The sequence below is a fragment of the Hypanus sabinus genome, unplaced genomic scaffold (genome assembly GCF_030144855.1).
Source record: "Hypanus sabinus isolate sHypSab1 unplaced genomic scaffold, sHypSab1.hap1 scaffold_393, whole genome shotgun sequence".
Classification (NCBI taxonomy): Eukaryota; Metazoa; Chordata; class Chondrichthyes; order Myliobatiformes; family Dasyatidae; genus Hypanus; species Hypanus sabinus.
Window position 1 is genome coordinate 226,625 of NW_026781280.1, and position 72,089 is coordinate 298,713.

Genomic DNA, 72,089 nt, shown 5'->3' on the forward strand with positions numbered 1-72,089 from the left:
GTGTGAATCTGTCAGTGCCCAATATGTTCACTGTTACTCTTCACAGAAAATCTCTGATCACGCTGATAAGGGAGAGCGGGCGGACAGTTCTAAACTCCTCCTGAGCCTGGTGATGGAGAAAGGCTCCCGCGCCCGGAGGGTGATGTGGGAAACCTTTGTGAAAATGCGGATTGGTGTCCCAAAGTTTGACAAAATACTGAAGGAAATACAGGAACATGGTGAGATATCAGATATTAATTTACTTTTGGATTCAAATGTTACATACTTAAAATTTGCTGAATTGAAACGTGTAAAATTGTTTAAAATCTGAACAGGCTGTGTTCCGGACCATCGACCCGTACCGGAGATTCCCAGGGAGCTGAAAGGTAAGTGAAGAAACCGATGTCTCCAACGAAGGTTGATGTTGTGTAGGGACCTGTCGTTGCTGAACCAGGAGGATTTGATCAGGTAAATGTTCCACCGTGTCACAGCACAGTGAGACACATGGAAAAAATGTTTGCTGCAGGGAGAGTTTTCACAGGAGATTATGAGGAAGCACGCAGAGAGTTGGGGGCGTTGCTGAAAGGGATCACTCCTCTATGGGTTCTGCAAAGACAGGTCCCCCTACCGGGGTCAGAATGGAGAAGACTGCAATCTGAGGAGCGAAACTATAGGAAATTTCTCACTCCGAAAAATGAAATAATATCCCTACAACCACCCAACCCAATACCCTCATCCTAAGCCACATTTGTAAACTCCCTCAGATCCTACAGGTTATCAATTTTTAGAATTGGGAGTCCATTGAAGTTCTCGTCACAGAATAGGCATGACAACGTCCATTTAATGAGAAAAGCTGTAACACCCCAACTAGTCTGTTTAATCCCAGAAGAGCATATAAACCCCACTCTCTCCACGTTTGCAAACCCCTTAGTGCTAAAGTTATCCAGCTCATTTTCCCACTCAATAATCCTGGAATTCCATCAGGAAACAATGTTACTGAGGGGGAGATCAGAGACTAAATGCTCAGCTGAAATTCATGTGTGCCTGTGTTGTGTGGACACTGTGGAAGGGTAAGAGATGGGAAATAGGACAGAGAAACCGAGGGTTGTGAGCTTGCAGCAAAAAGGTGGAAAGGACTGAAATATCTATAAATAATATTGCAATTAATTAAATTGTGACCGTCTGGATAGGAAATTCACTACATCCGTTAGCACATTGTGTCACCGAAAATGCAACTGGAATCTCTTGGGCTGAAGAGATTGTGAGGCTTCATCATCACAGACTGAGTTGGACCACTCAACTGCACATTCAACAGAGGAGAGGGCGAAGGAAAGACAGATATCGTAAAGATTATAACTCTTACAGTAGCCCATGCTTTAACTGATTACTCGAAGCCCTTGAATAGAAATATAAGGCCACCACCTTCATTCAGCGTGTCTCATTTCCAAGAACAAATTCCAAGGTCATTATTTTTCAAATGGTAACAAGCTGTTTTCATACTGTTCACGCCTCTGGCGTCTGTTATTGCTTTCACCACTGACAGATTCCTGACACACAGTGCGACCCCACACACACTCGACAGGAACCTGATACACTGTGAGACCCCACACACCCCTGACAGGGTCCTGACACACTGTGAGATCCCACACACCCCTGGTAGTGTCCTGGCCCAAGTGAGACCTCACACACATCTGAAAAGGCCCTGAAAACTGAGAGACACCACACACACCAGGCAGAGTCCCGACACACTCTGAGATGTCACACACACATGATAGAGACCCGACACTCTGTGAGACCCAACACACCGCTAACAGTGTCCTGGCACATGGTGAGACCCCTCACACCCCTAACAGGGTCCTGACATAGTGTGAGACCCCACACACCCCTGACAGGGTCCTGACACACTGTGAGTTCCCACACAACTCTGACAGGGTCCTGACACACTGTGAGACCCCATACTCCACAAACAGGTCTCCGACACGTTGTGAGACACCTCACACACCCGTAACAAGGTTCCGATACACAGTGAGACCCCAGCCACCTCTGACAGTATCCTGAAACACTGTCAGACCCCACACACACCAGGCAGGGCCCTGACTCAGTGAGAGACCCCACGCACACCAGGCAGGGCCCTGACTCAGTGAGAGACCCCACACGCACCAGGCAGGGCCCTAACTCAGTGAGAGACCCCACACACACTTCTGACAGGGTCTGACACGCTGTGAGAACACACACACCCCGGACAGGGACCTAACATACTGTGAGGCCCCACACACACTCCTGACAGGGTCCTGACACACTGTGAGACGAGACACACCCCTGACAGGGTCCTGACACACTGTGAGACCCCACACACCCCTGACAGGGCCCTGACACACGGTGAGACCCCACACACTCTCCTGACAGGGTCCTGACACACTGTGAGACCCCACACACACTTCTGACAGGGTCTGACACGCTGTGAGACCCCACTCACCCCGGACAGGGACCTGACACACTGTGAGGCCCCACACACCCCTGACAGGGTCCTGACACACTGTGAGACCCCACACACCACTGACAGGGTCCTGACACACTGTGAGACCCCACACACACTCCTGACAGGGACCTGACACACTGTGAGACCCCACACAATCCTGACAGGATCCTGACACACTGTGAGACCCCACACACCCCTGACAGGGACCTGACACACTGTGAGACCCCACACATCCCTGACAGGGTCCTGACACACTGTGAGACCCCACACACACTCCTGACAGGGACCTGACACACTGTGAGGCCCCACACACACTCCTGACAGGGTCCTGACACACTGTGAGACCCCACACACACCTGACAGGGTCCTGACACACTGTGAGACACCACACACCCCTGACAGGGTCCTGACACACTGTGAGACGAGACACACCCCTGATCGTATCCTGACACAATGTGGACCCCACAAACCCATGGCAGGGTCCCGACACGCTATCAGACCACACACACTCATGGCACCCCCGACACACTGTTGGGCCCCACGCATCCTGACAGTGTTCTGTCAGGGTCCTGGCATATTGTGAGACCATGCACACCCCTGATAGAGTCCTGACACACTGTGAGACACCACACCCATGAAAGGGACCTGACTCACTATTAGACCGACACACTCTTGATAGGTGCTGACACACTGACAGTACCCAGACACACATAAGAGGGTCCCGACACACTGCGAGACCGCACTTACCCCTGGCAGTACCCTGACACATTGTGAGACACGACACAGTCCTGACAGGTTCCCGACACGCTGGGAGACCCCACTCGTCCCTGACAGGGTCCTGACACACACCGAGACCCCACACACCCCTGACAGTGTTCTGACATGCGCTGAGTCTTCACATCGCATGCGGTGAGGCTGACAGGGTCCTTAAACGCTGTGAGACCCTACACACACCTGACAGAGTCCATACACACTGTGAGACACCGCAGCCCATGGCAGGGTCCTGACACACTGTGAGACCCGACAAACGGTGGGCAGGGTCCTGACCAAATGTGAGACTCCACACACCACTGGCAGTGTCCTGTTACACTGTGAGCACCCGCATAACCCTAGCACTGTCGCGACATGCTGTGAGACGCCACACACCTGTTCGAGCCCTGACACGCTGTTAGTCTCTATTCTTCTCTGACAGGTTCCCGGCACACTGAAAGACCCCATACATCCCATACAGGTTCCCGACACGTTGTGAGACACCACACACGCCGATTGGATTCAGATAGACTGTGAGACCACACACGCCCGTAACAGGGTTCTGATACACAGTGAGACTACACACACCTCTGACAGTATCCTGACACACTGTGAGACCATACACACCCCTGACAGAGTCCTGAAACACTGTGGGACCCCAAACACCCCTGGCAGTGTGCTGGCATACTGTGAGTCCCCGCACACACCTGACACTGTTCTGACACACTCTGAGACCCCACAAAGCACCGGCAAGGTCCTGACACATGGTGAGACTCCAGACACCCCTGACAAGGTCCTGACACACTGTGAGACCCCACACACCCCTGATAGGGTCCTGACACACTGTGAGACCCCACACATCCCTGACAGGATCCTGACACACTGTGAGACAACACACACCTCTGACCGGTTCTTGATACACCACGAGATCCCACACCCACCTGATAGGGTCCTAATACACTTTAATTTAGAAGGATGCAACTGGATCTGATTGAAATATATAAGATTTTTAAGGGATGGGACACGCTAGATCAGGAAACATGTTCCGGAGTCCAAAACAAGAGGCCACAGCTAACAATAAGGGGTAGGTCATGTAGAACGGAATTCAGGAAAAACTTTTCACCCAGAGAGTTATGGATCTATGGAATGCTCTGCTTCAGAAGGCAGTGGAGACCAATTCTCCGGATGGTTTCAAGAAAGAGTTAGATAGAGTTGTTAAAGATTGCGGTGTCAAGGGATATGGGGAGAAGGCAGGAACGGGGTACTGATTGTGGATGATCAGCCATGAATTGCCTACACCTGCACCTATTGTCGATTATCAATTGACAAACCGTGAGACACCACACACTCCTGGCAGGATCCTGACAGGATGTGAGACCCCATACTCCTAACCGGATACTGACACCCACTAAGACCACTCACACTCCTAAACAAGTGAGAAGCCACACCTGTTTTAGGTTCCTGACACACACTGAGACCCCACACACCACTGTCAGGGTCCTGACACACTGTGAGACCCCACACACCCCTGACAGGGTCCTGACACACTGTGAGTCCCCACACACCCCTGACAGGGTCCTGACACACTGTGAGACCCCACAAACCCCTGACAGGGTCCTGACACACTGTGAGACCCCACACACCACTGACAGGATCCTGACACACTGTGAGACCTCACACGCCCGTAACAGGGTTCTGATACACAGTGAGACTACACACACCTCTGACAGTATCCTGACACACTGTGAGACCCCACACACCCCTGACAAGGTCCTGACACACTGTGAAACCACGCACCTCCCTGACAAGGTCCTTACACACTGTGAGACCCCACACACCCCTGACAGGGTCCTGACACACTGTGAGACCCCACACACACCTGGCAGGGTCCTGACACACTGTGTGACCCCACACACAGCTGACAGGGTCTTCACAGACTATGAGAGCACTCACACATCTGGGAGGGTCCTGACCCATTGTGAGATGCCACACACCCCTGACAGCGTCCTGACACACTGTGAGAAACCCACATACCCCTGAGAGGGTCCTTACACATGGTGTGATCCCCATACATCCCTGGCAGAGGCCAAACACGCTGCAAAACCCCACTGATCCATGACAGGATTTGTAGCACTTTGAGATCCCACGCACCCCAACCACACACCCACAGTGCACGTGCTGATCAGCAAAGCTGCTTCTTTGTATTTTGATTCAGTGACGGGGAGATGGGAGGGGCATCTGTGATTCCCCGACCTGTTCCTTTGACAGAATGCCCACCACCCTCTTCTCCATCTCGATACTCCACATCAACACTGGGGATGAAAAGTTTCTTCCTCAGGAAAAAATGACAGCTGTGACAGGAGTGGGAAATTGTCCGGGTCAGGACAGTCGAAGATCAGTAAACTACCAGGGAAATACTGTCCTTCACAGCACAGTTAATGTGAAAATGTGATCACCTTGTGTTTATCTGGACCAGGCCTCTCTGTCCAGTCAGCTGTCTGTTAATTAAATTTTCTTTACTGTATGAACATGCATTGATGGATCCATTAATGCAATAGATTTGAGCTAACTCTTGTGTGCTTAAATACTGAGTTCTGAGGTGAGGCATCTAACAGTTTGTCCACTATCTGTTCCCATGGAAGATGTTCAACAGAAACACAAGGAGACTCTGCGGGCACAAACTGAAACACTGAGAGTGAACACGATCCTGATGACGGAGAAGGAGAAGGTTTTCCAGCTTCTTGATCAATACGCTGAGCTCACGGTCATTTCTACTGTACGAGATCGGAGACTTGTGGAACATGAGCTGCTGGCAAGAGGCAGAGACCACGAGGAGTGGAGAGAGAAACATCTCCGTGGAGAGCTGGAAAAAATCCAGACTCACCAGTTGTTCCAGAGCAGCTTTTCCCAGAGTAAATCCAAATCTGGGAATTCGGCAGCAGTAGCCGGAGCGCCGGGAATCGGGAAAACAACAATGGTACAAAAGATCGTTTATGACTGGGCCACGGGGGAAATATATCAACAATTCCAGTTGGTCTTCAGTTTCAAATTTCGGGATTTAAACTCCATTAACTGTAGAATAAACCTGAGGGAACTGATTCTGGATCAGTATCCTTACTTTGGGAATATCCTGAGAGAGGTCTGGAAGAACCCAGAGGGAATGCTGTTTATATTCGATGGATTGGATGAATTTAATGACAAAATTAATTTTTCTGACAGTCGGAGAGACACAGAGCCTCAGTACACATGCACAGATCCTGAATTCAAGTGTAACGTGTCTGACATTGTGTACAGTTTAATCCAGCACAAGCTGCTCCCAGGGTGTTCAGTGCTGGTGACCACCCGGCCCTCTGCGTTACATTTATTGGAAAAGGCTGATATCAGTGTCTGGGCTGAAATCCTGGGATTTTCTGCTGAGAAACGGAAAAAATGTTTCATGGGGTATTTTGAAGATCAGGTAGTTGCAGCAGCTGTTTTCAAACACGTGAAGGATAACGAGATCCTGTACACCATGAGCTACAACCCCTCCTACTGCTGGATCCTTGCTCTGGCACTGGGCCCCTTCTTCACACAAAGAGTCAGGGACCCGCAGCGAGTTCCCAAGACCATCACCCAACTGTACTCCTACTATATTTACAACATCCTGAAAAACCACGGCCGTGAGTTTGAGAACCCCCGTGATGTATTACTCAGGGTTGGTCAGATGGCCTTCAGAGGAGTGTCCGATAGGAAGATTGTGTTTACAGATGGGGATTTGATCAACTGCAATCTGCAGCCTTCCCAGTTCCTGTCCGGGTTCCTGATGGAGCTTTTGGAGAGAGAGGATTCTGCCCGGAGCGTGGTGTACACATTCCCACACCTCACCATCCAAGAGTTTGTAGCAGCAGTCGCACAATTCCTGAATCCACATCCCGGGAATATCCTGAAATTCGTCAGTAAAACCTACAACTCGACAGATGGGCGGTTTGAGGTATTTCTCCGTTTTGTTGCTGGTCTCTCCAACCCAATGACAGCTCGGGGCCTGGAGGAGTTTCTGGGTCCATTTCCTCATGAAACAACCTGCCGCGTGATTGACTGGGTGAAGGAGGAGGTTAAACGTCAGAGTAGAAACACGAGTGAAGCTGGTAAAAGGAGCCTCCTGAACACATTGCACTACTTGTTTGAGTCACAGAATAGTGGACTGGCTCAGGAAACACTGGGATCTGTGAATACACTTTCATTCCGTGAAATTACCCTGACCCCGATTGACTGCGCGGTCCTGTCTCATGTCATTGGACTCTGTGATACAATAAAACACCTCGAACTTGTTCGCTGCCGCATTCAGTGTGAAGGAATCCAGCGGCTGGGACCCGGGCTGCACAAGTGCCAGGAGTTGAGGTAACTTGATTTGTCTCTCACTCTGAACTGTTAAACTGTCTCGTTGTGTTGTTTCAATGTAAAGTGATTTGGGTAAAACTGTAGTAAGTCAGATTGTGAAGAATTCTGACAAATGCCCAGGGGATCGATCAGTAATTCCCCAAGGACGGGACGGTTCTGTGGTTCCTTGTGAAGGGATGTTGGAGACTTCAGATCAGTGTCACTGCCTGTGACACGTCCATTGACAATGTTCCTTCTCACTGTTACTGACACCCAGACCGACACTGACTGCAGAAGGTGGGTCAGAGATTCACACCCCCTTCCCGGTGAGGGAAAAGAGACCGTCAGCAGACTGTCCCAGTGAGAAGGAAAGAAGTACCATTGTGAGATTGTTCTCCCACTGCCCTTCCCCGTGTGTGACTATCATCATCAGTCCAACTATTTTGCTACTCGGGGATGACCCTTCCCCATCCCCTTATTCATGTGAGCTCTCTCCTCCCCTTGCCCTGGTGGGATCTCTCTTCCACATCCCCTTCTCATTGTGAGAACTCTCCTCTGCTTCCCCATGCTCCTGTACAATTTGGCTTTCTCATTCCCCTCCCTACTGCAGGATGTCTCATCCCCATCCTCTTCCGCCTGTGGAGTCACTCTTCCCCGTCCTCCTTCCTCCTGTGTGATCTCTTTTCCCCGTCCCCTTCATCCTGTGAGAATTCTCTTCCAAATCACCCTATATCCTGTGGGAACTTTCTTCCCCATCCCCTTCCTCTTGCGGGATCTCTCTTCCCCATCCTCCTTCCTCCGGTGGGATATCTCTTCCCCATCCCCCTTTCTCCTGTGGGATCTATCTTCCACATCCCCCTTTCTCCTATGGGATCTCTCTCCCACATCTCCCTTCCTCCTGTCGGATCACTCTCCCCCATCCCCTTCCTCCGGTGGGATTTCTCTACCCCAGCCCCATTCCTAATGTGGGATCACTCTTCCCCATACTCCTTCTTCCTGTGTGATCACTTCCCTATCCCCCATCCTCCTGTGTGATCTCTCTTCCTCATCCCTCTTTCTCCTCTAGGAAGTCTCTTCCTCAACCCTCTTCCAATTGTGGGATCTCGATTCCCATCCCCCTTCCTCCGGTGGGGTCTCTGTTCCCCATCATCCTCCCTCCTGTGAGATCTCACTTCCACATCGCTCTTCCCCCTGTGGGATCTCTCTTTCTCATCCCTCTTCTTCCTGTGGAATCTCTCTTCCACATCCCCCATCCTCCTGTGGGATTTTGCTTCCCCATCGCCCTTCCTTCGGTGGGATCTACCTCCACCACCTCCATTCCTACTGTGGGATCACTCTTCCTTATCCAAACTCCTCCTATGGGACCTCTCCCCAATCTCTTTCCTCCCCTTCCACCTCAACTTCCAATCTGTCTTCCTCATTCCCCTCCCACCTGAGGTATTTCTCTTCCCATTCCCCATCCTGCTGTCATATCTTTCTTCCCCATCCCCCTTCTTCCTGTGGAAACTTCCTTCTACATCTCCCTCCTAATGTGGAATCACACTTCTTCATTGTCGTACCTCCTCTGGGGTCCTTGTTCCGCATCTACATTCCTCCAGTGGGATCTCTCTTCCCCATCCATCTACCTACTGTGGGATCTCTCTTCAACATACCCCTTCCTCCTGTGGTACTTTTGTTCCACATTCCCTTCCTCCTGTGTGATTTCTCTTCACCATCCCACTTTCTCCTGTGGGACCTCTCTTCCCCATCCCCTTCTTCCTGTGCGATCTCTATTCCCCATCCCCATCCTCCTTTGAGATCTCTCCTCCACTTCCCCCTTCCTCATGTGGGATCTCATTTCCCATCCCCTTCCTCCTGTGGGATCTCTCTTTCCCATACCCCTTCCTCCTGTGAGAACTCTCTTCGAAACCCCCATTCCTCCTGTGGGATGTCTGTTCCCCATCACCCATCATCCTGTGGGAATTCTCATCCCGATCCCCCATCATCCTGTGGGAATTCTCATCCCCATCCCCTTTCCATCTGTGGGATCGCTCTTGACCATCCCACTTCCTCTTCTGGGATCTCTCCTCCCCATCCCTTTTATCCTGACGGATCTCTCATCCCCATCCCCCATGCTCATATGGCGTCTTTCTTCCCCACACCCTTTCCTCCTGTGGGGTCTCTCTTCCCCAACCCCTTCCTGCCGTGGGATATCTCTTCCGCATCCACATCCTCCTGTGCGATCCCTCTTCCCAATTGACTTTCCTATCGTGGGATTTCCCTTCCTCCAGTTTTGTATCTCTTCACCATCCCCTTTCATCCTGTGGGATATCTCTTCCACATCCCCTTCCTCCTGTACGATCTCTCTACCCCATCCCCTTTCCTCTTGAGGGATTTCTCCTCCACATCCCATCCGTTTATATGTGTGATCACTCCTCCCTCACCCGCTTTTCCATGTAGGAACTCTCTTCAACATTGCCCTTTCCTCTGTGGGATATATCTTCCCAATCCTCATTCCTACTGTGGGATCTTTGTTCCCCATCCCCTTCCTCCTGTGGTATCTCTCTTTCCCATCCCCGTTCTCCTGTGTGATCTCCCTTCCCCATACCCTTCCTACCGTGGCATCTCTCTTCCCATTCCCCCTTCCTCCTGTGAGATTTCTCTTCTCCATTCCACTTCCTCCTGTGGGATCTCTCTTCCCCATCTACTTTCCATTTGTGGGTCCTCTCTTCCTCATCCGCCTTCCTCCTGTGGGATCTCTCATCGAAATCTCACTTCCTGCTGTGAGATCTGTCTTTCCCACTCCGCTTCCTTTTGTCGAATCCGGGACTTTTCCATTCTGTTGGAGACTTCATCAGATCAGTGAACAACGGCCATTGGTTTAATGGTAGTAAATCACAGGAATGGCCGTGTTTCTCACTGTCTGTGACACGTCCATTGACAATGTTCCTTCTCACTGTTACTGACACCCAGACCGACACTGACTGCAGCAGGTGGGTCAGAGATTCACATCCCCTTCCCGGTGAGGGACAAGATACCGTCAGCAGACTGTCCCAGTGAGAAGGAAAGAAATACCATTGTGAGATTGTCCTCCCTCTGCCCTTCCCCGTGTGTGACGATCACCATCAGTCCAACTGTGTGACTGTGCTCAACACTAGATACCCAGACCCCATGGGCGCATCTCCTCTCCCGATTGTGGGACTCAGTTCATACCCAGCCCTCCTGTACAATCTATTTCTGGATCATCTCATCTTGTGGGGATATCTTTTCCCATCGGTATACTGTTGTGGGACTTCGCATTCCCATTCCGCTTCCTTCTGAGGGATGTCTCTTCCCCATCCCCTTCCTAACGCAGATTGTGTCTCCCTATCCCTTTTCCTCAGGTGGGGTCTATTCCACCGTCTCCCATCGACACTTTCACAAATCTTCCTCACTGTGGGACTTTCTCCCACCCTTCATCCCTGCCCCTCCCGACCCTCTCACGTCAGGAACACTTTTCTCACCATCGGGGAATGAGACAGAATATGTGGAGTTTACAGGGTCACACTGACAGACTGAATTACTGACATTCGGTGAATACCCTGGAGCTGGGCAGTGAGGGACATTGACAGTGATGGGAACTCCGATCAGTGATTTACTGAAGGGTTTAATTTTTCCTGAAATATCCGAGTGAGAGAAATTCCTCCAGACTAAATGTTTGAATAACTTTGTTCATCAATCTTTCTGTTTGTGTTTAGACTGATTGATAATAAACTGGGGGTTTTGGGACTGAAACCGGTGTCTGCGGCTCTGAGGAAACCGAAGTGTAAAATACAGAAACTGAGGTAAGTACCAGACTGTGGGAGATTGTGTTTACAGTCACTGGGTGTCTGACACTGGACATTAATGTGATCAGTAATTGTGTTACTGATAAACACTGGGGATTTGTACCGTCTCCTGTCTCTCTGTGTCCTTCACCCTCACTCTCTCTCACCTCCAGGCTGGAGAATGTCGGTCTCACAGATTGTAATGCCGAGGATCTCATCTCTGCTCTCAGTACAAACACATCACTGAAGTGGCTGTACCTGAGTCACAACTCACTGACAGACCGATCACTCCCCGCTCTCCGCCGCCTCATACGGGATCTCCCGAGTCTGGTGTGGATTGGGTGAGTGTCAGCGGATCCGCGGGTTTTCTGGTGATATTTGTCTGTAAGTGTTGTTGAAACATTAACCCCGGTCCCCTGGTACTGACACTGTTGTGTAATCTGTTTATTTCATCTTTATTCTCCCATCTGTTTCAGGCTGGAGGACAATCGGTTTAGTGAGACCGGGAGGAAGGAACTGAGATCTCTGCAGGAACCCAGACCCGGAGTGACAGTGACCGTGTGAACATCCCCGACCATAGGATAGGGTTATTTTGGCTGATTCCCCCTCCTCTTTAACTCCCGCCTTTACCTTTAATGGCCGCGTGCTGGGGATAATTCGCAACGGTATTAAAGGATCCTGTGACGTATTTCCGCAGATGTGCGTGTTCGAGACTCTGGGGATTTACCCAGACAGGAAGACCCCGGGATCGGGCCTTAGTCTGGTACCCCAATGGGGTTATCCTTTTGCTCCCTTTGCTGAGGACGGTGCATTCGGCAGCCTGGCCGATATAATGATGTCAAATGGACAAATCCGTCGGCAGTGACCCTGGATCTGCAGCGATCCCAGACACGGCTCTGAAGTGTGATTTTATAATCATCGTTTCCCCGATGCAGAGTGACGGTGAGAAATGGGACTGATTATTCAACCGGTCACTCCTTGGCGCCGGTCAGTTAAATGTGTGTAACTGTGAGTGAGTCGGGCCGAGCAGCTCGCACATTGTTTAATTTACATTTGTCATGATGAAATAAATAAACCGCTGTAACTTCCTGTCCTGGTGCCGGACTCGAGTTTTATTTGAGTTTTCTGCTGCCACCAGCATCCTGTGCACTGCTACAGTGGGTTGGAGCTCCTCACACTGACAGAGTAGCGTCTCAGCTCCAGGCTGAGGGAGGTCGGATTGACAGTGTCTGGGTGCCCAGGATCTCGTCTCCACCCAAAACCCCTTCCTGGCAAACTGTCCCCCTCCTGCACCCCCCCCCCCACCTGCATACAGATAAAATCAACTGTAATAGCAGGTGTCCTCCATACCGTCCCATCACCCACCCCCGGGGTCAGACACAGAGTGAATCTCCCTCCACACCGAACGATCACACACTCTGGGGGTCAGACACTGTCTACGTTGTCCAGTCTCCCCCTCTTGTGCCTTCCAATTCTCGAGTTGAAACGGAGAAAGGTCCGCTTGAAGCTGCAGCACAGGGGAACCCTCCTCCCCCCCCCCCCCCCCACACACAGGATGAATCTCTGTAGAGGATGTCGGAGAGACGGGGAGAGAAGTACTAGAACGACGGAGAGGGCGTACAGGGTACACGGACCTGGAGAGGGTAGGAGAGGACACTAACGGGCAGGGAGTACAGATTGATATTAGAAACCTGGCGGTTAACAATCACATTTGATTTCTTGGGTCGGGAAGTAGCCCAGGATGAAATTGAAGATGAGGATGATTTTCCAAAAACAGGAACTCACTCCTTCCCGTCCTCTCCCAGCTTCCGCACACCTAAGAGGACGCCGTCCCTTCCCGTCCACTCGCTTCGCTTAAAATGTCTGACAGGGCAGTTTAGGGTTCGTGATTTTTAAGTGACCTTGTTTAAAGTGAACGCCGGGAAGGAAGGGGGTTAGACTCCAATTGAAAACGGCCGTCACAATCGTAAATATTGTTGAGGAAAAGGGAGAGATGTGGTGACTGAAGGAGACCGCGCTAGGCCGGGTTGAAACGGGACCAAGGAGGGAGAGATGTTGTGACTGAAGGAGACCCCGCTCGGCCGGGTCGAAACGGGACCAAGGAGGGAGCGACACCTTGGTTAAAGTGAGCGGCAGAGAAGTAGTGAAGGGCACGTTGACTTCAAATGGCCGACGCTTCACTTGGAATGGCCGCTGGGGAGGGAGTGACGGATTTGGTAGAAGTAAGCACAAGAGAGGGAGGGTCGCGCTGATTTAAAATGGGCGAATCCTTGATTAATGTGGCCGCAAGGGATGGATTGAGACGTTGACTTACAATGGCCACTGCCGCACACAGAATCTATGGCGAAGGAACGTGCGGTGCCCATGGTTACATTCCCGGGATCGAGTGTGTTATTGATTGTAATAACAGTAATTTAATTTGTGTTTTATATAGTTCTGGGCATTATACATATGTTTGAATTCTAATAATGTTGTCATTGAATAAACTAATGTATATATCTCAGATATTCACACATACACATATACATGTGGCTTTTGCGGAGGAGGGGTGATGGGTTTGGGAGGAAGAGGAGTGATGGGATGAGGAGTGGACTGATGAGACGGTGAGCGTGGCGAAGTCACTGACTCAATAGGGGATGAAAAGCGGAGGGGCGAAAGTTCCTGTCACAAGCTGGTGGCAGACATGGAGAAGACCATAAGACCATAAGAGAAAGGAGAAGAACCCGGCCATTCGGCCCATCGTGTCTGCTCCGCCATTTCATCACGAGCTGATCCAATCTCCCCTTTAGTCCAATTCCCTCGCCTTCTCACCGTAACCTTTGATGCCCTGACTAAATAGATACATATCCATCTCTGACTTAAATAAACCCAATGATTTGGCCTCCACTGCCGCCCGTGGCAACAAATTCCACAGATTCATCACCCTCTGGATAAAAAAAAATCGCACCTCTGTTCTCAATGGGCGTCCTGCAATCCTCAAGTCATGTCCTCTTGTACTAGACTACCACACCATGGGAAACGACTTTGCCACATCCACTCTGTCCATGCCTTTGAAATGTTTCTATGAGGTCCCCCCTCATTCTTCTAAACTCCAAGAGCGGTCAAACGTTCCTCATATGTTAACCCTCTCATTCCCGGAATCATTCCAGTGAATCTTCTCTGACCAACTCCAACGTCAGCACATCCTTTCATAAATAAGGAGCCAAAAACAGCACACGGTATTCCAAGTGAGGTCTTACCGGTGCCTTATAGAGCCTCAACATCACATCCCTGCTCCTATACTCTATTCCTCTAGAAATGAATGCCAACATTGCATTCGCCTCCTTCCTGGACTCAACCTGGAGGTTAACATTAAGGGTATCCTGCACGAGAACTCCCAAGTCCCGTTGCATCTCAGAACTTTGAATTCTCTCTCCATTTAAATAATAGTCTTCCCGTTTATTTCTTCCACTGAAGTGCATGACCGTATACTTGCCAGCACTGTAATTCATTTGCCACTGCTTTGCCCATTCTCCAAATCTATCCAAGTCTCTCTGCAGACTCTCTGTTTCCTCAGCACTACCACCCCCTCCGATTACCTTTGTTTCATTAGCAAACTTAGCCACAAAGCCATCTATTCCATAATCCAAATCGTTGATATACAATGTAAAAAGAAGCGGCCCCAACACGGAAACCTGCAGAACACCACTGGTAACCGGCAGCCAACCAGAATTGAATCCCTTTATTCCCACTTTCTGTTTCCTGCCAATCAATCAACGCTCTATCCACATATGTAACTTTCCCGTATTTCCATGGGCTCTTATCTTGTTTAGCAGCCTCATGTGCGGCACCTTGTCAATGGCCTTCTGAAAATCCAAATACGCAACATCCACTGCATCTCCCTTGTCTACTCTACTTGTAATTTCCTCAAAAAATTGCACTAGGTTTGTCAGGCAGGATTTTCCTTTAAGGAAACCATGCTGAGTTCTGCCTATCTTGTCATATGCCTCCAAATATCCCGTAACCTCATTATTGACAATCGACTCCAACAACTTCCCAACCACCGATGTCAAGCTAACAGGTCTATAATTTCCTTTTTGCGCCCTTGCCCCCTTCTTAAATAGCGGAGTGACATTTGCAATCTTTCAGTCCTCCGGAACCATGCTAGAATCTATTCAGTTTTGAAAGATCATTGCTAATGTCTCTACAATTTCCACTGCTTCGTCCTTCAGAACACGGGGGTGCATTCTGCCGGGTCCAGGAGATTTATCTACCCTTAGACTATTCCGCTTCCTGAGTATTTTCTCTGTCGGCATTGTGACTGGGCATATTTCTCTTCCCTGACACCCTTGAATGTCCGGTATATTTCTGATGTCTTCCTCAGTGAACACTGATGAATAATACTCTTTCAGTTCCTCCGCCATCACCTTATCTCCGATTACAATTTCTCCAGCATCATTTTTTATCAGTCCTATATCTACTCACACCTGTCTTTTTCTCTTTATATACTTGAGAAAGCTTTTAGTATCCTCTTGGATATTATTGGCTAGCTTCCTTTCAGAGTTCATCTTTTCCCTCTTAATGACCTTCTTAGATTCCTCCTGTAAGCTTTTAAAAACTTCCCAATCCTCTGTCTTCGCACTAATTTTTGCTTCCTTGTATGCCCTCTCCTTTACTTTAACTTTGGCTTTGACTTCTCTTGACAGCCACAGTTGCATTCTTTTTCCATTCGAAAATTTATTCTTCTTTGGAATATATCTGTCCTGCACCTTCCTCACTTCTCACATGAACTCCAGCCACTGCTGCTCTGCCGTCCTTCCTGCTAGTGTCCCTTTCCAGTCAACCTTGGCCAGTTCCTCTCTCATGCCACTGTAATTTCTTTTACTCCACTGAAATACCGACACATCGGATTTCGGCTTCTCTTTCCAAATTTCACAGTGTATTGAATCATGTTATGATCATTGCCTCCTAAGGGTTCCTTCACTTCCATCTCTCTACTCACCTCTGGTTCATTACACAATGCCCAATCCAGTACAGCTGAACCCCTTGTGGGCTCAACAACAAGCTGTTCTAAAAAGCCATCTCGTAGACATTCTACAGATTCTCTCTCTTGAGATCCAGTGCCGATCTAAATTTCCCAACCCACTGGCATGTTAAAATCCCTCACAATTATCATAACACTGCCCTTAGGGCAAACCTTTTCTATTTCCTGTTGTAATTTGTAGTCCACATCACTGCAGCTGTTTGGAAGCCTGTAGATAACTGCCATCAGGGTCCTCTTACCCCTGCGATTTCTTAGCTCAACCCATAAAGATTCTGCACCTTCCGATCCTATGTCAACTCCTTCTAATGATTTAATATCAATTCTTACCATTAAAGCCATGCCACCCCCTCGACCTACCTCTCTATCCTTCTGATACACCGTGGATCCTTGGGCGTTCAGCTCCCAGAGACATGTATCTTTAGCCATGTCTCAGTGATGGCCACAATATCATACCTGCCGATCTGTAACTGTACAACAAGATAATCCACCTTGTTCCTTATTTAAGTATAACACCTTAAGTCCAGTATTTGGTACATTTTACATTGATTGCACTGCAACTCATCGCAATTGCTGCAAATTTGCCCCATCAGCTGCCTGTCCTCCTGACATCCTTACTGTTCCCTACCTTAAATCTATTTATGTTTTCCCTCTCCTCCACTCTATCATTCCAGTTCCCATCCCCCTGCCAGATTAGTTTAAACCCTTCCTAACAGCTCAATTAAACCTTCCTGCCAGGATATTGGTCTCTTTGGATTCAGGTATAACCCGTCCTTCTTGAACAGGTCATAATTCCCCCAGAAGAGATCTCAATGATCCAACAATCTGAAGCCCTGCCCTCTACACCACTCTCTACCCACGCATTCTTCTGCTTAATCCTTCTATTCTTGCCCTCGCTGGCATGTGGCACAGGTAGCAATCCTGAGATTACTACTTTGGAGGTCCTGCTTCTCAGCTTCCTTCCTAACTCCCGGAAATCTCATGTTCAGGGCCTCCTCCATTTCCTATCTATGTCATTATTACCAACATGTACCAATACGGCTGTCTGTTCGCCCTCCCCCTTCAGAATGTTCTGGACCCAATCGGAGACATCCCGTACTCTGGCATCTGGGAGGCAACACACCATGCGGGTATCTCTATCAGGCTGTTCTCCTGACTATGGAATCCCCTATGACTACCACATTTCTCTTCTCCCTACTTCCCTCCTGCACAACAGCGCCAGGCTCAGTGCCAGAGACCCGGTCAACGTGGCCATCCCCTGTCATGTCATACCCCTCAACAGTATCCAAAACGGTATGCTTGTTGGGCAGCCACAGGGGTGCTCTCCACTATCCGGATATTTCCCTTCCCTCTCCTGACAGTCACCCAGTTTTCTGACTCCTGTAGCTTCGGCATGACTGCCTCCCTGTAACTCCTGTAGCTTCGGCATGACTACCTCCCTGTAACTCCTGTCCGTCACCTCTTCACTTTCCCTAAAAAGCAGTTGGTCATCAAGCTGCAGCTCCAGATCCCTAACACGGTCTCTGAGGAACTGCATCTCGGTGCACCCGGCGCAGAGGTGGCCATCAGGGAGGCTGGAGGTCTCCCAGGGTTCCCATATCTGACACCCCGAACAAAGCACTAGCCCTGCAGACATGCTACCTAGTTGCACGAGAATGAAATGAGGGAAAAATAAGTCTACTCATCCACTTACCTCGGCAAACATACGAACTTTTTAAACCGTTTGCTCGTACCGTTAGCTGTGTGAGCCCTGCTGTTCCGCCGTCTGTCCGGGCCGATTCACCAAGGGGAGAAAAAATAGAGCTGGTGCCTCGCTCTCGCCTTTTCCCGTTACTGCCTAAGCCCGTTGAGCCAAAGCCCTACACTCTGCTACCACTCACTCCGCTGCCTGCTGTATCGGGTGATCTTCTTTTTAAACTCTCCGTGCTGTCCTGTCATACGCGCCTGCACAGCCTCGCCCTTGTACTCGAAGGAGTTTTAAAAACAATCTGCCTTCCTTCAGAATTTAGCTCTCACTCCGACTTTCTTGTCCCGATCAAAAAAAAAAAAAAAACAACCACCGTTGTAAGTCCCCTTCCTTTTCAAACTCTCCGCGCTGTCCAGTCTACGTCAGAGTGTTGAGTACAAAGATTGTGATGTTATGTTGAAGTTGTATAGGGCGTAACTGAGGACAGACTTTGGGTAACGTGTTCAACTCTGGTCACCTACCACAGGAAATATATGAATATGGTTGAAAGATTGCAGAGAAAATATCTAATTCCAGAAAGCATGTATTCAGGTGAAAGGGGGAACACTACTTCATTGGTCACTTTTACCACTATTTACTTATTGTGTAATTTCGTCTAATGTTGTATCTTTGCCTTGCACTGCTACTGTAAGAATCAATTTATATAAGAGAGCAATGTTGAACCTGACCCAGAATATTTAACAGAGATGTGTATCGCAAGATATTCTTTCACACGCAGTGTGGTGGGTGTCCAGACTGAATGCCAGAGGTGTTGGTGGAGCCAGATGCAATAGAAGCTATTAGATACCACATGAATGTGTGGAGAATGGATAGTGTGGACCTGGTTTAGGCAGAGGGGATTGGTTTAGGTAGGCATGTAATTGCCAGTTCAATTCGTTTACAAGAATGCACTGAGGTGAAGGGTCTGTTCCCCTGATGTACTGTTCAATGTTGCTAAGACCATAGCTGGAGTGTTGTCTGCATATCCGGTCGTCCGGCTCAATAAGAACGTCATTAGCCTAGAAAGGCATTGAAATGATTCACGAATTTTGTTGTAGGGACCAGAGGACTCGAATCAAAAGGTGACTGTGCACTGATCCCATCACTGATGGAGATGTAATGCTGATTCTCCCCTCCCCCACCACAGGCCCCACGATCACGATGCAATTGTAGGGTGATGTTAAGGGTGGCAAATAGCATAAATGGCCCATAAGAGAAATAGTGTGCCATAATTCTCAAACATCGTCTTTGAGTTAATATTTTCGCATTAAGAGGTCGTGCCTGACATAATGGTAAGAGTGCAAGGGGATTGCTTTTGATTTCTTAGTGACTAAATTAAAGGCCCGCAGCTTTTAATGTGCACATTAACCGAATCGAACATGGTCTACTCAAAAAATCCTATGAACTCACAGTAAACGCGCACTGCTCTGGACGGGGCAACCGCCACTGCAGTCTCACAGTGCAGTATATACGAGGGAAAACTACGAAAATTAATGTGAATTGCCACCTTTCTCTTAAATCCAGCGGCACAGTGATATGTGGGTAGAAACAGAATGTTTCACTCCAGTGGAGCTGTATAATAGACTACAGTAGTCAGTGGGAAATTGAGCTGTCACCGTCCAGACTACCTGAACCTATGCCAATTTTAATACTTTTCCTTCGTTTCCCTCCCACTCTCCTAAGTTCCAAGAACTTATTTCCCCCCACTCGCTCTCTCTCTCTCTCTCTCTCTCTCTCTCTCTCTCTCTCTCTCTCTCTCTCTCTCTCTCTCTCTCTCCCTCTATCCCTCTCTCACACGCACACACACTCACACACACAATATCTATCTCGTTCTCTCTATCTCACCATCCCCACATGGTACCCCACTCTCGTTTCGACACCTCATTCAGTCACAATTTCACGTCTTCCCTTGCAACCGCGTTCATGTCTCCCCGCTGTTCATACTGTCCCGGTGCTGCCGATCTCTGGGAAGATGCGCCCGGGATAAACACGTGTGAGCAGGCGGTAAATCTGGGTTGCGCTCAGGATTTGGCTTTATTAATGAAGTGAAGCACCGAGGTGACCGGATATTTCACCGCGCTGATCATCTGCTACCTGAATTTCGACTGAGTGACCGCGTAAATAAATGTGTTCGTGCAGCAGCTGAAATTCTTCAGCAAGGCTCCGACGCGGTGAAAGATCCATTCAGAATCAGAGAAGTACCTGAATCCTATTCCTTTGATCTCATAATACATGAAATTGACAATGAGTGTTATCCACAGGAGGATGAAACTGCTAGAGATGGTGAAAAGTAAAACTACAGACCTCCTCCGGCTCTCCATCTCCGGGTCCCTGCTGTTCTCGCTCCTGCTCTGACCCCTCAGCCCCTTTCGGACACGACTCGCCACTAAAATGTGTCTGACCGTCAGAGCGTTGAACAACAGGATCGCAACGAAAGGGATGAACGGATTTAAAACGATATCGAGCCAGGCAATACCTACCCACCCGGGGTCGGTGAAGTTATTGTCCTTGGCTTTACAGAACCACGGTACATTTTTGATTATCTGTCTGGGTTCCCAGAGGAAGTAGCGGGGAACGTTTTTCAGAAAGGACAGCACGCCGGTTGTGGTGAGAACCACAACCGCAGTTTTCCCGGTGCAATATTTTGTTTTCAGCTTCTGACAGCAGATGGCGACAAACCGATCAAAAGTGAAAGTGACGGTGAACCAGACAGAAGAGTATGTGGCTGTAAACCTTAGCACCTGGATAACGCTGCACACAGGGGTGATGCTCAGAAAAGACCACGGTAAGTACTTATATATGATTCGAAATAAAATGACCTCGATGATAACAGTCAGTAGATCCGCTGCCGCCACGGCCAACAGGCAGCGAGTGGTGCAGGTAGAGAGGCCGCACTTTCCCCGGGACAGGATCACAATCGCCGCTAAATTCACTGCAGGGAGAGAGAGAAACGAGTAAACACTGGGCAATATTGAGCACGTTCTCTGGGAATGGACACGGGTTCGCGTTTCAGCCAATGGACTGGAGTGCGAGAGGAGTTGAACCAGCCGTTATAAAACACCAAACACAGGTCACACTGTCCCTGACCTGCCTTCCTCATTGTGGAGATAAGACGATGTGTGGGAAATTATAAGGAACAAGAACGATTTCAGTCCCTGATGGGAGCCGTTGCACTGATTTAACTGTGATTGACCAGGCCTCTGGAAACATCATCGGACCGGGCCGAACAGCGAGACAAAACACAAGAAACGCTGGAGGAATTCCATGATTGCTCAAGCAGCAAACAGTCAAACGGGTTCGGACCGGGGTCAGAGGGACTGTAGGAACAACTTAGTAACCAGACGCTGAGTGGCTCCATTAATGGATTAACTCCACAGCGCAGTTCAATTCGATAACACACGGCAGTAGATCCGTGGACACGGATTCAGGTGATCAGACCCGATTTTTAACTAACAGGAAGTGGGATCTGACTGTGACAAACTGTGAACACAGGATCAGGTGTTCACTCTGATCAACAGCACAGAAACAGTGAACTTCACAATGTAAACTGCTACCAGTCACACCGTCACGGAGAGCTGCCCGTCCTCAAGCCGGGTACAAATTTGGAGACGGTGCCACTGAAGTCCTGCTCCTCACTCCTTCCTGTAGAGTTGCGTGTCCTCAACACCGAGCAAAGTCCCACTTCATACCTCCCAGGCACCCCTTTCCGGAGGGCTGCCTTTTCAGAACACCGGAAAAACTCTGGATACGGTCCCAGTAAAACCCTTTCCTGCAGAGCTGCCTTTCGCCAGAACTGCTATGTAGAATATAGCGTTTATGATGAGACTTTATCAACAAAATATAGCCTTAATGGTAAGACGTTTGCCAGTGTGATCAGAGGGATCTTGGGTTCCAAATCAATAGGACAGTCAAATTCTGCTACGCAGTTGAATCTGTGGTTAAGAAGGCACAGTGTACATTGGTCTTCATCAATCGGGGGATTGAGTTTAAGAACCGTGAGGTAATGCTGCAGCGATATAGGACCCTGGTCAAACCCACATGGAGTACTGTGCTCAGTTCTGGTCTCCTCTCTACCGGAAGCACGTGGAAAACCTGGAAAGTGTGCAGAGGAGAATTAAAAGGATGTTGCCTGGGTTTGGGATCATGCCTTATGAGAACAAGTTGAGTGAACTCGGCGTTTGCTCCTTGGAGTGACGGAGGATGAGAGGTGACCTGATGGAGATGTACAAGATAATGAGAGGCATTGATTGTGTGGATAGTCAGAGACTTTTTTACAGGGCTGAAATGGTTAGCACGAGAGGGCATAAATTTAAGGTGCTTGGGAGTAGGTACAGAGGAGATGACGGGGTAATTTGCTTTCTCTTTACGCAAAGAGTGGTGAGTGCGTGGAATGGGCTGCCAACGGCGCTGGTGGCGGTGGAAATGATAGGGTATTTTAAAAGAATCCTGGATGGCTACATGGAGCTTAGAAAAATAGAGTGCTATGGGTAAAGCCTAGGTATTTATAAGGTAGGGACATGGTCGGCACAGCTTTGTGGGCCGAATGGCCTGTATTGTGCTTATGGTTTCTATGTTTCTATGGTACAACTCCATGTAAAGTCCCAATGAATTTCTCGCACGTATCCCTTCCTGGAGAACTGTCTGCCCAATACTTTGCGACATGACTGGACAAACCCTCCAGGTCACTCCTTCCCAGAGAGTTGTCCGTCCCCAGCACTGGAACAACTCTGAACAAGGACCATGTATTCACTCTGATCAACAACTCAGAAACAGACAATACCTCAGTGTACATCTCTCCCAGTCACACATCCCGGACAGCTGCCCGTCCCCAGCACTGGGACCGCTCTAGGCAATGTTCTATTAAAGTTAAGTACCACGTTCGAGTCGATCCCTCGAGCTGGGGAGAGGTTGAGATTTAGTGCCGTTTGTCATTAAATATGAAAAATTCCGAATATTGAATTGACAGGATCGATATCACTGACGGATATTTGAGCAATGATGATCAAGTTCGAGGACTGGAACATGATCATTATCGGGTTCACATCTGTTAACTCACAGAAATACCAAATAGGAATCGCTGCGCTCACTCACCAGGAACTCCAATGACGGCAATGAACACTCGCAGTATTTTATCTGCACTCAGGTACCTATCCAACATTGCAGACATTTTCTCGGTCCACTGATTTCCCACTTGCGCGGCAGTGATCTCTCGGAATGAAATGTTGAGGCAGCACGTGCCTGGGGTTTTAATACCATTTGGTGACTCCACAGGGATAGATTTCAAAAGATATAAAAATAAAGATATTTTATCTATTTACAATCCGATTACGTCAGACAAGTGCAATCCCCGCGGAGACCGTTTGTGATTAATTTAGGAATTCATTGTGAAACTGCAAACAATGGAAATTGTGATGGTACTAAGCGATGTAAACTGCGGGAGGCATTATTCCAGTAAAGGTGTTGGTTTCAAACACCATCAGACCCAACTCTCCAACCCATGATGTGTCAGTGTGACTGTTGTCCATCGGTTGAGGAGATCAACTGAGTGTGAAACGGCAATTTCACTATAATCCCTCAGCAATTGTAATCACAATACTTCCCACTCTAACCTCATCTCTCACTCCCGATCACCAATAACTACCCTCAGCACGTTTGTTTGAAGTGTTCCAAACATTGCCACGAGTCAAAAATATATTTAGTTTTATCACCATTGAGGGAAATGTATGTTCCGAGTGAGGAAAAGTTGGAGCCTGCTGATGGTCTCACTCCTACACTGGACAGAGAAAGGTCAAGAGCAGAAGCAGTCCCATCGGCCCACAGTCTGTACAGGATCCTACCTACCGACACGTGAGCAGTCTGCCTACAGTCCCTGCTTCTCCTGTCCTCACAGCAGTAATCTTGCATTTCTGTGTTCTCTGTTCTCAGAGTTTTTTGAACGTCTGTGTTCATCAGTTGGACCCGACAAAACTGTTTAAATCTTAGACGCTATCTTATCAATCACACTGTGTTTTCACTGTAAATATGAAGAGGAAACGAACCATTTGTCAGACACAAAATATTGAAGTAAATTATATCATTGTAGCTGGTGAGATTGGTTTTGCTCACCTTGTTATGATCGTTACCCCAGAATATAAATGCTTGACATAGTTCGTGTTTAGGGTCTCTACCGAAATTGTGTCCTGCAACTTCTCCATTTCCTTCAGTGAGTTAGTCATCCGGGGGCCCCTACCGATGGCCATCAAACTCTGCAGACTGACAGAGGTGACTGGTTGTCAAGGAAAACAATGGTGAGAGGTGGAGTGGAGACGCGGATAAGAAAGTACAGGGTGTGTGTGTGTGTGTGTGTGTGTGTGTAGTCGTGCGCACGTGTACATGTGTTTGTCTGTATGTGCGAGTTTTCGGGTATGTCCGTGTCTGTGAGGGAGTTCGTGTACTTGTGTCGTTGTCTGTTGATATATGTGCACGTGTATGCGTCTGCTGTGTGCGCGAGTCTGTGTTTCTATGGGCGTTTGAGTGTTTGTGCATATGTGCGTGTATGTATCGTTGCGTTTGCATTTGTGCCTGTGTGTATGTGAGTGTGTCCCTGTGTTTGTCAATTATCTTTCTGTTTCTGTATCCTTATTTGTATCTGTGCTCGCATGTGTGTTAGCATGTTTCTATGTGCGTATATTTGTTGTGAGTCTCCTGTATGCGTTTGTGTGTGCGCAAGCGTGTGTGTGTTGCTGTGTCTCTGTGAGCATGTCGGGGTCTGTGCCCATGTCGGTGTCTGTGCCCGTGTGTGTCTGGGTATTTGTATCTTTCAGCAAATTGAATATACATTTATTATCGAAGTATAGGTGCCCATATACTACCGTGAGACTCATTTCCTTGCAGACTTTCACAGTAGAATATAGGATTTGAATACAACCAGTGACAAACTACGCACCAAAATTGACAAACTAATAACATGGAGAGCGTGTGTTGTACAATGCTGGAAAGTGTATCATTAGATTGTGGAAACACTTTAGAGTTGGCTTTGAGCCGATCCGCGCTGTTTCAGGAGCCTGATGGTTGAAGGGTAATTGGTGTTGCTGAACCTGGTGGGGTTCCTCCAGCTCCTTCCTGATGGCAGCAGCGAGGAGAGAGAATGGCCTGCATGGTGGGTGGTACTGGTGGTTATTGATAACGGATCATGCTTTCTTTTGGCAGCATTCTTGTCGGTATGCTCAATTAGCCTGTGATGGACTGGGCTGAGTCCAACAGTTTCTGTGGGTTTGTTTTTTCTTCCGTTCTTGACTACTGGTGCTTACATTCGAGATTTTGATGCAAAAAGTCGTGATACTTTCCATCTCACATCTCCAAAGCAGGTTGTCAAAATGTTGAATGCTATGCTGAATCTGTGCATGCTTTTAAAACAGTGCTTTTGTACCTTCTTTGTGATGGTGCTAACGTGTTGTTCGCAGGCCTGATCCTCTGAACTAATAATGCCATGACATTTAAAGTTACTGGCCTCTCCACCTCCGATCACACCCCACCCCACCTCGTGTGTGTGTGTGTGTGTGTGTGTGTGTGTGTGTGTGTGTGTGTGTGTGTGTGTGTGTGTGTGTGAACAGTGCATTGCTCATAAGAGTGTGTCTGTGGAAAAACCTGAGAATCAAAGCGCAAGTGGGAGGATAGTATAGGAATGTTTGTCGTTCTACATGAACGGTGCGGCAATAACATGAGCTTAACTGTGAAGAGGGGCGAAAAGAGTTGCCCTCCGACTAAACATTGATTAGCGAATAAATGTGAGAAGGTTCAACAGGGAATGAGAAAAGAGCGAGTTAAGTCCTGCACCCCGAAGGGCCATCGCAATGATGAAGATGCCAATCAAAGATATAGCGGCAGCTATTCCACGTCATAAACACTCCTGACTGTCCGAATTGGCCCATCGTCTCTTCTTGCTCCTCCCCGTCTAAACTCGTGTCTATATACCCGTACATCTTTTTATCCCCCTTCGATCAGTATCTTCCCAGCTACATCCACGAAACCACATTATCACGTTCTCTTTAACGTCATTGGCCTTTGTCGCCTTATTGTGTACCTATGTATATATATCCCCCATCAAGAAGGCTTTAAAACACTGTCCTTCCTTTTCAACAACAGCTCCAACTAGCCTTCTTCCAACTGGCATATTTTAAAATCACAGAGCCCTGCAACAAAGAAACGTACCCCTCTGCCCATATAGTCAATATTATTATAGTTCAATTGTTAAGTCGAGTCCGACTCATGAACTCCTGCACACAGAGCCTTCTTTTTAATAACGGCTTCTCTAAAATCCCCCAAGGACATGCGCATTGTCTGAGTGATATTATCTATCCATCGTAGTGTCTGTCGTCCTCCCCATCTTTTACTTTCTGTTTTCCCGAACACGAGAGTCTGCTCCAAGGAATCCTGTCTTCCGATGATGCGTCCAAATTATTTCAGCTGTGGGTTCATAATGAAGCCTCCCAGGTACTTGTTGGCTGTTCTTTTTGTCCAACGAACTTTTAACACTTTCCTCCACCATCCAAGTTTAAAGCCGTCGATTCTTTTGCTTTCGCATGACTAACAATCCAACTCTCAGGGCCATAAATCATACATATTCTGTAGAAGTACCACAGACTGGACTATACGGATTTTCGTAGACAATGATCTGTCTCTGGTCTTCAGTATTATCTAATACGTCCCTGACCCTGGCATCTGGGAGGCATATCACTCGCGTGTCCCATTACCATTCACACATATCTCCTGTCTGTTGCCCTGACTATTGAGAACTGTATCCCGACCGCTCACCTTTTCTCCCTCATTTCCTTCTGCACCACGGACCCATGTTCAGTACCAGTAACCCGATATCCATGGCATTCCCCTGCGATGCCATCGGCCACAATAGTGTCCAAAAGTGCTTAACGGTCCTGACGAAGTGTCTCGGCCCGAAATGTTGACTGCTTCTTTCAACGCCTGCTGCCCGACCTGCTGAGTTCACCCAGCTTTTCTGTACGTCCAAAACTGCATACTTATTATTGAGGGGAATGATCACACGTGTGCTCTGCGCTAAATATCTATTCACATTTCCATTTCTCCCAACTACTCGCCTCCTGCAACTGAGTGATCTCTATTTCCCTGTACCTCTGTTCGGTTACTTTCCCGAACAAGCCGAAGGTCACCGAGCTGCTGCTCCGCATCCTAACACGGACTTTAAGGAGCTACAGATAGATGTACTTCATGCAGATATAGATCCCCGGGAGACTCCGAGTCTTCCAAGTCTCCAACTTCGGGCATGAATAACACAGAACAGCTGTTTATTACACAAACGTACAGTAAGAGAAAAAAGAACAAACCTTAACAGAAGCTTTCCCAAAGCTAACGCCTCCATCGAGTCGACGTCTCCTTTGAGCCAAAGCCTGATACTCCTACTCTCACCACTGGTCTACTCGCAACAATAGCCAACCCGCTTGTCCCTTCTATACTTTTAAAGAAGCGCCGCTGACCTGCGAGAAAACTCGTCGCTGTGACGTGCTCCTGCCGCTGATTTGGCAGTCGAAACGAGGACTAACGCCTGCGAAGCTTTCCTTTAAATGAAGAGCCGCCGACCTGCTGTGTCCCGTTCCTGCACCTGACTGGGCCGTTAGGGACAACTTGTGGTATGTCCAATTGGATGGTGAATGATTTCGTTTTGTACTGCACGTTATGGTCTTTCCTGGGGGCTTGCTATAGCTTGCCTTCTGAGTGCAGGGTGTGATTCACTGGTAGAAGTGGGTGGGGCCGGAAGCTAGGGTGTGCTGTAGGCAAAGGGGCCGAACTCACGCTTTTGATAGTATTTACTACTAAATTCATGTTTAGTGTCTGTTTTATCCTGCAAAATCAGACGCATATTTCAGAAAAGTATTTGCCCTTGTGTGCATGTTTAGTATCTACTTTACCGTGTTGATTTGACCGTCACATTTAACAATTATTTGCCGCTGTGTGTAACTTAAATGGGTTTTGTTGAATGTTTAGTGTCTTTCTTATCTTTTTAATAAACACGCAACATGCTTACCGTTAGCATGTGTCTTCTGTCGTGGGTTTGAGACCTACATCTGAATAGAGGCTCTAGGTGATTCTCTCCCACCTCTGGCTGCGTAACACTGACGAGTATTCGGTGGAGGAAATGGCCCACATATTGAACTGACCTTACATCTGGAAGGCGCTTTATTAACATACACCTTATATTTCAATGTTCAAAGCAAAATTTATTATCAGAGTACATACATATCACCCTTGTATGAGGTTGTATTTCTGCGGGCATACTTAGCAAATCAATAAAGAAGTAATCGTGAACAGTAAACAAACTGTGAAAATGACAATATAAATAAATAGTAATAAATACCGAGCATGAAATAACAACAGATCATCCATCAATATTAGAATATAACAGAGACCTTAAATGAGTCCGGTATCTCCTTTTGTTCAGGAGCCTGATGATTGAGGGTTGGTAACTGTTCTTGAAACTGCTGGTGAGAGTACCTTCTACGTAATGGTATCAGTGGGGAAAGAGCACGGCCTCGGTGGTAAAGATCTTTGTTGATTGACGCTGCTTTTCTCTGGAACGTAGATGGCATCTGGCGAAGTTTTTTAAGGGGATTCATTAATACATTGACAAAGATATTTCATTGATGTTTATATGCCTTTACCAGGCATTATTAGACGCACATGAATGTCACCCTGTTCCATTTCACACACAATGTTGAAAGATGTTCATTCCTGTAATATTTACCTCTATATTTGAATTTGCTCCAGAATTCTTATTGTGAACCGTGATCATGGGGACATGGATATGAACATAAATGATTACTTCAAATTATTATCTCTAAAGGCACCAAGGAAACCAATGCCATTCTTTGTATTTCATCTTGATCTGTTCCACTTCCTAGCCCAGTATTCTAGAGTGGTCATTACACTACGGAGACTGTGCATCAATCTATCGCTATAGTGCCGCTATAACCTTTGATTCAGCAGACAGGTACATTTTTGAATAAAAGCCCAATCACACGTCCGAATATAATCCCCAAAATTTCCGAGCACTAAACTAACCCTTCATTTAATGTAAGAATAGAGTGAGAGCCACTGTACTCGTACTGTGTAGGCGCATCTAGATAATAATGGCATTGCACCGAATCCCTCGGCTCTTGTGAAGTTGACGCAGAATGCTGTGGCCAAGGGGACGAATTACGAGTTGGCGTACAAAGCTCGGTCTTCAGAGCGAGAGGGTGCACACTCCGAGTGACCTGTTCATAGTCAAGTGGCACCTCTGCCACACACCGGAAGCGCGACTGTCTGAAGGATGTACGGGAGTCTGCAACGATGCTCGTATGGAAAAATCAGAGTGATCACACTTCTATTTTCAGCAGAAGTCTGGTTCCCTGAAGCACCTTCAGTTGGTCCCTTCCATGTTTTGTGAACCCATTCCACTCCACACTGAAACAAGTCCAGGGAACAAACAGGTTACGCAACGATGCCAGAAATAGCGAACTGCGGATAATCTTTCAATTATGATCAAGGAGAAATATCACCCATCACGAGAAAAGCATGATTATAATGCATTTCTGTTGAACATTGACACAAACACTTACTTGATCCGCTCCAGACCAGAGTGAGTCAGTATGAGGCGTCGGAGAGCGGGGACAGAACTGTCGGTGAATTTGTTTGTTTTCAGATCCAAACGCTTCAGTGAGCGGAGTGCAATGAGCGCAGAGGCGAGATCTTCGGCACAAGAATCTCCCAGTCGAGCATTCCCCAGGCTGTGTAACAGATAAAATACACATAAATTACAGCAGACCCGAGAGTTTATTGATCATCCAGCAACAAGAATGTTGGAATGTATCACTTGCTGACCCTGAATTCACGACCCAGCCACGGTAAGTTCACAGTATTCTTTGTTGCGATGAATTGGCACAGGAATGTTTTTAATGCTGTTCGGCAGGGGGTACCTGAACCTCAGTGTCCGACGGAAGTATTTTGGCAGCTTGTGAGGCCCCTCCTCATGATTACCTTTCTCATAGACGGTACGAAATCTGAACAGTTATGTACTTCTAAAACTTAAAAAATACATCATTTCGAAGGAACAGTGAAAAATAATAGAACCGACTGAAATTCATTAGTCATTCAGTCACAGAAAGACTTCTGCACCAGCATCCCATAAAATTCCAAGGAACACATTGTCAGGCCCTGGAGATGTATCTGTTATAATTTTCCTCACAGCAACTAACACATCCTCCTTTACAATCTGTAGAATGTGCAGGACTTCACCGCTATTTCTATGGTTTAAAATGTAATTATTGGAAATTGCCCTGCCTCTTGAAATCTATTAAACATATTACGCTAATTAAAATCTAATGAAAAATGTCTCCGCATGAGAGCAACAGAATCCGGGCAAAACTGTGTTCTACAGTCAGATTCTGTGATTGTTCCACAGTGTATGCACATAGAGAACTACAGATAGCGATGCTGCACACACTAGATATTGTGAGAGTAATCTTATGTCGGTGCCACAAATTCGCTCGCGTCCCTTTGGAAGGACTGCCCTATCAATGTTCAGTGTTAGATACAATGTGAATGTAAGCGTAATCGCCCAGAGTCCAGTACTTACCGCAGTTTCTCTAGTTTACATTTAGGGTTCCTGAAGCCCCTACATAACTCTGCGACTCCTGAGTCTGCGAATGTGTTACCTCCTAGGTCTATCTCCGTCAGTGAAGGACTTGAATAGAGTGTAATGGCGATATCTTCCGCACAACAGTGTGTGAGACCATTGCTATGCAGTCTGGGGATTAGAGATAAACAAATACGTTTGGTAGTGAACGGTATTTGTGTGTGTGTGTGTGTGTGTGTGTGTGTGTGTGTGTGTGTGTGTGTGTGTGTGTGTGTGTGTGTGTGTGTGTGTGTGTGTGCGCGTGTGTGTGTGTGTGTGTGTGTGTGTGTGTGTGTGTGTGTGTGTGTGTGTGCGCGTGTGCCTGTGCCTGTGCGTGTGTGCGTGTGTGTATAACTATTAAGCAACGATCCCGAGAATTAGTAATATAATTGTTCATTGAATAATGACAACATTGAATTTTATCTATATTCATTCGATGTGCCTTTAGAGATGGTTAGAAGTGCAGAAAGGTATGTCTGTTCCTCCAGACCTACGTGTTTGAAGACAATGTTCTATGTGTTATCCCCGCGCCATAGATGGAAGTAGTGCGTTTTCTGGGGTAGACAATGGCCAGACCTAATGGTCGGAGATGCATCCGACATTTTTAAGTGGAATTTTGGAGACGTGAATATCACGTCTCTTGCCCCTCGGCATGGCGCATCCTGCATTGTTAACTCAAGCGTCGCAATTTTCTTCGACAGCAGTAGTAGGGAAACACGCTGAACGTGGTTTTCTCTGAGTTCGACAGGCTGGATACTGACTGAAGTTAATGACTTTCAAGGTGGGTGTCACCATACCACTCCGAAAAGAACATTCGTTCTTCAATGGAGGTAATGTGAAGGGATTCGATGCAACTCGAGGTTAAGATAGATAAACAGGAATGTGCAGCAGAAACAAGAGATAATCTGGAGATGATGAAAATTCGAGCAACACATACAAAATACAGGACGAATTCAGCTCTCCAGGCAGCAGATCTATGAAAAAAATAATTACAGTCGACATTTCGGGCCAAGAAACTTCAGCAGGACTGGCAGCAGAATCAGCAATTCGAGTATCATGCTTCCATTTCTCATAGACTGCTACTTACCGCAGTACTTGAATGTTACAATCACGGTTCTTCAAAGCAGCAAGCAGTTGTTTCACTCCGGAATCTTCCAGTTTATTACCACTCATGGCTAAACTCGTCAAGGAATGGTTAGATGCCAGTGCGGACGAGAGATCCTCAGCACAGGAAGCTGTGAGGTAGTTGGTACCCAGTCTGCTCGTAAAAGTAGAAACAAGAAATTCACGATACTTTTTAGATACCCAGTTGCTGGTCGAATTACTACTATGCTTCTGCAATATAGTGATACACACATTATCTCTTACAATCTGGTACTTACTCCAGTTTCTTTATTTTACACTCCGGGATCCTCAGAGCAGCAGACACCAGTTGCACTCCTGAATCTCGCAGCTTATTGTTCCCTAGTCTAAGGATAAAGATAACGTAAGGAACGGACTTATTTCAACCAGTTGCTACTTAGTCAGGTTGCAATTCCATTTTTCATAAAACTGACAACATTATATCAGGTGGTGACGTGTAGGAGAGTGATTGGAAAGCTGGCTGGATGGTGCAACAGCAAACTCTCACTCAGTGTCAGCAAGAGCAAGGAACTGATTATGGACTACAGCAGTTTGAAACCAGAGGTGCATGATCCAGAGCACATCTGGAGATCAGAGGTGGAGAAGCCATGCACACTTCTCGCTGCTGCCGTCAGGAAGAAAAAAACAGCAGAGCAACAGTTATTAGCCTTTAGCCATCATGCTCTGGCAACGGTGTGGATAGGTTCATTTACCCCAACAGTGAAATTATTCCACAGTTTATGGGCTCATGGTAAATAACCTACTGTAGGCGTTCTACAGTAAGTGTGAGAGTAAGCGTTCAGCACGGACTAGAAGGGCCGAGATGGCCTGTTTTCGTGCGGTAATTGTTATATGGCTATACATCTTCTCGATATTCTGTTTACAGTGTCACACTGGCAACACTTGAGGTACGGACAAAGCCCAGAACACTGAATACTGTATTGCTAATAACTTTTAGAAAATTCCAATTGTGTTTAGTATTGTGGCCTTTTGGAGATTTGCATAAATGTTGCACTATAGGCATACTTGGTTATTGCTGTTATATAGTGATTTGGGGATATTATTATTATTGGCAAAATATATGCCCTATAAATCTTCTATAGTCTTTCAGTTTCCTCTTTTAATTCAGTATATTTCTGGTGCTGTTCGTTTATTGATTTCTATAGGTTATCTTTGTTTGGAAAGGCTATATTAAGATAATTTGTCCTTGCTCGGTTGCCCTGTATTATTATATCCGTAAAGTTATTGTAGATTGGCCATAGTATATTTTTTAGGACGCCAAATCCAAAACTGGATCGGGATTGTATATATGGTGTCTTTGATGAGTTTCTATTTTAAAACAAAATTTCGACGCGTGATGTTTATCACTTGATTGTGTTCGTATAAGTAATTAGATGGAGTTAAACCGCTGCAGGATCTTGTAATGGATTGGCTTGTTTTTCGTTTATCTTACATTTTATGCCTTTTAACGTATTCAGTCCTTTGATATTTAATTAGGTGTTTTTGACAAGTTTTGTGTTCACTTCTTAGTCTTGTCCTGCCACATGCAACCTTTCTGCTACAGGGAAGGTGTCTCGATCTCTGAGCCAGACGTTCGATTCTTTCTTGCCGACATCTAGTCTGTTCAGATCGTGAGGACGTCTTCCACGAAGGATCAGGCTCCTCCATCAGTTAACTCTTAGAGATAATACCTTCATTTTTCGGGTTGTATTTTCACTTAATTTCAGTGGTGTATACTCCTTCAGCGTGGGGCGCTGAATCCTGCTTTAACTAATGAATAGAACGCTTATCTGGCTGTTGTGTAGATATTGTATGTCTGTTATTCCTCTTGCACCTTCTGTCCTAAGTAGTGTTATTCTAAGCGTATTCGGAGACATATAATGTTTTCTGAAATCTGTCATTTTAGTTCTATTTTTTCTTTGTAAATTATTGAGATCGGTTTCTGACCAAGATATCATGCCAAAAGAATATATTAATATAGGAAAAGCAGAAGTGTTTATTGCCTTTGATATATTTTTTACTGTTGAGCTCTGCCTGATTTACTAACAACTTAGAGTAAATTATATCAAAAGAGTTTTTTTTTCCTTAACCACACTCTGATCTATTTTCTACCCTTTAATGTTGCATATTCATCCATCGGTTGTATTGAAACTTGCTCCTCTCTTTTGAATTCTATTAGCTCTATTGCACCACATTTCTTAATGTTTAATGCTCTGCATTTATCCAGTTCAAAATTCATGTTTATACCTTTCAGAAATATTTCGAGTATTTGAATTCATTACTTTAGCTTAACTGATGAAGGGGCGTATAATTTAAAATCACTCGTGTATAAAACAGATATTACGCACTTCATTGCTTCTGATTTGATACCGAGGTTTCCCACGATTGCTAAATCAGAGTTAGACAAAACCATAGAGGACTTCTGGAGTCGCTTTGGAATACAGAACATAGAACACAGATTAGTACAGCACAGTACAGGCCCTTCGGCCCACGAAGTCCTGCCGACCCTCAAACCCTGCCTTCCATATACCCCCCACATTAAATTCCTCCATATACCTGTCTCGTAGTCTCTTAAACTTCACTAGCGTATCTGCCTCCACCACTGACTCAGACAATGCATTCCATGCACCAACCACTCTCTGAGTAAAAAAACTTTCCTCTAATATCCCCCTTGAACTGCCCACCTCTTACCTTAAAGCCATGTCCTCTTGTATTAAGCAGTGGTGCCCTAGGAGAGAGGCGTGGCTGTCTACTCTCTCTATTCCCTCAATATCTTATATACCTCTCTCATGTCTGCTGTCGTCCTTCTTCTCTCTAAAGAGTGAAGCCCTAGCTCCCTTAATCTCTGATCATAATCCATACTCACTTAACCAGGTAGCATCTTGGAAAATCTCCTCTGTACCCTTTCCAATGCTTCCATATCATTCCTATAGTAAGGCGACCAGAACGGGACGCAGTACTCCAAATGTGGCCCAACCAGAGCATGATAGAGCTGCGTCATTACCTCCCGACTCTTAAATTCTGTCCCTTGGCTTATGAAAGCTAACAGACCATAAGCTTTCTTAACTACTCTGTCTACGTCTGAGGCAACTTTCAGCGATCTGTGGACATCTACCTCCAGATTCCTCTGCTCCTCCACATTCCCATCTATCCTGCCGCTTACTTTGTAATCTTCCTTGAAGTTTCTCCTTCTAAATTGTACCAGCTCAGATTTCTCCGGGTTGAACTCCATCTGTCACTTCTCAGCCTACTTCTGCATTCTATCAATGTTTCTCTGCAATCTTCGACAATCCTCAATACTATCCATAACACCACTAACCTTTGTGTCGTTTGCAAACTTGCTAACCCACCATTCTACCCCCACATACAGGTCGTTAGTAAAATTCACGAAGTTTAGGTGTCCCGGAACAGATCCTTGTGGGACACCACTGGTCACAACTCTCGTTCCACCACGACCCTCTGCGTTCTGCAGGCAAGTCAATTCTGAATCCACCTGCTGAACTTCCCTGGGTCCCATGACTTCGGACTTTCTGAATAAGACTACCGTGTGGAAACTTATGAAATGTCTTACTAAAATCCATGTACCAACGTGTAGATCACATCCACGTTTATTTTGATAGCGGTGGTTGTTTTTTTTTAAATTTTGATTGTTAATAGATAATGTGATAATAATACGATTACAATTCATCAGATATTGCAGGAATATCTCACGTATTGGGTTTAGTTTGTATATGTATTATGAACATCTATTAAAAATGAGTGTGGGACAAAGTCGAATGTGTTTTTCGTAGTCAATATAGCAACATGAAAGATTTATGTTTTCCGCCTGGCTTGATTTACATCCTTTTATAAGCTTTCGGCTCTTCGTTAACTATATTGTCGCTATCCAAGTGAGTCCCGATTTCCCTTTTAGGTAAAATATACGTTTTGGTGTCGGTCAAAAATTCGAGAATTTTTTAAGTACCTTTTAATGAAAATTCTCGATATGCATTCATTTTATAAGGTTATTTTGCATGTCCATTACAACTTTAGGTATCTGCATTTCTCCAATCGTGTCCGTCTGTTCTCCCTCTCTCTCTCTCCCTCCGCTCCCCCCCCCCCACCCAATCCCGCTTGTTTCTGGATGGTGCGTCACCCGGTCTGTCCACATATTAGACCGAAAATTCATTATCTCTCTGTTTGTTGGTAATTTGTGCTTTTTTTTTTCTTATATTTTGTTGCGTCGAATTTAGTTTCAATGTTCTGTATAAACCGTTTTAATTGTTTCTGAACTAATAAATTTCTTCGTTGTCTGGTGCATTTCATGTATTTATTTTGTCTGGCTTTGTATGCAGCAAACTTTTGTTTTAGTGTTTTTATAAACTCTACAATGTTTTTGTCAGGCTGATCTTCTCTTGCATTGTTCGGCTATTTCCTTAGTATATCCTCAGCTTTTGTCTTATCCTACTTGTTTGGGTTATCCGTTTTATACTCCGTTAGGCTCACTGTTTGTCCTCTTATGTTTTCAATTTTGTTTGTTAATCTCTTCTGCCATTTCATATTCTCATTTTATTATTCTGTTTTGAATTTCTGTTAATGAATGCCTCTATTTCGGAACCATGGAACTGTACGGTCGTTTTAAGGCTGCACAGTATCTTATTCTGTGTAGTTATTATCATTTTTTCTCAACTGAAAGTTGAGAAAATAGCTATTATTAATTTTTCTCAACTACCTGAGGCACGACCATAGGCAAGGATACCCATTGCTCAATAACTAGTAAATTATGGACTATTTCACTGGTGCTTCGTATTGTGGTTTTCTGAACATTTACACATAAATTTCTGTGCAATCCTTAATTGTTTAATGCCAGTGTGTACTGCTCTTGGGATGATAGTAGCGCTGAATAATACTATCGGGACAATGTATACATTATCCTGACTGTAATATTCTATAGATATACAGTGGAGTACTTCTATAGAAGGTCAGAGCGTTACTTCTATGAATGTACCGTGGAGAGCATTCTGACAGGACCGAAAGAAGCGTCTTAAATTTAGTCTGCTCCATCTTGCGTAGTAGCCGACAAAATACACAGGGCAGCTTCAGGGAGCGTTGTCTCAGAAAGGCAGTGTCTGTTATTAGGGACCCCGGCACCCAGGGCATGCCCTTTTTCTCACTATTACCATTGAGTAGGAGGTACACAGTACAGAAGCCTGAAGGCCCACACTTACCGTTTCCGGAACAGCTTTGCCACCCAATTCCTAAATGGTCACTACATATATACACACACACATAGAACCTTTTGTTCTTGCACGATTTTAATCTATTTAATATTACGCATGTTGTAATTAATTTGTTTGATTATTTATCTATCTATATATTTGTTTATTTATTTTCTTCTGTGTAATGTATTGCATTGAACAGCTGCTACTCAGTTAACAAATTTCACGATAACTGCGGTGATAATAACCCTGATTCTGATTTGTTCGTGTTTTTTCAATTTCCTCTTTTAATTCAGCTGATTTTTGTTGTTTTCCCTTTTTCATTTCTGCGCGTTAAATATTGGAAACCATCATGTAAATTTTTCAGCAGTGGTTTGGGACATGTAATAACCAGAAATAATCCACCTCCAATTCTGATCACTCAGAATTTTTCCCGAAAATCCGCTTTTTCAACCCCAAACAGAACCTAACAAACCAATGGAGCATTACAGGCAATTTTTGTGTGCATTATTTTGCTTTTCCCAGAAGCAATTCAGGGTGAACAAGACCACAAGGATTGCTTCAGGGATAACGTCAGGTATAAAGTAGATTAGAATTCATCATTAGATAGATTTATATCCTACCAATCACGGTTTCCTTACCCGGACTTAATGTGTGCCTCAGTATACAGTACTGTGCAAGTCCTGGGCATCATAGCTTTTCATATAAATTATATTTTGTTATTTTTTCCTCCTGCATTAGAGCATCAGTAGAAAATATCAAAATATCAAACTTTCTATTTCCAAACATTCATTTTCAACCTACCAAACAGTTTACCCAGGCCTTTACACCAAATATTGATTTGGTTTAATATTCACTGCCATTTATGTTATTTTTGAAATCCAGCTTTTCATTTCCATATATTTGAAAACATCTCCGCTTTACTGAACTTCATTTTTGATCCTTCTACTCAGCGGCAAAGTAATGTCATATATCAGAAATATGTTCAATGCTCTATTTGTTAATTTGCAGGTTTACCCAAATCACCTTGCACTTTTGATGTAAAGTAATGCCCCTACTTTAAAAATTCTAGATTTGTCGTTACAAATTAAGAACTTACCTCAATTCCTGAAAATAATGAAGTTTGTATTTTAGTCGCAGGAGGCCACTATACTGAATACAACAACCCCACAGATCCAGGAATTTTATTCTGTCGCAGAGTTCAATGACTCGAGAGAGGATGCTGCAGTCAGCCACAGTAAGAGGCAATCCGTTGAATGAAACTCTTTCCACATCTGCCAATGCGCAGTGAGCCAGTGTAGAATTCTGACACTCAAACAGGTATTCCAATGTGTTCAGGAGGCTCTTTTTATTTTTGTTACTCCCCGTGATTTCAGTTGGGCTGTTTATTTGCCCCTTCACCCAGTCATTCACCCGGCAGGTTGCTTGATGAGGAAATAGACCCCAAAACTCTTCCAGGCCCCGAGCTGTCATTGGGGAGGAGAGACCAGCAACAAAACGGAGAAATACCTCATATCGCCCATCTGTCGTGTTGTGGGCTTCAGTGAGCAATTTAAGGATATCCCCGGAATGCGGATTCAGGAATTGTGCGACTGCAGCAACAAACTCCTGGATGGTGCGGTGTGGGAACGTGTATACCATACATCGGGGAGAATCCTCTCTCTCCAAAAGGAACGCAGACAGGAACTGGGAAGGCTGCAGATTGTACTTGATTAAATCTGCTTCTGTAAACACAATCTTTTTTTCGGAAACTCCACTGAAGGCCATCTGACCAATTCTGAGCAACTCATCACGGGGATTCTCAATCTCACGGCCATGGTTTTTCAGGATGTTGTAAATATAGTAGGAGTACAGTTGGGTGATGGTCTCGGGAACTCGCTGCGGGTCCCTGACTCTTTGTGTGAAGAAGGGACCCAGTGCCAGAGCAAGGATCCAGCAGTAGGAGGGGTTGTAGCTCATGGTATACAGGATCTCGTTTTCCATCACGTGTTTGAAAATAGCTGCTGCCACCGTCTGATCTTCAAAATGTCTGAAGAAATACTCCTTCCGTTCATCACCAGAGAATCCCAGGATTTCAGCCCAGAAACCGATCTCAGCCTTTTCCAATAAATGTAACGCAGTGGGGCGGGTGGTCACCAGCACTGAACACCCTGGGAGCAGCTTGCCCTGGATTAAACTGTACACAATGTCAGACACTTCACACCACCACTCGGGATCTGGGCACTGGTGCTTGGGTTCTGTGTCTCTCCGACTGTCAGCAAAATTGATTCTGTGTTTGAATTCATCTAAACCATCGAATATAAACAGCAACCCCTCCGGGTTCTTCCAGACCTCTCTCAGGATATTCCCAAAATAAGGATACTGATCCAGAATCAGTTCCCTCAGGTTTATTCTGCAGTTAATGGAGTTTAAATCCTGGAATTTGAAACTGAAGACAAATGGGAACTTTTGGTATATTTTCCCTATGGCCCAGTCATAAACAATTTTCTGTACCATTGCTGTTTTACCGATCCCTGGGTCTCCGACCACTACTGCTGAGCTACCAGTTTTCAATTTAATCCTGGATAACATACTCTGGAATAACTGATCAGTCCGGAGTTTTACCAGCTCTCCACTAAGATGTTTCTGTCTCCACTCCTCGTGGTCTCTGCCTCTTGCCAGCAGCTCATGTTCCACCAGTCTCCGATCTCGAACAGTTGAAATGACCGTGAGCTCAGCGTATCGATCAACCAGCTGGAAAACCTTCACCTTCTCCCTCATCAGGATCGTGTTCACTCTCAGTGTTTCAGTTTGTGCCCGCAGAGTCTCCTTGTGTTTCTGTTGAACATCTTCCATTGGAACAGACAGAAAATAAACACGGAGTTAAAGATTCAAGTAAAAGATGAATATATTTAATGTAAAGTTTCCCTAGTCTCATTCCGAATTGTCGGCGCTGTACAATATCCCACAGAGAAGAAAGATAAGATTAACTAGGCTAAAATGCACAGAGTAATATTGGGAATTGTGCGGATGTAATTGGTAGATTATTTCAGCAAGAAGTGTGAGAATTAACAGATCTAAGTTTAACGAGCAAAGTGTCTAAGCAGAATAAAGGTTATATATGTCCAAGCTGCCCTGCTTTCCTGGGCGACATTTGGGTTGTGATGACAGAGGTGAATGCAAAATGATACTAAAGGGACGTGAACCATCTGAATGAATGGGCAGTGACGGATGGATCTAGTTTGTAAAATGTGAGGAGATCAATGTTGAAATCAGTTCTCATCTGGAAGATTATCTGACAATTAGTGGCAGGTTGTTGAAATAGATGTTCAAATATACCTAAATTGCCGATATATCATGCACTGATGGATCCGTATGTAGGTGCAGAGGGAAAATGGGAAACGAAACGTAGGTCAGCCCTTTATTTCCAGAAGGATTGATTGACTTGATTTAAACTGTTTAGAGACTGTGGAGACTGCCGGAGAAAAGTTCCGCTTGTCGGGGAAACGATATGCTTGTTCCAGTGGCATTGCCGTTTTATTAATCCCCAAGATGTAAGGACTGGCCCCAGAAATGAAATGAAAAAAATGACCTCAAGAAAATAGTGGTCATTTTATTAGGTACACTTTATCGTAAATGCAAATATCCAATCAACCAATAACTTGTCAGAAAATCAAAGAGGTAAAGCATGTAGAAATAATAAAGGGGTTCATTTTTGCTTTGACCAACCATCAGAACGGAGAAGAAATGTGATCTAAGCGATTTTGACCGTGTCAGGACTTGATAGCAGACGTTGGATTTAAATTTTCAGGAAATGCTGATGCCCTTGAATTTTCACGAATTTCTCTTGAGTTTACAGAGAAAGGTGCGAAAAAGTAGATGAGTTATATGGGTGAAAAGACATTGTAGATGACAGAGGTCAGCCGAGAATAGCCAGACTCGTTCAAGCCGATAAGAAGCCGACAGTGATTTAAATAACCAGGCGTTACAACAGCGCTGTGCTGCAGAGTATCTCTCAATGAACAACAGATTGAACCTTGAAGTATATTGGCTAAAACAGTAGAAGACTACACCGGAATATGCTGCTGTTCCTAATAAAGTGGCTACTAAGTGTATATTCCTGTTATTACAGAAGAAAATATAAAAACGCAAAGTATGCTAGCATAGCTTTCGACGGGACTATATCTTTACGATCTAGCTGGAGTGGCAATGTACCATCCTGGTAAGAGAGACCATATCATTGCCAAGGGATCTTTTGTATTGTTGATGAAGAGGTATTCAATGTTTTGACCTTCGCAGAAAATAGACTTCTTCCAGCTTCATAACAGCGAAGGATACTGGAAATATTCACGAAGTTGTGGCGAGATAAAAGATTGCTCATCACATTCAGCGATGAAAAAGATACGAAGGGTCGAAATTATTTTGTTTGTTTACAGTCTCATGGAGAAATATATTTATGTAGTAATACAAACAAAAGATTATCAAACCCAGAGACTGAACGTTTATTCACCGTCGATGATTTCCATAACAACGTCTTCTGACCCATCTTAATTTAAGATTCCCAGAGGAGAACTTCGCAATGATAGCTGTGACTTACCTTTGAGCTGTACAGGTAGATCGGGCAAACATTCTTGGAGCTCGAACATTTCAGTCGTACTGGAAACTTTGGAAATGAGACATAAATGACAGGTCTGTAAGACATTCTGATTAAAGAGGAAGGTCTTCAATGTAATTGTAAATTCTCTGTATGATTTTACCGTACCGTGTTCTTGTACTTCTTTCAACAATGCGTCAAATTTTGGTAAAATGTGTTGCATTTTCAAAAAGAATTTCCATATCAGCCTGTGTTCTCGAGGGTCCTTCTCCATCAGAAGTCTGAGGAGTAGTTTTGAACCGTCGACCCTATTTCCCTTCTCTCTGAGCTTAATGACTTCCTGTAAATAATAGCAATAAGCACATTGAGAAGCAGTGGGAAACATCCAGGTAGTTAACGTTTCGGTCCGGTAAGTAATTGGAATTTCCTATATTTTGACATTGCTAATATAGTCCGTCTAATTATTATTTTATATTCTTCAGACATTTGTAATTTACTCCAAACATTTTTGCAACCTTGCTGTTCTCAGATTTCTATCCACTAGTTTTCAGATTTCACAATGGTAGTTTGAATAGTCCTGGCATCTATGCCTTGCATTTCTTCCGAACAGCAAGCAGAAATGTTAACGTTTAACATTCTGACTGATATTGTCCTGATGAACACGACGAAAGAGGTTCACTTCGCGAAATCCAAACGTCATCGCCTATTTAAAATAGAGCACAAGAGTTTGCTTTCACTGAAACATAAACATGCTTATTTAAAGAGAGTGCAAGCAAAGTCTTTGGATCGAGTCTTTGAACTCGCAACCAGTCCTGAAATAAAACGCTTAGTCTGTGGACTAACCGTCTGCGTTTCTATATCCCGCTTTATGAACTTCCTATATTTTTTGTTCACAAAGCCAGCTACAGGAACTATTATTACACTTCAAAAACTGACTCCTGACCCAGTGGAAAGCTCCATTCACAAATACAATGGACTGATTTCATAGTCTATGCACTCGGTACCTGACTATCAAGCATTCTACACCTCATGAACTCAATATGTATTTGTCTATCTGTATGCATATTTATCTCTCTAAGTATTTATTATATCTGTTAGCGGTACTAATAATGCTACTACTAATATTTTATTATTATTATTATTATTATTATTATTATTATTATTATTATTATTATTATTATTATTATTATTATTATTATTATTATTATTATTATTATTATTATTATCATCATCATCATCATCATTATTATTGCTGTTTTCGTTGTTAGTTATTTTCTCACCTCAGTCTGTTAAAACCTGAGGTACATGCATAGCCAAGCACACTCATAAGTCAACTGTTAGGAACTTTCGGACTATTCTAGTTGCGTTCCGTATAGTGGTTTACATCGATAATACAGTGTAGACATAAATATTAATTGTTATTGTGTATTGTCTTCCGGATATTACCAGATGTCGATATTATTATTGGGACTAAGTATACCCACATCTAATCCATAGACTTTCAGTTTCCTCTTAATTGAACATGTTTCCGCTGTTTTAAACTGTCTGTTAAATTTGAAATATCTGTCAATATATTTCCACTTTAATTTTATGCTAGTGTAAGGTCTATTATTTCCTGGCGAACGATAGCTTTGCATGGAGCAGTATTGATACAACATTCACTGAAATATCTGTTCCCTCAGCGGAACATTCCAACATTTCTATTTGGTTGAACTGGAATCTTACTGATCCCAGACAAGGGTGCTTATTGAAGGTGGCCTTCTCACCGTTAGCCATGCAATACTGAGTCATGTGGCTATTAGCGAGAGTTAGCAAACGAGCCAAGCCTGTTACGAAACTCAGTGGATTGTTCGTCTTGGTTATCTTGTATTATTATTTCAGGATGTTTGTAATGGATTGTCCAATCCATAATAACGGATCGGTCATAATATGATTTGTGAGACTCTGAGTCTAAAGCTTTATCAGGCTTGTATATATTATAAGGTATGGTGTACTTTATGTTTTTATGTGTAGTTAAGTAAGATTTTGGGAAATGATGTATTCCACTTGATTGTGTTCGTATAAGTAATCAGACTGATTAAACTGCTGCATGATCGTGCAATGTGTTGGATTAATTTTGATTTCTCTTGGCAGGTTCTGCATTTATCGCTTTGAATTTGTTGTTGTCTGTTCTTATTTATCTTTGTTTTTTTTTTTCCGTTAACCTCCTGGTTCCTAATTGCAACAAGGAACATGTCTGTTCCTGCGGAGAGGTCTCCAACTCTGAGCCAGCCCTCCGTGCTTTCGTTGTGAATATGCACTCGTTTCAGATCGTAATGATGTCTTCCAGCGAGAGTAAAACTTGTTCACAGGTGAGCTATTTATTGTACAGTGCCAAACCCTTCATTTTCTTGGTTGCGCTTACATTTAAGTTCAACTATCAGTATTTCCAATCGGAATTTGATATGCTCGAGTAGTGCTCAGAATGCCATTTTCATTATTGAAAATATATCTCTCGAAGTTTTATCTCGCTGGTACTTAATTTTACACTGACTAGTCCTCTTCACACTTCTGTCCCAAATAGTGCCAATCTAAGTGTGTTCCAGTGTACATGGTGCTTTTTTAAAATTTGTGATTTATTTTCTTATTTTTCGTTGCAATTTTCCCAGGTCTGTTTCGGACAATGTATTATTTCAAATAGTACATTGACATAGGCATAGCAAAAATGCTTATTTAACACTGCGTTGCATTGGCAAATTTTCTGAGGCCTTGAAGTAAATTCTGTCCCTTTATCATCCAATGATCTAATGTATTTTATTGTTGACGTCGCAGATATTAAATTTCTTATTTTCATCATTTTTTTCTGGCTGCTCAATTTATATTCTAGTAGATCTGTTGAAACTTTTGGAGCTCTATTTATTACTGTTGTTCCTTTTTCCCTCAGGTTAAGCTGCTAAAACCTGAAGCACGAGCATTGCCAAACGCACTCATTATTATTATTATTATTATTATTATTATTATTATTATTATTATTATTATTATTATTATTATTATTATTATTATTATTATTATTATTATTATTATTATTATTATTATTATGTTTTCATATTATATTTCCTTATTCGTTGTTTGTTCGTTGTTACAAGGATCAGAACATAGAAGAGTACCGCACATTTCAGACCCTTCGGCCCACAATGTTGTGCCGACCCTCAAACCCTGCCTTCCATATAACCGCCCACCATAAATTCCTCCATATACATGTCTAGTAATCTCTTAAACTTCACGAGTGCATCTGCCTCCACCACTGACTCAGGCAGTGCATTCCATGCACCAACCACTCTCTGAGTGAAAAACCTTCCTCTAATATCCCCCTTGAACTTGCCTCCCCTTACCTGAAAGCGATATCCTCTTGTACTGAGCAGTGGTGCCCTGGAGAAGAGGCGCTGGATGTCCACTCTATCTATTTCTCTTAATATCTTTTATACCTCTATCATGTCTCCTCTCATCCTCCTTCTCTCCAAAGAGTAAAGCCCAAGCTCCCTTAATATCTGATCATAATGCATACTCTCTAAACCAGGCAGCATCCTGGTAAATCTTCTCTGTACCTTTTCCAATGCTTCCACATCCTTCCGAAACTGAGACGACCAGAACTAGACACTGTACTCTAAGTGTGGCCTAAATATAGTTTTATACAGCTGCATCATTACATCGTGTCTCTTAAACTCTATCCCTCGACTTATGAAAGCTAACACCCCATAAGCTTTCTTAACTACCCTATCTATCTGTGAGGCAGCTTTCAGGGATCTGAGGACATTTATCCCCAGATCCCTCTGCTCCTCCACACTACCAAATATCCTGCCATTAACTTTGTACTCTGCCTTGGAGTTTGTCCTTCCAAAGTGTACCACCTCATACTCCTCCGGGTTGAACTGCCTCTGCCACTTCTGAGCCCAATTCTGCATCCCAGCAATGTCTCTCTGCAATCTTCAACAATCTTCTACACTATCTACAACACCACGAATTTTTGTGTCGTCTGTAAACTTGCCAACCCACCCTTCTACCAACACATTCAGGTCGTTAATAAAAATCACAAAAAATGGAGGTCACAGAACAGATCCTTGTGGGACAACACTAGTCAAAACCCTCCAATCCGAAAGTACTCCCTCTACCACGACACTCTGCCTTCTGCAGGCAAGCCAATTTTGAATCCATCTGGCCAAACTTCCCTGGATCTCATGCCTTCTGACTTTCTGAATAAGCCTACCGTGTGGAACCTTGTGAAATGCTTTACTAAAATCCATATAGATCACCTCCACTGCTCTACCCTCATCTATATGCCTGGTCAACTCCTCAAAGAACTCTATCAGGCTTGTTAGACATGATCTGCCCTTCACAAAGCCATGCTGACTGTCCCTGATCAGACCATGATTCACTCAATGCCCATGGATCCCATCTCTTAGAATCTTTTCCAACAGCATTCCCACCACAGACGTAAGGCTCAGTGGGCAGTAATTACACGGGCTATCCCTACCTTGAACAACGGGACAACATTCACCTCCCTCCAATCTTCCCAGTACAATCCCGTAGACAACGAGGTCATAAAATCCAAGCCAGAGGCTCAGCAATTTCTTCCCTCGCCTCGTGGAGCAGCGTGAGGAATATTCCGTCAGGGCCCGGGGACTTAACCGTCCTAATGTATTTCAACAACTCCAACACCTCCTCTCCCTTAATATCAACATGCTCCCGAACATCAACCTCACTCATATTGTCCTCAACATCATAAAGTTCCCTCTCATTGGTGAATACAGAAGTGGAGTATTCATTGAGGACATCGCTCACTTCTACAGCCTCCAGCCACATCTTCCCACTTTTATCGCTTATCTGATCTACCTATCTTCTGTCATCCTTTTGTCCTGCATATATTTGAAAATGCCTTGAGGTTTGCCTTTACCCTGCTGGCAAAGGCCTTCTTCCTCTCCTCAGCCTTCCTTGCTACCCTATATTCCTCAATAATCCCATCTGATCCTTGCTTACGAAACCTCATGTATGCTGCCTTCTTCCATCTGACTAGATTCTCCACCTCAATTGTCACGTCTGGTTTCTTGACCCTACAAATCTTTATCTTCCTCACAGGGACAAATTTATCCCTAACATGCTGCAAGAGATCCCTAAACATCGACCACACGTCCCTAGCACATGCTCCTGCAAAACATCACCCCAATTCACACCCGCAAGTTCTAGCCTTATAGCCTCATAATTTGCCCTTCCCCAATTATTTTTTTTCTGTCCTCTCTGATTCTATCCTTTTCCATGATAATGCTAAAGGTCAGGAGCGGTGGTCACTGTCCCCCAGATGCTCACCCACCGAGAAATCTGTGACCTGACCCGGTTCGTTACCTAATACTAGATCTAGTCTGGCATTTCCCCTGGTCGGCCAGTCAAAATACTGTAACAGGAATCCGTCCTATACACACTTAACAAACTCTGCCCCATCTAAACCCTTGGAACAAATCAGGTGCCAATCAATATTAGAGAAGTTAAAGTCACCCATGATAACAACCCTCTTTGCAACTTTCCAAAATCTGCCTCCCAATCTACTCCTCGGTATCTCTACTGTTACTAGGCGGCCTATAGAGTACTCCCAATAGAGTAACTACTCCCTTCCTGTTCCTACCCATACTGACTCAAAAGAGGATCCTACCACATGAATCACTCTTTCTGTAGCTGTTATACTATCCTGGACTAGTAATGCCACCATTCCTCCCCTTTCTCCCTCTCTCTGTCCCTTTTAAAGCCCTGAAATCCAGGAATATTGAGTATCCATTCCTGCGCTTCTGCCAGCCAAATCTCTGTAATGACCACTACATCATAATTGCCTGTAGGTATCCAAGCTCTCTCTTCATGTTCCTGATGCTTCTTGCATTGAAGTACACGCACTTCAGCCCTTCTACCTTACTACCTTTATACCCTTTATTCTGCTTCTCCTTCCGCAAAGCCTCTCTACATGTTAGATCTGGCTTTACACCATGTACTTCGTCCACTGTTGTATCGCTCCGGGTACCATCCCCCTTGCAAATTAGTTTAAACCCTCCCGAAACTTTACAAGGATGTTGACTGGGGTTTGGGGAGCAAGCCTTATGAGAATATTTTGAGTGAACTCAGCCTTTTCTCCTTGGAGTGTCGGAGGATGAGAGGTGTCCTGATAGAGGTGTATAAGATGATGAGAAGCATTGATCGTATGGATAGTCAGCGACTTTTCCCCAGGCGGAAATGGCTAGCACGAGATACACAATTTTAATGTGCTTGGAAGTAGGTGCAGAGGAGATATCAGGGTTAATTTTTACGCAGAGAGTGGAGAGTGCGTGGAATGGGCTGCCGTCGGCGGTGGAGATGGAAGCGATTGGGTCTTTTCAGAGACTCCTGGATGGAAACATGGAACTTGGAAAAATAGAGGGCTATGGGCAAAGCCTAAGTAGTCCTAAGTTAGGGATATGTTCTGCACAAACATGTGGGCCAACCAGACTGTATTTTTCTGAAGATTTTCTGTGCTTCTATGTTTGTAGAAATGTTCTGCCGACCATGTAACCGACTCTAAAAATTGCCTAGAATTTCCCTACCGCATAGTACTCTATTTTTCTAATCCCTTTGTACCTGTCTGAGAGTCTCTTAAAAGATCCTGTTAAACCCCACTCCGCCACATCGACGTCAGTGCGTTCCACGTACCCACCACTCTATGACCTTCCTGTTAGCCATTTCAGCCTTGGGAACAAACCTCTGACTATCCACACGATGAATGGCGCTCATCGTTCTGCACTCCTCAATCAGGTCACCTGTCATCCTCCGTCGCTCCAAGGAGAAAAGGCCGAGTTCACTCAACCTATTCTCATAAGGCTTGCTCTCCCATTCAGGCAACATCCTTGCAGTTCTTATCTGAACTCTCTCTATAGTATTCACATCCTTCCTGTAGATGTGACCAGAGCTGAAGACGGCACTCGAATGGGGCCTGACCAAGGTCCTATATAGCTGTAACATTACCTCACGGCTCTGAACTCAATCACACATTTGATGAAGGCTGTCACACCATACGCCTTCTTAATAACCCCGTCAACCTGCGCAGCATTTCTGAAAGTCCTATGGACACGAACCCCAGGATCTCGCTGATCCCCAACACTGCCAAGAGTCTTATCATTAATATTATATTTTAACTTTATATTTGACCTAGCAAAATGAACCACTTCACACTTATTTGGTCTGAACTCCATCTGCCACTTCTCAGCCCAGTTCTGTTCTGCATCCTATCGATATCCCGCTGTATCCTCTGATAACCCTCCATACTATCCAAAACACCTTCAAACTTTGTGGGTACTAACCTTACCTTCTATTCATTCATTCAGGTCATTAATAAAAATCACAAAGATGCGGTATCACAGAACAGATCCCTGTGATGCACCACTGGTCACCGACCTCCATGTAGAATATGAACCATCAACAAGAACAATTTGCCATTTCTGCATCCAGAAAGCGACGCCTCCTTGGATACAACACCGCCTTACTTTTTGAATAAGACTTGCATGAACAACTTTATCAAAACTGCCTTATTGAAATCCGTATGCACTACATCCACTGTTCTACCTTCGTCAATGTGTTTGGTTACATCATCAAATAATCCAGTCAAGCTCGCAAGGCCTGACCTACCCTTGACAATCCCATGCTCATTATCCCTAATCAGACAATAAATCGGCAAATGCTCATAAATCCTGCCTCTCAGGATCTTCACCAACAACTTGCCCACCACTGATGTAGGTCTCACTGGTCTATAATTTCATGGGTTATGTCTACACCCGTTATTAAACAAGTGAACAACATTTTGAACCATCGAATCCTCCGGTACTTCTCCTGTCCCTATACTTCCTCCGGTCCCTGCAAAATATCTAATCTAATGCTTTTCTAAAGCTCCGGCGCATCCTGTTTCTTAAAGTCTATATGGTCAAGCAATTCAGTCAGCTGTAGGTCAACCCCACAATTGCCCTTTTCCCTGGTGAATTCTGAAGAAAAGTATTCATGAAATACCTTCGTTACCTCCTCCCACTCCATAAACAAGTTTCACTATCACGCCTACCTGGTCCTATTTTCACAGCGCTCATGCTCGTCCGCATATTTGTAGAATGCCTTGGGGTTTTCCTTAATTTTATTCGTCTTCTCATGGCCGGTTCCAGCTCCCCCAATTTAATTCTCCAGCTCCTTCCTGGCAACCTAGTGATTTCCTAGAAATCTGTCACTACCTAGTTTTTTTTAACCTTTCGTAAGCTTTTCCATTTCTACCAAGATCTTGTACATCCTTTGTACACCATGGTTCGTTTACCCTACCATCCTTCCCGTGCCTCAATAGAACAGATCTATGCAGAACGCCATGCAAATGTCCGTAGGGCATTTTCCTGAGAACATTGGCACCCTGGTCCCTGCCTAATAGCATCATATTTCTCCCTAGCTTAAATATTTTTTTTTCCAAAATTGCCTGCTCCTATCCCTCTCCAGCGCTATAGTAAAGGGGATAGTGTTGTGATCACTCTCAAATGCTCTCTCATCGAGAGATCTGACAATTGACCAGGTTCATTTCCTAGTTCCAGATCAAGTATAACCTGTCCTGTAGTTAGCTTATCTGCATATTAGGTCAGGAAGCCTTGCTGAGCACACCTAACAAACTACAGCCCTTTTAAACCGCTTGATCTAAAGAGATGCCAGTCAATATTAGGAAAGTAAAAATTTCCCAACGCGCTACCCCTATCATATTGTATCTTTCCAGAATCTGCCTCTCTATCTGCTCCTCCACGTCTCTGATACTACTAAGGATCTATAAAAACACCCAGGAGAAGTTTTGTCCCCTTCCTGTTTTGAACTTTTACCCACATTGATAGTAGATAAGCCCTCCACGGCTTTCTCTTTTCCTGCCGTGTGAAACTATCCCTAATTATCAATGCAACGCCCGAACATCCTTTGCCTTCCTGCGTCCTTTACGAGACATCGAAACACTGGAACACTTGGCAGACATTGCTGCTACTGAGAATCCAGGTCTGGGTAATGGCCACAATGTCACAGCTCAACTTATTGATCCAAGCTCTAAGTTCTTCCGCCATGGCTTATGTTACTCCTTGTATTAAAATAGACACATCTTAAACCATAGGCTGAGTGCATATTTACTCTATTATCTGCTTAACGTTCCTCACAAATTACTTACAACCTGTCTGTACTACAAGCTGTGGGCAGCTTTCTTTTGAGTTTCTTATATCTAGTTTTGAATACCGGCAAGAAAATAAATAGCAGTGATATATATGGTGGCATGTGTGTTATTTCTTACTAAATTTACTTTTAAATTTGAACTTGTAAACTTTGTGCTTTCGTGTTTCTCATGTAACATTGCTGACAGTATATTAGTTCGGACACCCGTTTTGCTCGCACTCACCTGGTGATCTTGTCGACTGATCTGCCTCTTGTAAGTTAACATAAAACTCACTCCTTCCACCTCTTCTTCAATTGACTTCTCCAATCTCTCCCGAAAGAAAACAGTCAAAAGGAATAATTGATAATCGTCCCACTTCGAGAAAATCTCCGTGATTACAGTATTTGAGTCTGTGAAGTTAGTGGGGAAGGACAACAGAAATATTGTTGATTACCCGTCCAGGCTGTTACTCTGTTTCTAATATCAAGCAACGAGAGCTTTCAGAAATCATACGCAGTAACGTACGTTACATGCACCATTCTCGTTAAATTGCAACATCTGGAATTCCCAGGGCCTGACAAGTTGTTCCCGCGGTACCGTGGAGGACAGATAAGAAATTGTAGGGGCCCAGGCATCATTAATGATACTGTGCTAGCAGAGGATAGGAGGACAGCTATTGTTGTTTTGATCTATTACGAAAGACTCTAAAAGGGAACCAGGAATTGAAAGTCTGGTGAGGCCGACATCAGTGGTGGGAAGTTATCGGCAAGGGATCGGATATATAAGTATTTGGATAGACATGGACTGATCAGTGATAGTTACCATGATCTCATGCATGACGTGTGGTGTCCAACCAAATTTACAGTGTTTTTAGAAGAAGGAGCCGGGAATGATAACGAAGGCAAAGCAGTAGATGTTGCCTACATGGATTTGAATTGAATTATTACTTACATCCTTCACATAGACGAGGAGTAAAAATCTTTACGTGTCATTTATAACCATTTGTAATGAATAGTATGTACAACAGGACCGTCAATATAACAAAGAAATGCAATTGTATCAGCGTGAATTAATCAGTCTGATCCGCTGGTGGAAGAAGCTGTCCCGGAGCCCGTTGGTCCAGGTTTTTATGCTGTGGTACAATTTCCCAGATTGTAGCAGCTGGAATAGTTGGTGGTTGGTGTGACCTGGATCCCCGGTGATTCTTCAGGCTCTTTTTACAGGGCCTCTGGAAATTTCCTGAATAGTGGGAAGTTCACATCTACAAATGGGATGGGCTATCAGCCCCACCCTGTACAGAGACCTGCGATTGTGGGAAGTACAGTTCCCATACCAGGCAATGATGTAGCCAGTCAGGATACTCTAAACTTTGCCCCTGTAGAAAGCCATTAGGATTTGGAGAACCATACCAAACTTCAGCAAGGCATTGGACAAGATCCGGTATGGTGAGTTGGGCAAGAGGCTTCAGATGAAGTAGTGAATCGGACTAAGCATTGACAGCCATACAGACAGACATACTTTATTGATCCCGAGGGAAATTGGGTTTCGTTACAGCCGCACCAATCAAGAATAGTGTAGAAATATAGCAATATAAAACCATAAATAATTTAACAATACGTTAATTATGCCAAGTGGAAAGAAGTCCAGGACCAGCCTGTTGGCACAGGGTGTCTGACACTCCGAGGGAGGAGTTGTAAAGTTTGATGGCCACAGGCAGGAATGACTTCCTATAACGCTCAGTGTTACATCTCGGTGGAATGAGTCTCTGGATGAATGTACTCCTGTGCCTAACCAGTACATTATGGAGTGGATGGGAGACATTGCCCGAGATGGCATGCAACTTGGACAGCATCCTCCTTTCAGACATCACCATCAGGGAGATTGCCTTTGTGGGGAAACCCAGAGAATAGTAAATCGTTTTCCCTGTCACTGGAGACCTGTGACTAGTGGAGTGGACTAGTGGACTAGTTTTGTCAGTGATCAGGATGATAACTTGGTTAGCTGGATCAGGAAATTAGTGGATTGGGAGGTGTATTGGACAGCGAGAAAGACCACCAGCAGTTGCTGCGAGATCTAGAACAGACGGGGTAAATGGGCTGCAGCAATGGCAGACGGAATTTTATACAAGTATATATGAGGTCTTGCACTACGCTAGGTCTTACGCAGTAAGTGATAGTACACTGAAGAGTGTACAAAAGTGCACAAAAGATCTTGATATTCAGCTCCTTAATTCATTGAAGGTGGTTTCACGGATAGATCGGGTCGCAAAGATTGCTATTGGCACATTAACCTTTATAAATCAAATTACTTCGTACAGGAGGTGGTATGTTCGGTTGGGCTTGCATTTGAAGTTTAAGAGGCCAAATTTTGGAGTGTTATGTGTAGTTGTGGGCACCTACGTGCAGAGAATTATTATTTGTAACGTAGAAAATAGGGGTATAGAAGCCCTGGGTCATATTTTTTTAACTGTTATGTTATTCTGTATTTCATTATGTTCCGGTTACTGCTGAAGGTATGTGATAAAGGATCAGCAGCGGAGTAACCGTGAGCTCCAACTTGTGCATATTAGACTGTTTCATTAAATTGGGCCCTTTTTTGTTGTTTGTTTTCTAATGCTTTAGAATTATAAGAAGTTAAGAATTATAAAGCAAAATCTTTTAATTTTAAGCGGTGTACTATCTGTTATTTTGTGGCACTCATTTGTAACATGCTAACGAATTACAGAGCATCCACACAAACTGTAGGTCTTGGGATGGACTCACGCCTCAATCTCACACATTCAGTGGGACCAGAGATTGTTTTACCTAGACTTGCGCAGCCGAGGAAACCAGAGTGTTTCACCAAATAATGAGGGATAGAGACTGGGTAAATAAAAGCCGGCTATTCCTTTTGTGTTCGGTGGGACAGCAACTGGAAATCATGGATTTAGTTGAAGGTGAAAGGTTTAAGGGAAACCGGAGGGAATCCTCATCACTCAGAGGGTCGTGAGATTGTGGAACGAGCTGCCTGCGCAAGTGGTGTCTGCGAGCTCGATTTCAACGTTGAAGAGAAGTTTGTATTGGTCCATGAATGGTAGGGTTATGGTGGGCTGTGGTTCCGGTGTAGTTCGATGGATTTTAAATGTTAAAAGTTCAAATGGCTTCAACATGAACCATACTGGCCAAAAGGACTGTTCCTGTTCTGTATTTTTCTTTGATTGCTTGTCTTAGCACCCCAAACTTACTGTTGCTATATGCATCAACATGAAGTATTCCTCTGCGGAGAAATATCCAGTGTTAAAGGAGACTTCTCCTAGTTACCAACAGATTGTTCTTTGCTGGATTGAATCATTATTACTACCCTCACTCGGCAGTCAGGATTACTTCAGTAACAACCTTATCAGAACCTCTCACAATCTTTCATCTGACTGAGAAAACCTGTTCCCTGTCATCCGTTCTCCTAAAGCATCAAGGAGATCGTTATCTTCTGAAGGCAGCAATTTATGTTCTGAACAATGAGAAGGCTTTGTAACATCATATAGACAGTCTTCAGGTCAGGATTATCGATATGCCTTTCCTGGCCTCCTCCATTTCTAGGATGACGACATGATCTCTCAGTTTGGACCAGGAACATCTCACATCCAATTACTCACATTCCATTCTCTGTAGAATCCAACCTGATGTCATGAACATGAGTTTCTCTGATTTCCTATAATTACCACCCTTCCTTTCCATCTTCTTCCATTGCACTGCCTGGCGCCTAACTTATATCTTTTTTACCTCGCACCTGTCTTTCAGCTCCCTCTGGTGCCCTTCCTCCCTTACCTTCTACCTGGGTCCACTCACCTCTCCTATCAGATTTATTCTTCTTTAGTCATTTGCCACCATCACGTCACAGCTTCTTATTTTAGCACCCAAATGTCATCTATCTGGATTCATTTATCGTCTCCTAGCCTGCACGCCTTCCCCGCATTCCGAGCTGTTTATTATGGCATCTCCTCCCTCCTTTCCTTTCCAGTCCTAATGACGAGTCTCGGCCAGAAGAAAAGTCCACTGTTGTTTGCCTCCAATACATGCTGCATGACCTGCTATGACTTCCAGCATTTTACTTATCCCTGCGTTCTGCATTTCCCAAAATTGGGACACTTGTTTCAGGAAACTTAGTGGACATTTTCTTTCAACGCGAATCCCAAGTTCTGTGGCTGAGCAATCTCCCATCAAATGGATGCTACTTTGCTTTAGCACGAATAATCATCAGTGTAACTGTCTACTTATCAAATGCAACAATTGCTGAAATGAACATTTGCCTTTGCTACCATAACCAGGGCTGTTATAAAGATGTTTTAGACGCCTGTCTAGCAAAAAAAAAGAACTTTAGGGCCGTCCTTCACTTCGATCTTGTCACGATGTTCATTGCCCCGTGCGTCTTCCTTTGCGAACTGCAGTTTCTATATAATTATATTCTGCATCAGAATATCATCACAAGTAATGAAATGAACGAACATACCTGCGGCCATAGTTAATCCTGAAATTGAGAGTTCTTCTCTCTGGTTTTGTTCTAAAAGTAGATCAACAAATCTGATGCTCTGTTAAAAAAACACAATGTTGTGAGGAAATTAGGAGAATGGAATAAGTTGAATGGTAAATGACATCAAATTCCACCTTGTCCAATATGCCCATATACACTCAGTGGTAAATTTTATCTGTGTACGCCTGATTTTTTCATGCAAATATCTAATCAGCCAATCATGTGGTAGGAAAAAGGTGTAGCGGTTCATTTGCTGTACAGACCGAACATCAGAATGGGGGAAATGTGGTTTTACTGACATTAACCATGGAATGATAGTTGATGCCAGACAGGATATCTCAGACACTGCTGATATCCTGGGACTTTCCAGGACATCAGCGGTTATGAAACACGAAGAAGTATCTAGCCAGATGGTTTCAAAATGGTTTCTTACATCATCGGCCAAGTTATTTTCTAATTCGAGCTCACCCCTTTCCCGTTTGCCCATTCCAAATTACAGGATGACCAGCAACTTCTCTCATCACGTAGTCTATTCCGACAAAGCCCGCGACCCCTATCCTCAAGAAAGGTAAGGGCTTTGTATTACCATTGTAATGGTAGTAAATGCATTGTACTACCAACTCTGTTTCCTCTCCTAGACTCACAAAATTCACAAGTAGAAGTCTCCGCTCTCGTCTGTTAACTTTCAGGGACCACGTTTCGAAGTAATTGGCGAACGTACTGTACCTATTAAGCTTACATTGGATGACACTGTCTCCAAATTTCCATAGTCCTTTTCTCCCCCTGAACAAGCGTTCCCTCGTTCAAACTTAACTATTGTAACTGATTTATACTCCGTTCTCAGGCTGCGTCTAGTATAATTGTTCACATTAACTCCAAAGAAAGTAACAGAAACATTTTGCTTTATATTAATTCATTGCCGTTAATTTCCCCAGATCGTAACATTCTGCATATTAGTATTACAGCTGTGTTAACCTCTGTTTGGTAGGAGGCACCGCTTTGGCGGATTGGTGGGAGGAATGCACTGGGCCTAATGGTGCTCCGCAGGGGTTGGTGTTAGGACCGCTTCTTTTATGCTGCATATCAATGATTTACATGTTTGCCATGCCAAGTCTACAGATGATATGAAGCTTGGTGGAGGGATAGGTAGTGTTTGGGGAAACTGTTGTGCTGCAGTAGAACTTACAGAGATTCGGAGAACGGGCAACAAAGTGGAAAAGGAAATACAATGTGAGAAATGCATGTTCATGCACTTTGGTATTATAAATACGGAAAAGCAAATGTGCAGACTGTTTCTAAATGGGGAGAAAATCGAAAACTCTAAGTTGCAAAAGGATTTGGCAATCCTTGTGCAGAACACACTGAAGGTTAACTTGCAGGTTGAGTCGGTAGTTAGGAAGGCAAATGCAATATCACCATTCACTTCAAGAGGTAGATAATAAAAGAGCAGGGATGTTCCTCTTAGGCTTTATGAGACACCGGTAATGTCTCACTTCGGGTATTGTCAAAAGTTTTGGGCTCTGCATCTAAGTTAAGATGTGCTGGTATTGGAATAGATTCAGAGGAGGTTCACAAGGATGATTCAGATTCAGATTCAAGGATGATAACAGATTCAGAGGAGCTTCACAAGGATGATTACAGCAAAGGAAGGGTTATCATAGGAGGAACCTTTCATAGCTCTGGGTCTGTACTCACTTGAACTTAGAAGACAGCGTGGAAATCTAATCGACTGTTGGAAGACCTAGACAGAATAGATGTGAAAAGGATGTTTCCCATGTTGTGGGTGTCTAAGACAAGACGGTACAGCGACAATTTAAAACAGAGATACGGGAAACCCCCCTTAGCCAGAGAGTGGTGAATTTGTAGAACTCGTTAACGCAGGCAACTGTGGAGGCGAGGTCCTTTGGCGTGTTTAAGACAGAATTTGATAGGTTCTTGTTTGGACACGGCATTAAAGGTTACGGGGAGAAGATCAAAGAGTGACGCTGAGGAGAGGAAGGGATTACTGAATGGCGGAGCAGATTCATGGCCTAATTCTGCTCCTATGTCTATGGTCTTATGATGTTATATTGTTATTTAAGATGCGGCCCAGTATGGAGGCATTATCTGAAAGCGTTTACATGGTGTCAAAACAGAACTTCGCCTCGCAAACATTAGTGTACAAGCGGTACAATAGAGGCCCAAGATCGCAAAGCTGTGGGGCACTAGCGTTTAGAGTAATTGTGGCAGAGGTGCTGCTTGAAGTTAAATGAAGGAATGACAACCGGGGAACTTTAAAAATGTGATATCAAGATTCAAGCAACAGCATTTTTGTTTTTAGTTGATTTAGAGATATAAAGCAGAGAAAAAAAAAACTTTTTCCAACCCAACGAGACGCATCGCTTAGCAACCTGCCTCATTAAGAAAAGCCTAATCACGGGATAACTTTCAATAACCTGCATGTCTTTCGTCCGTGGAAGGAAACCAGATAATCTTGTGGAAACCAACGAATCCTAACAGACGGCTTCAGTATTGAGGTTCAAACTCCAGAACGTTCATATATCGTTGATTGATAGATAAGTATGTTAAGAATTGAAGACAATCACGAGGGTTATACGATCTGGCAAGTAGGTCTAAGGAAACCACAAGTGGCTGCAGGGCGACCTTAAGGAAAAGAGTAGGTCCCTGTAGAGATAAGGCAGGGCTGCCAATGTCTTGAGCCATAGGAAATTGGTTGAATTTGGATTTAATGTTTATCATTGTTTACCGAGGAGAAAATCAAGAGAAAGGAAATAAATCGAAATGTTTTGGAGGAGATGCACTTACATGAGCGAAATTGTTTGCAGCGCTTTGAAATTCCCAGTATCTGACCGCCTGCATCCGAGCCTTTGTGACAGATTAGAGAAGAATTTTCGGCCCTTGCGGAGATATTTGTTTCATCTTTAGCATTGGTTTTCGAAATTACCAACGATTTGAAGGTGGAAAATGTTAAAGACTGTTCGACAAGTCAGGCAAGGTGTCTTACATCAATAGGGGGAATCTGAGCTGTAGGTTTTACTGCGATTTGGATAGACGGAGTCCGATTCGGTTTAATTGCGTACTACGTCGCGATTGAAGAATGGTTTAGTTATACGAATAGCTAAACAAAAATATAGATGACGGTATAGCAGTGGATGTTGTCTAGCTGGATATCAGCAAGGTCCTACTTGGTGATTTGGTCCGGAAGTCTGAGTCCCATTAATTCCATGGAGAGATCATTGCGATGTTCATTCAGAGGTAGGAAGGTTGTTGGAATGTTGATGATAATGCAAAATATCAATTAGGGACGTGGGCAGAGCTGTAACATATGGATTTCAAAGCAGCTATCTGCGAGTTGACACACTTCTGAAAATCGACATAATTTGCTGTTTTAAATTAATTCTTCAGTTCTTTTCAAATTTGTAAAGTCCACCTTTGGTACAGTGATGGTGCTTGCTTTAACTTTCCTTATTGCGTTTGGAAAGAAACACCACAACCTCTGGTTTTATGTGATATCCTACCTCAGTTTGACTATATATTTTATCACGTGACTCGTGTATTCCACGGTAAACTCCAGAGAGAGAGAGCAAATTGCGGTATGCAACGGAAGACCGAAATTTGCCCAGTGAAATATGTTCTCCTGCACAGAGTCCCATATCGTCATATCCGGTCTACGCTAATCTGGGCAGCAAGACTCTTGCCAAGGAATCTGATCTCCTTGCATTTGTTGCATTATTAGTGCTTTGAAATTGTGCATCAGTTCGACGAATTAGCTTCCTGGATATAATTTTTACGTTTGCACAATTTTACTTCGTGCATCTCAGATTTTCTGTCATTTTAACTTACCAACAGATGTACCAATCTATCGGCTTGCTCAGGTTTCTGCGAACAAGGAAACGATGCAAGATACTTGGATCTTCTTTCCATCGCTGCTCAAGATAAGTGAATACTGTAATGCAAATGCATACGACATTCCCTCTAGCGAGGTAAACTAATTCCTATTATTTAGTCTAATTTAAATTAGTCGCGAATGCAATCTCAATACCTCGTCTGTAACAGCAAGTAGATTTCGTTAATGACGACTACCCAGTAGTTTTATAGCTATTGCTATCACCTAGATTATCCCACTTGATTCACTGCCTTGCCATTGACATTCTGTTGCTGAGAATGTTGTCATGCTGTGTTGCAGCATGAATTTTTTCTAAATACTGACCTTATGAATTGTGACGCAATGATGCGGAGGATAGAAATGAATGTCGCAAAACTCGGAAACATTAATTCAGGACATTCAGAAGTACCACGTTTCTGCAAAAATCACATGTTCCATTAGACCAAAGTACCATAATTTGTCCCATCGAGTCTGCACCGCCATTGCATCATGGCTGATACGATTTTCCTTCCAACCCAAATTCCCAGTCTGCTCCAGGTATCCACGCTTGCCTTGACAATCAAGAATCTATGGGGCTAAAATATACAATAGACAATAGAGTGCAGAAGTAGGCCATTCAGCCCTTCTAGCCAGCACCGCCATTCACTATGATCATGGCTGATCATGCACAGTCAGTACCCCGTTCCTGCCCTCTCCCATATCCCTTGACCCCGCTATCTATAAGAGTTCCAACTAACTCTCTCTTGAATGCATCCAGAGACTTGGCCTCCACTGCCTTCTGGGGCAGAGCGTTCCAAATATCCACCACTCTCATGGTGAAAAAGTTTTTCTGCATCTCAGTTCCAAATGGCCTAGCCCTTATTCTTAAACTGTGGCCTCTAGTTCTGGACTCACCCGTCAGCAGGAACATGCTTCAGCGTGTCCAGTCCCTAAATAATCTTATATGTTTCAATCAAATCCCTTCTCATCCTTCTAAATTCCATTGTATACAAGCCCTGTTGCTCCAATCTTTCAACGTATGACAGTCGCGCCATTCCGGGAATTAACCTTGTGAACCTACGCTGCACTCCTGGAATAGCAAGAATGTCCGTCCTCAAATTTGGAGACCGCAACTGCACACAATACTTTAGGTGGGGTCTCACTAGGGCCCTGTACAGCTGCAGAAGGACTTAGTTATTCATATACTCAATTCCTCTTGTTATAAAGGCCAACATGCCATTAGCTTTCTTCACTGACTTCTGTACTGATGTACAAGACACCTAGAGCTCGTTGTACTTCCCCTTTTCCTAACGACTCTATTCAGATAGTAATCTGCCGTCCTGTTCTTGCCACCAACGTGGATAACCTCACATTTATCCACAGTAAACTGCATCTGCCATACATTTGCCCACACACCCAACCTGTCCAAGTCACCCAGCATTGTCATAACATCTTCCTGACATCTTCCTGCTACCCAGCTTTGTGTCATCAGCAAATTTGCTAATATTACTTTTAATCCCTTCATCTAAATCACTAATGTATATTGTAAACAGCTGCTGTCCCAGAACCGAGCCTTGCGCAACCCCACTGGTCACAGCCTGCCATTCCGAAAGGGACCCGTTAATCGTTACTCTTTGTTTCCTGGCAGCCAGCCAATTTTCAATCCACGTCAGTACTCTGCCCCCAATACCATGTGCCTTAATTTTGCCCACTAATCTCCTATGTGGGACTTTATCAAAAGCTTTCTGTAAGTCCAGGTACACTACATCCGCTGGCTCTCCCTTGTCCATTTTCATAGTTATATCCTTAGAAAACTCCAGAAGATTAGTCAAGCATGATTTTCCCTTCATAAATCCATGCTAACTCGAACTGATCCTTCTCCTGCTATCCAAATGTGTCGTAATTTCATCTCTTATGATTGACTCCAGCATCTTTCCCAGTACTGACCTCAGGCTAACCGGTCTATAATTCCCTGTTTTTTCTCTCTCTCCTTTCTTGAAAAGTGGGACAACATTAGCCACCCTACAGTCAGCAGGAACTGTTCCTGAATCTATAGAACATTGGAAAATGTTTACAAATGCGTTCACGATTTCTAGAGCCACCTCTTTAAGTACCCTTGGATGCAGACCATCAGGTCTGGGGGACATCAGCCTTCAGACTCAACAGTCTATCCGACACCGTTCCTTGCCTAATATAAATTTACTTCAGTTCTTCCTTTACCCTAGTTCCTTTGGCCACATTACATCTGGGAACTGTTTGTGTCTTCTGTAGTGAAGACAGATCCAAAGTACTTGTTCAACTCATCTGCCATTTCATTGTTCCCCATAATAAATTCACCCGTTTCCTTCTTCAACGGCCCAATTTTGGTCTTAACTTTTTTCTTTGCTATTAACACACGTAAAGCAGCGTTTACTATCCTCCTTTATATTCTTGGCTGGCTTACCTTCGTACCTCATTTTTCCTTAGCGTCTTGGCTTCTTTTGTTATCTTCTGTTGCTCTTTGAAAGTTTTCCAGTCCTCCGGTTCCCGCTCATCTTTGCTATGTTATACTTCTCTTTTATTTTTATACTGCCCTTTACTTCCCTCGTCAGTCACGGCCGCCCTTTACTCCCCTTAGGATCTTTCTATCTCTTTGGAATGAACCGATCCTGCACCTTCTGCATTATTCCCAGAAATACCTGTCATTGTTGTTCCACTGTCTTCCCTGCTAGGGTATTGTTCCATTGAACTTTGACACATCCGATTTTCCCTTCTCCTTCTCAAATTGTAGGTTAAAACATATCATATTATGGTCACTACCTCCTAATGGTTTCTTTACCTGCAGGTCCCTGATCAAATCCGGATCATTGCACAAAACTATTTCTAGAATTGCCTTCTCCCTGGTAGGCTCCAGTACAAGCTGTTCCAAGAATACATAGTCTTGGACTCCACAGTGCCCTGTAGCAAAGGCGTCCACAAATTCACTGTTCTCTAGCTTAAAAAGTTTGTCCTTATCTCCATTCTAAAAGATCAACCCTCTATTCTGAGTTTGTGTCTTCTGGTCATAGACTCTACCAGCATAGATAACATATTCGCCACATCACGGCGTTTCAACATTCGAAAGGTTTCAAAGGGGTTTCCCCTTATTCTTCTGAATTCCAGTGAATACAGACGCAGAAACCTTAACAGTTCTTCATATCACAAGCCACTCAATCCAGGAACAATTTCCGTGAATTTCCTTTTATTCATCTGCAGGTTCATCAAATCCTTTCTGAGATAGGGGCCCAAATCTGCCCACAATCTTAGTGTGTGACCTCATTAATGTTTTATAAAGTTTCCACATGGCATCCTTACTTCAGGCCACTTGAAATGACAGCTAACATTGGATTTTCATTCATCAACACAGACTCAACCTGAAAATTAATCTTTAGGATATCCTGCAGAAGGACTAACAACTCCCATTTCACCTCCATATTGCGAGTGAATTTCACTGTGAAGTCTGAGGCAAAAAAAAATATTTAGTTCATCCTCCAAGTATTTAGCCCCCATTACTGCCTCTTCAGTAACTTTCACCAACGTTCAAATACAACCCTTGCCTCTGCTTTTTTGTCTTTATATACCTGAAAACCTTTGGTATTGTCTTTAAAATTATTAGCTAGCGTTCTTTTGCTTTCCGACTTTTCATTCTGAATGATGTTTTAGTTGTTTCCTGTTGTTTTTTTTTTTAACTTCCCAATCCTCTTAGCACCTGCTAATTTGTTCTCTATTATATGATCTGTCTTTGGTATTTATCATTAGTTGACTTCTCTTGTTAGCTACGGTTTTGTTATTTTTTCTTCAGAATGCGTCTGCCTTTGTAGGATTCTTATATCCTGTGCCCTCCGAATTGCATCAAGAAATCGCAGCTATTTCTGTTCTGCTGTTATCCCTGCAGTGTTCTTTTCTAATCAAATCTAGCCAACGCATCTCTCACGATTCGGTTATTCCATTTACCACACTGTAGTAGTGATACATTTGTATTGAACTTCTCCTGCTCAAATTTCAGCGTGAATTCTGTCATGTTATGCTCAATTGCCACGGAAGTTTTTTTTTACCTTAAGCTCTCTAATGAGTTCTGGTTCATTGCACAACACCCAGTCCAGAACAACTGAACCTTCAGTGGGTTCAAACACGAGCTGCTAAAAAAGCCCTCTCGGAGCACCCTATAAATGTCCCTTCCTGGAATCCAGCACCGACCGGATTTTCCCAATCAACCTGCATATTGAAGTCCCAAATGACTATTGTATCATTGCACTTTTGACATGCATTTTCTATCTCCTGTTGTAATTTTCAGTCCATAACCTTACTACGTTTTGGGGAGTCTGCGTACAACTCCCATTAGGATGGTTTTAAACCTCGCAGTTTCTTAGCTCTATCCGCAATGACTCAACACCTTCCGACTCTTTATCAACTCTAATGACTTAATTTCATGTTGTTTTTTTTTTACCAAACGAGAAAGACGAGCCCCTCTGCCTTCCTGCCTGTACTTTCGATACAATTTCTATCTGGTCATTGAGCTCACAGCCATATTTTTTCTGCCATGATTCAGTGATGCCTAGAACATCACCTGCCAAACTGCAAATTTACTGTAAGTTCATCTACCGTGATCCGTATACTCAACACATTCAAATACAACACCTTCAGTTCCTTATTCACCTTTTTATTATTTTGTCCGCCGTTGCAACTCATCCTGCCGACTGCAAATTTGCCGAATCAACAGCCTCTCCTCAGTGCACATGCATCTATCACACCTTCAGCTCTATTATCCGTCTTTCCTACGATACTTCGTCCTTTGCAATATTTGCAGCTCAGGGCAATGATCACAGCATGCTCCACCTTTTGATTCCAATGTCTGTCTCACATCTGCCTCCACAACCTCTCCACTAACTATTCAGGCACTCTAATTCGCTGTCCCCTCCAACTCTACTTTAAACCTCACCGTTAAGCATTAACAAGCCTTCCATCAGATTCGGTAGCTATGCAATTTTATCAAAAATGTTCAACTATTCTAAAGTCAAGTAATAGTGCCTTTACAAATGTACGTATTAAAACGCGTTAATGTAGCCCAGGTACAGACTGTGCTGAGCTGCTGCGACCACGTTAATATCGCAGGATGCGAAAACAGCCCAGGTAACATGTTGATACACCCAGTGTTCTGTACATAACTCCACACCCTGTATGGAAAGACACAAAGACTCATTGAAACAGATAGTACTAATCGGATGTTTGATCCAGAATTGCTTGTTCATTGCACCGAAAGAATGATGACATTTCTCGCAACAACTTGATCTGCTCCAGAGAAGAATCACGACCAGAGTCATGGTTAGACTTGATTGGTTCAATGGATTTGATTTATTGTTCATTTTGGGATCAAGCTACAAACACCATCGGCAGTTGAGGGTAAAGATCGCTGTAAGGAGGGCGCAGTGAACACTGATGAAAAGTTCTTGAACTTTGCCCGCACTGCATGCAGCCCCACTGATTTCAGATTCAATGGCAGAATTCCCCAGTTGTATCATTAGAGCAATAGGCCATTTGGGGAGCAAATGTGTGAGATTACCTTTTTCCGGAGATAACTGCGGATCAAAGATCAAGTTAAGAACTCTATTCTTTCAGTTTACTTGAAATACAACAACGATATGAAATATCAATTTATGAAACCCAACAGTGATTTCCAGTATAAGAAGTACAACCGAAGATTTGCAACAGCTTACTGGTAAATCATAAGGCAAAAGTATCGACAAAAACATAACTTAAAACGAATTTCATGAAACAGACCATGGTGCACTATTGTCGCACATAGTGTGGATGCGAGACTGGTTCGAGGGATGAGCCGCACCGAGGCATTTCCAGAGAAAAGATGTTCGGGCCGCCCAGAATTAATCGCTACCGGAGATGGAATGAGTGATTTCGAGAGAAGTCGATTCGAAAGAGTTTCAATTCCAGTCCAGTTAACCCTGCTGCCAGGTTGGATCGCCACAAACGCCAATCCGATTTGTTGAGATCGAGAACGGCTTCCAGCGTATCGGGTCATCAGAATCCAGGTCCGAGAACGTGGCACTATTCGGTACTTGGACAATTTAAACACCGAGTCAAGTATGCTGCCATCCCGAGTGTCTATTGGGGAGGCCAGGGTCGCGCTTACATCTGATGCAAATGTTCATTTCTTTCTCTGCTGTCACGAGACTGTGAACTGAGCTGGCTGTTGTGCATTTTTGCTGTGTTGGTAGGAAAACTGGGCAACGAGGCTTCAGGTGCTTTAGGGCCGGATCTTGAACTCGGTCCGATTATTGATGTCATTGTCTTGTTTCTATTGTTTACAGGATGTGTTTTTACCCCTTCCGTCCTTCCCTACATGGTGGTTTTTGCGCTTTAAAAAAAACCGGACTATTCGAGTATTTTGGTTGTGGCTGCCTATAAACCGATATGTTTCATGGTGTATAATTTATACATTATTTGATAATAAATGTGCTTCGAATCAGTGAAATTACAACGATTTCCCGCTCGTGAATTTGCCTGAAATCGCATGTATTTTACAGATACTTAAACTATTCTCATCAGGGAATGACGGAGCAACTATGAACATAAAATAACAAACTTCTTTGACAGAGTTTCATGTTGGCATATTGAATTAGGAGCAGGATATTCTGCCCTTCAGTCCTATTCCGTCATTGTCCATTATCGGTGTTGCACTATCTCCGCGGCCTTGGAAGAATATGTGCTCTGCGAAATTAAACATATTGAAAAAGTCTATACTTCATTCCTATGAGGAAGAAAATTCTGAAGTCACACACGGATAACAGACAATCTCATCTATCTTTATATATTTCAGCTCCCCGTGGAGCAGCAAACATATTCTTCACATTCCTATTAAGGAGAAAGGTGATGTTGTATGTTCTCAACAATTCCTCAACTCATTTATCTAAACACCAGCGGATAAAGTCTCTTGTCAATCATCAAAATAACAGCGAATACCATCAAGACCACGAATTTATCCAATATCAGCGAATACATTCTACCACCCCCATTCAGCCAGTAACAGTGCATAAAATCCAGTCACCCTTAGTTCTTCGGTCAGTGAGAATAAATAAAGATTCACAGATTGTTCCTCACCAGAGAATTCACACAAACCAGCTATCAATGTACCAATTGTTTGTAATATGACCAACTGATTGACATGCGTCCTGAGTTAGGGAAATGCACTCTAAGCGGTGATCCACATTAAGCCTCACTAACTATCTATATAATGGAACAGTAAGTCCTTACTTATTCCCTTCAAGGTAATGAAGTTTAGACTTCGTTACATCCAGTGCCGATCCCGCCAGAGAGGTAATATATAAAGTGAAGCGTCTGCTCCATCGATCCGGGATCAGTGAAGCCTAGAAAGGGGAAGAACCGGCCTCCTGCTGCTGGAAGCTCTGGGTTGGGAACCGATCGGGTCTGAAGGTATCTTCCAACTCTCCAACCTTCCTTGTTTATTGGGAAATAGATGGAAGTGAAGCGTTTCAAACAACACTTCCAACAGCTCCTGGTTTCTGATGGAGATACTCAGAAATTTGATCCAGTTAGCTGAAGGAAGTAGACAATTCCATCAAGAGCGAATATCCCACTGCTTCATTATTCAATAGCAATTAATTCTCAATTTAATTTCAGAGATCATAAAAGTCCCCAAATGCCTTTCCCCGTTATCGTTGGAGGATGTAAGAAATGTGGCTAACAAAATAAGTCACAGACAACATAATACCAAAGATGAGGCATATAAATTAACAGAAAACAGGGAAAGATTAAAGTATTTTGAAATTTTAGAAACTGCAGAAGGCAAGTATATAGTAAGAATGAGAGAATGGGAGCATGCCTTATGAGACCAGGTTGAGTGAACTCGGCCTTTTCCCCAGGAGCCGCGGCGCATGAGAGGTGAACTGATAGAGGTGTTTAAGATGATGAGAGGCATTGATCGTGAGGCTTTATCCCAGGGCTGAAATAGTTGCCACAAGAGGACAGCTGTTTAGGCTGCTGGGCGGTAGGTACAGAGGACATGCCAGGGGAAAGTTTTTTTACTCAGAGAGTGGTGTGTGTGTGGAATGGGCTGCCGGCAGCGGAGGTGGAGGCGGATACGATAGGGTCTTTTAAGTGACTTTTGGATAGTTAGATGGAGTTTAGAAAAATAAAGTGCTTTTGGTAAGCTTAGTAATTTGTAATGTAGGGACATGTTCGGCAAACCCTGTAGTCCAAAGAGCCTGGATGGTGCTGTACGATTTCCATGTTCCTATGTTGCTAGGTTAAATAATGACATATGAAAGCAAGAAAGATAATAACATAAAAAGGGCAACTATAAATGAGATGCTAGATTGGATATCAGACCGCTGAGAAGTGAAACCGAAGAGATAGTAATTCAGGTTAAAAAAATGGTGGACGAACGCAACTTGAATTTGCGTTAGATTTCACTCTGAAAAACATAAGAAATATGCCTGAATTCGAAAGAGTCAGGGGTAGAACTGAGCTCAGTTGCCATGACTAAAGAAAAGGTATTATATCCAAGAGTTCTGCAAATTCTCATTGAAGAAATGGTGGAGGCATTAGTAGAGACCTTTACAGAAATGGAAACTAGAATCTCCCGAGGTAAATGTAATTGGTTTTCGCTCCACGGCATTAATTCTGATCTATTAAGCACCTGAGCCTGATCGCCTCATAGTGCCAACCCTCGGATGACGTGAAAATAATTGATATTCTGTCATACGTTAATATTTCCTTAATATCAGAGAGCCAACCTGTGAAAGAGTTTTGTCAAGTCTAATCTGTTCTTACTTGGTGCTGGATACTTGAGTCTGGTTTCAGCGAATCCGAGCATTCGGATTTATGGGCCCGAACAGCAAGTGAGCACACCCTGAGCAATATTCAGTTGATAACACGCCCATACACCGAAACTGCAGTGTGCTCGGCATGTAAAGCACAATCTGTTCCACAAATCTTGGAATGAACCACACAAAAATTAATTTAAAGAAATACTTTTAAAATGCAGTACGATCCAGAATTAACACTTCATTGCAAGATGGGTATGAATACTTTTCGATAGAAAGTATGTTCTGCTCCAGAGAAGAATTACAACTCGCGTCCTGTTTTTTTTTTCTGTTGGTGCCAGAGACAACACAGGGCAAACCTGGCTGGAAATACATTGGACAGAGACAGCAGAAACATGCCCACTGTGAAATCTGATGAAAGGTTATGCATTTAGAATACATTACTTCTGTTTCGAAGATTGGACTTTCCCTTTCTCAATATTTAACTGTTTCCTTGTTGCCCAGAGCTCTGCTGTTGTCAAGGTTATTCTATTTATAAAGACATCTTCATATGATGGCCCTAATTAGAGTATTACAGAAATGGTCCGATTAAGCTGCATCTGTGCAAGATTACCATCTCCCGGAGATAACCACTGGTCAAAGTCGACAGCAAGATATGGACGCTCTTCTCCTTCAGTTTATTGCTCATTTACTGGAAACAAGTTGCCACATCAAATCAGCAGTCATGTAAAATTACATTGAATTTGTCTGGCATCGCTTCATTCCACAGACACGTCAACCGTTTCGAGTCAGTCAGTGGTGAGAAAACTCTGAAATTTAAATTCACTGCGTCTGTTATTTGTCGGAGTTTGCTATTGACATATTGAAATAGTAGTAGGAAGTTCGGCCTCTCAGTCCTGTCCCACAATTCTATAAGCTGAACGGTAATCTCAGCTGCCCAACCCTGCGTCCGCCTAAAAAAGTATTTCCTGTCAAGGATCTGTGTTCTGCGGAATTCATCACATTGAATAAAAACAAACTGTTTCACTTTCCCCTACTCTGGAGATACACTTTGTTCGGATTTAACTGTGCTCCGTTGGCTGGTGCCGCACTGACTTCAATGTCAGCCTGTTTATTAAAGAACATTTTTTAACAGCTGTACGCAATTGGAGCATTACAGTAATCGGCCGCTGTAGCAGCAACCGATTGGGTGTGGAGATAACCATCACCCAGAGATAACAACCGGGCAAAGTCGACAGCAAGATAAGGACGCTCTTCTCCTTCAGTTCTCTTATTGAGCAATGTTACAGCAGCAATCATGAAATTACCACCACTTTCCGCTGATAAATTTGCATGACTTCTCTTCTAGTTTAGAGATACATACTGTAACTACTCCTTATCAGAAAGTGATAGAGAGACAGAAAACAATAAATCTACTGCATCTCTAAACTGCTTGAGGCTGTTTGTGCTACGTTGATTTAGCGACAGGTCATTGACCACTCGTCCCCTCAGTCCCCTTCAGCCGTTCCCTATGGTCACAGATAATCATAGAGAATGGCACCATTTGCAGCACGTCACTCTCTTACCTGTCAAGTGGATGTGCTCTGCGTAATTAAGCACATAAAAAAAACCTGCTTCGGTATTCCTTTGAGGGACAGAATTCCAGGAGCACACTTAAAAAAAAACATTGAATCTAAATTCAACTGCGCCATCTCCCCTATTACTGCATGGCATACTCACCACATTCTTGTCAAGATGCAGTTCGAAAACGCTCAACTCATTTATCTAAACACCAGCAGATTATGGCTCTGTTCCTTAATCTGTATAACATAGAAACATGTAAAACGCACAGTACAATGCAGGCCATCGGCCTACAAAGCTGTGCCGAACATGTCCCTACCTTAGAAGTACCAAACCTTTACAGATAGCTCTCTATTTTTCTAAGCACCATGTAGCCACCCAAGAGTCTGTTGAAAGACATTATCGTTTCCGGCTCGACCTCCACCGCAGGCAGCACATTCCACGCATTCACCATTCTCTGCGGAAAAGCTTACCCCTGATGCCTCCTCTGTAACTACTTCCAAGCACCTGAAAACTATTCCAGCCCTGGTCTTTGACCAGGGACCTATATAGCTGCAACATTGCTTCCCGGCTCTGAAACTCAAGCTCACGATTGCTGGAGGTCCATATACCGTATGCTTTCTTAAACACAACTTGCGTAGCAGCTTTGAGTGTCCGAGGGACTCGGAATCCAAGGTCCCTCTGATTCTCCACACAGCCAACAGTCTTAACATTAATGCCATATTCTGCCATCATATTTGACCTACCAAAATGAACCACCTCACACTTATCTGGGTTGAACTCCATCTGCCACTTCTCAGCTCTGTTTTGCATCCTATCAATGTCCCGTTGTAAGCTCTGACAGCCCTTCACACTATCCACAACAGCCCCAACTTTGTCTCAACAACATATTTACTCAACTATCCTTCCACTTCCTCATTCAGGTCATTTATAAAAATCACGAAGAGTAGGGGCCCCAGAACATATACCGGAGGTGCACCACTGGTCACCGGCATCAGTGCCCGACTATAATGACCCGTCTATAACCACTCCTTGACTTCTATGGGCAAGATAGTTCTGTCGCTGTCCCGACCGTTAATTCCCCATTTCCCCCTATTTTTCTTTGATGACGACACACCTGGTTTTCCTCAAGACGTGCAACAATAGAAACCCAGCTTTGCATTCACTTGTTGCAAGATCGTTGGTTTTGCCTGTGTGGTTATTAACGTTTCCCGGCCGCATAGGACTGTGTGTTCCAGGTTTTGCTTCACTGCCGAGAATAACTTGTGAATCTCAGTCTCTTCGTGTCAAGATAACTGTTTTTAAGTTCTACCCCAGTTCCGAGGTTTATCGGTTAATCTCAGTCGCAGCGTGTCAGTATCAAGTCTGCCTATCTCCTACCATCCTGCACTCTCTACTGTTTTCCGTTCAACACTCACGCCAGCATTTATAGCCTAACGCAACCTCTCTGCCTCTTGTCCTCGCTTTGGTTCACCTTGTTCGTTGTAACAAGCTCTGGATCCACAAAGCAATGTCGCCTTGGATCCCATGCCTCCGTACTTTCCCAATAAGCTATCCATGGGTTCCTCAGCAAGTGACTTGCTGAAATCCAATTACACTAAATCTACGGGCCTACCTTCATCAATATGTTTAGTCACATCCGAAAAAAATTCAATCAGGCTCGTAAGTCACCACCTGCCTTTGAGAAAACAATGCTGACTATTACTAATCATATTATGCCTCTCCAAATGTTCATAAAACCTGCCTTTCAGGATCATCTAGATCAACTTAACAAACACTGAAGTAAGACTCACTGACCTATAATTTCCTGGGCAATCCCTACTCCCTTACTTGAATAAGGGAACAACATCTGCAAATCTCCAATCCTTGGGAACCTCTCCAGTCCTCATTGATCACGCAAATATTCCCTGAACATTTGCCACATTTCTTCCCTAAGTTTCCCTGAGAAGATAAGTTTCCACTTTATGCTTCCTAGTTCCTGCCTGATAGCCTCATATTTCCCCTAACCCCAAATAAATGATTTCCTGACATATCTGTTCTTATCCCTCTCCAATTCCCCGGTAAATGAGATAGAATTGTGATCACCATCTCGAAAATTCTCTCCTACTGAGTAACCTGACACCTGGCCAGGAACATTTCCCAATACCAGATCAATACGGCCCCTCCTTTTACAGGCTTATCTGCATATTGTGTCAAGGAACCTTCCTGAAAACACCTAACGAACTCTACACCACTTAAACCCCTCACTCTAGGGAGATGCCAATCAATGTTTGGGAAATTAAAATCTCACACTCCAACAACCCTGTTATTAAAAATCCTTTCCAGAATCTGTCTTCCTATCTGCTCCCCGATGTCCCTGTTACTGTTGGGTGGTCTATACAGAACACCCAGTGTAGTTATTGACTCCTTCCTGTTCCCAACTTCCACCTACAGTGAAAACACAGACAATCCCTCCATGACTTCCTCCTTTTCTGCAGCCGTGAAACTATCTCTG

At 44.2% G+C, this 72,089-nt stretch overlaps 2 protein-coding genes across 2 annotated transcripts; one reads left to right on the forward strand and one right to left on the reverse strand.

The window, feature by feature from the left end:
* Positions 1 to 5,792: 5,792 nt before the first annotated feature.
* Positions 5,793 to 11,913, forward strand: LOC132388729 (NACHT, LRR and PYD domains-containing protein 12-like; the record flags this gene model as incomplete). The annotated part of the gene is made up of 4 exons (XM_059961117.1): positions 5,793 to 7,585; positions 11,281 to 11,367; positions 11,523 to 11,690; positions 11,826 to 11,913. Coding segments are annotated over 4 exons (2,136 nt in total), but the record flags the coding sequence as incomplete, so codon positions are not given.
* Positions 11,914 to 29,461: 17,548 nt separating this feature from the next.
* Positions 29,462 to 55,343, reverse strand: LOC132388730 (NACHT, LRR and PYD domains-containing protein 3-like). Its single transcript, XM_059961118.1, has 10 exons — positions 55,334 to 55,343; positions 51,092 to 51,258; positions 41,821 to 41,992; positions 41,656 to 41,721; positions 38,179 to 39,907; positions 32,142 to 32,228; positions 31,847 to 32,017; positions 30,721 to 30,891; positions 29,705 to 29,872; positions 29,462 to 29,549 (listed from the first exon to the last, which is right to left on the reverse strand). Exons 1-10 carry the CDS (start codon positions 55,341 to 55,343, stop codon positions 29,462 to 29,464), a joined length of 2,829 nt encoding a protein of 942 aa, XP_059817101.1.
* Between the last annotated feature and the right edge of the window lie 16,746 nt (positions 55,344 to 72,089).

What these genes read in the sequence shown, in the direction of transcription:
- LOC132388730 (XM_059961118.1), bottom strand. An exon ending in TGTAACATTCAAGTACTGCG is followed by an intron (nt 30,892 to 31,846) that starts GTAAGTAGCAGT and finishes TCTAATCCCCAG; the next exon opens with ACTGCATAGCAATGGTCTCA. An exon ending in TGTAAACTAGAGAAACTGCG is followed by an intron (nt 29,873 to 30,720) that starts GTAAGTACTGGA and finishes TCTGTTACACAG; the next exon opens with CCTGGGGAATGCTCGACTGG.